Source organism: Panicum virgatum, chromosome 8N (genome assembly GCF_016808335.1).
Source record: "Panicum virgatum strain AP13 chromosome 8N, P.virgatum_v5, whole genome shotgun sequence".
Lineage (NCBI taxonomy): Eukaryota > Viridiplantae > Streptophyta > Magnoliopsida > Poales > Poaceae > Panicum > Panicum virgatum.
Window position 1 is genome coordinate 27,004,876 of NC_053152.1, and position 71,579 is coordinate 27,076,454.

At 44.3% G+C, this 71,579-nt stretch overlaps 3 protein-coding genes and 1 long non-coding RNA gene across 6 annotated transcripts; 3 read left to right on the forward strand and 1 right to left on the reverse strand.

The window, feature by feature from the left end:
* The first annotated feature begins 24,582 nt into the window (after positions 1-24,582).
* Positions 24,583-36,046, forward strand: LOC120686035. 3 transcript variants are annotated; one of them, XM_039968193.1, is made up of 11 exons: positions 24,588-26,193; positions 27,626-32,639; positions 32,721-32,781; positions 33,001-33,055; positions 33,612-33,671; positions 33,811-34,355; positions 34,671-34,771; positions 34,861-34,993; positions 35,131-35,291; positions 35,630-35,693; positions 36,012-36,046. In XM_039968193.1, exons 2-6 carry the CDS (start codon positions 31,905-31,907, stop codon positions 33,875-33,877), a joined length of 978 nt encoding a protein of 325 aa, XP_039824127.1. In that variant the 5' UTR covers positions 24,588-26,193; positions 27,626-31,904; the 3' UTR covers positions 33,878-34,355; positions 34,671-34,771; positions 34,861-34,993; positions 35,131-35,291; positions 35,630-35,693; positions 36,012-36,046. The 3 variants fall into 3 exon arrangements, with proteins under 3 accessions (XP_039824129.1, XP_039824126.1, XP_039824127.1); XM_039968195.1 differs by lacking the exons at positions 35,131-35,291; positions 35,630-35,693; positions 36,012-36,046 and having other exon boundaries at positions 24,583-25,440; positions 28,141-32,639; positions 34,861-35,115; XM_039968192.1 differs by lacking the exons at positions 35,131-35,291; positions 35,630-35,693; positions 36,012-36,046 and having other exon boundaries at positions 24,587-25,440; positions 34,861-35,115.
* A 2,008-nt stretch (positions 36,047-38,054) lies between these two features.
* On the forward strand, positions 38,055-40,716 carry LOC120686036. Its single transcript, XM_039968196.1, has 2 exons — positions 38,055-38,955; positions 39,568-40,716. Exons 1-2 carry the CDS (start codon positions 38,848-38,850, stop codon positions 40,204-40,206), a joined length of 747 nt encoding a protein of 248 aa, XP_039824130.1. The 5' UTR covers positions 38,055-38,847; the 3' UTR covers positions 40,207-40,716.
* A 1,612-nt stretch (positions 40,717-42,328) lies between these two features.
* Positions 42,329-43,169, forward strand: LOC120686037. Its single transcript, XR_005679934.1, has 3 exons — positions 42,329-42,522; positions 42,613-42,669; positions 42,741-43,169. It is a non-coding gene; the product is annotated as an uncharacterized LOC120686037 (long non-coding RNA).
* Positions 43,170-44,270: 1,101 nt separating this feature from the next.
* LOC120684919 (protein NPG1-like) lies at positions 44,271-58,587 on the reverse strand. Its single transcript, XM_039966782.1, has 8 exons — positions 58,520-58,587; positions 58,277-58,449; positions 57,911-58,206; positions 47,612-47,662; positions 46,585-46,840; positions 45,304-46,508; positions 44,796-44,943; positions 44,271-44,587 (listed from the first exon to the last, which is right to left on the reverse strand). Exons 1-8 carry the CDS (start codon positions 58,585-58,587, stop codon positions 44,271-44,273), a joined length of 2,514 nt encoding a protein of 837 aa, XP_039822716.1.
* Positions 58,588-71,579: the final 12,992 nt, after the last annotated feature.

Consider the following 71,579-nt stretch of genomic DNA (forward strand, 5'->3'; position numbering starts at 1 on the left):
ACTATTTAGTCCAACCAGTGAGCTAGGGTTTCTTTCACTCTTCTCTTCACTTTCGCTGCTGGCATTTCAAGATCTGCACCTTTGCTCTTGTCCGCCTCTTCCTTCCGAGCCCCCTAGTCCAAGGTCTCATAGCCGAGTAGGAGATGGCTAGCAAGAGGGGTGTTGATGGCTGTTAAGTCCAAAATATATGCCGTCAACTCCTGCATAAAAATATAAAGAATAAACATCAACATTAGTGGTAGGAGTTATTACTAACAAATTCAACGAGTGTTGGCGAATTGTTGATTGCAGGGACACAAGTCGGAAATAACATGAAAACATGTAGAGAATGCAGAAGAAATACACAGAAGATCCTGTCCTGCGTCTCACTTACAAGGATGGCCAACAAACTAGACAAAATGGGCGCGCCAAGCAATATGCACCCTGTGGATAAGATTAGGGGCCACCTATCAGTGTCTCATAAGAAGATAAGGATGAGGGGCCGCCGTGTGGGGCCGATCGACCCCTAGGGTCGGCCGAACCTGGACAACCTCCCGTCCAAGTGCATTTCGACGTGGCGTGCCCCCTACCCTACCTAATCACCTTCCATATGTGCGTGAGGCAGGAACCGACCTCCAACACTATAAAAGGCCCCCCCTCTCCATTCTCAAGACCCCACACCGTGATCCTCTGTTCTGGCAAGATCGTTGTAGCTTTTCGACGAAATTGCCTCCGGCGCAATGGGGTTGGCTAGGTGGCTATCAAAGCCGCCCGAGCCATTGGCAATGCAAACCCACAAGACGAAGACGAAGGTGGCGCCTTGAGGAAATGCCATGGTGCTGAAAGTGAAAGTGGCCATGGAATGCGCTGATGAACTCACCGATTCACCTACCTGGTGCGCCACCTGTCGGTGTTTACCGCCAAGCCTGCTCAGGGATACCCTTAGCCATAGGATTATAGGTAGGGATCGACTGCTCTGGATCTCGATGGTGCAAGGAACACAAAGATTTAGATAGGTTCGAGCCACAAGATACGTAATACCCTACGTCCTGTGTGGTTGCTTGTATTGTCTTAGGTAATGATGTGTTTTGAGGGGGTCCCTGCCCGCCCTTATATATTCGGGGGGATAGGGTTATATGGAAAGTCCTAGCCGAGTACAGCTGGAGCCCTACTACAACATGGTCGGGTAGTTCCCTTGTACTGCAGCTAGTTCTACGCCTATTTGTGTAGTTACAAGAGAGGTAAGGTATATCTATGAGCTATCCATTACTCTAGAACATTCTATGCCTATGAGCAGTCCCGCTGCCCCAGGTCTGACAAAGCCTGATATGATAGGATAAGATAATGGCCAATGATGACCGTCTGACAGAGGAGACTCTAAAACACTTCTAAACTATCGGGCTAGCCTCTCTAGACTAAACCTTGCTTCTAACTAGTTATCGGGAACCTAGAGCTTACTTCGGCGGCTGGAAGAGGAAGGACTTCAGAAAGGGGTGAGAGGGGAGTCCAACGGCAACCTACGACTACTGCTATGAAAACACCCGAACATGGTGGACTACAAGAGATGGACAGGGCTGTCACCATCTGCCGCCTACCACAACGGTTCTATTGGGTGGAACATACTTTCTAGCTAACACTGAGCTCAGACACCACGTCCGTACTCGGTGTTAGAATTTCTCTTGACGCGCAAAAAAGAGAAATCCACCTCAACCTAGAGAACTAACTTGAGCCTCCCTAGTCTAGGTGAGAAAACCCACAAGGTAAGATCTCGATAAACAAGAAAGGTACAAAGCCTAAGCTAGAGGAATTATGTCTGCACACAAGTAAGATAACTTTGAAAGATAAATAAATGCAGAAAGTAAAGCTGACTCGAAAAGATAAAGAAGACATCTTATATTGATAAATGTCAAAGGAAAAGATACAAGAGCTTACACCCGACTTCCGATGACGACTCCGGAATCCCGAGACAAGCTGGACTCGACTCTAACTCCCAAACTACCTAACCTACTCTAGAAACTAAGAATGAGAAGAGAGAACTCCTTTTGTGTGTGTCTCAAAAGTGAGGGATGGAGGCCTATTTATAGATGCTAGAGGTCAGTGTTTGATCGGGGCGTCATTTGAAAGCAAGAGGGTCAGTTGTCGTAGATTCCACATGAAGATGAGCTCGAGATGCTGCAAAGTGGGGCCGGCCGGCCTGGGATTTCCTCCATTTGCAACCGCCCTTCTCGTGGACGCTCCTGATCTCCTCCTGGTGTCGGTGTGGGTTGCTTGGCTTGAACGCTGAAATTTGTACGCCAGCCGGCCTGGGTTCGGCACGTCTCGGCCCTCCGTTTCACCCACTTCGTGATCAACATGTGTATGAAATCCAAAGAGGTGATTCCGGACCAAAAGATTAGGGTAAGTGTTGCAGGTTGGAGCTTTAATCCATGTGCTAGGCCTTTCGGTTCATTTGATCAAACCAACTTGCAATCCTTGGTTTAGAGGCTTTGTACACATGTCTCTTCGGTCCTGTACCGAAGACGGGGCACACATAGTGGAGGTGCTAGGACGGCCGGCCTGGGTTTTTCCCAATTTTGCCTCATTTTTGGTATATTATATCCTAAAAGTACAACTCATCCAAAACTTGTGGAACTTGTTAGAATTAAGTAAAATATTTATGGAACATAGTGTGAAGCTCATTTTATTCCCGAGAAGTTGACGGACAAAATCAGAAATAATGGCCTTCAACACCTACCCAAACACTTGGGTAGTATTTTTTTCAAATATTTTCCATTAAGTGCTTTGGAAAGTTCCTCTCCTTCCAATGTCTCCAGAATATATGTGTTTCCATGAACACATCTGTTAACTTTATATGGCCCTTCCCAATTGGAGACCATTTGCCGAATCTGGGATCCTTGGTTCCTATCGGCAGAATCAAATTCCACACTAAATCTCCTTGATCAAAGGATTTGATTTTAACTTTCTTGTCATACCATCAGCCCACCCTAGCTTTATTTGCTTCAACATTTATGAGTGCATTCAGCCGATGACCAGCCAAATCCTCCAACTCATTTTTCATCAGTGTCATATAGTCATCGGCTGTCAACTGATCCTAAAATGTCACACGGCTAGAGCCAAGTCTTATTTCCCAGGGAAGAACAGCTTCATGTCCGTATACCAAATGATATGGAGACACCTTGGTGGCCCCATGACAAGCCATCCTGTAGGCCCACAAAGCTTCATTAAGCGTAGTATGCCATTTGCTATGTTGTTCATCATCCTTTCTCTTAATCAACTTAATGATCCCTTTATTGGATGCTTCTGCTTGGCCATTAGCTTGGGCGTAATATGGAGAAGAACTCAACAATTTGATTCCCATACTTGTAGCAAACTCCTCAAATTCCTCAGAAATAAACAAACTACCTTGATCGGTTGTAATGGTCTATGGAATACCAAACCGATAAATAATATGTTCCTTCACAAATTCAATGATCTCCCTAGATGTCACATTTTTCAGAGGAATTGCTTCGACCCACTTGGTAAAATAATCTGTTGCTACCAATATAAATTTGTGATTCTTGCTCGATGGCGGATAAATCTGTCCGATTAAATCAATTCCCCATCCTCTAAATGGCCACGGCTTAATTATGGGATTCATAGCCGATGCCAGTGCTCTCTACACGTTACCAAACTTTTGGCACTCTTGGCACCCCTTGTAATAAGTGAAGCAATCTTCCAGAATCGTTGGCCAAAAGTATCCGTTTCTTCTGATTACCCACTTCATTTTGTATGCCGATTGATGAGATCCACAAACACCTTCATGTATTTCTCCCATCAGGACCTTAGCTTCTTCTTTGTCAAGGCATCTGAGCAGAACTCCATCATCCGATAATATAATTCTCCTTCAAGAAACACATATTTTGTCGCCTGAAACCAAATTCTTCGGCTCACTTTCTTGGAGGGATCTTCTAGATAATCAACAATCTCCTTCCTCCAATCATCAGCAGGCAATTCCAGAGCCATCACCCCTTCTATTGGCCGATAACTAGAAGCATACTGCGCCAATCGATTCGCATCACCATTGTAGAACTTGGAGATATGTTCCATAGTCACTTTTTTAAACTCCTTCAGCAATCGGCAACACTCTTCATGATAAACCCGCAGGATATCATCTTTGCATTCATATATGCCAATCAACTGATTAACCACCAACATGGAATCTGTCAGACCCGGGGCAGCGGGACTACTTATAGGCATAGAATGTTCAAGAATAAGGGATAGCACATGGATGTACCTTACTTCTCTTGTAACTACCTGAATAGGCATAAAACTAGCTGCAGTGTAAAGGAGACTACCCGATTGTGTTGTAATAGAACTCTAATTGTACTCGGCTAGGACTTTCCATGTAACCCTGTCCCCCCGGATATATAAGGGCGGGCAGGGACCCCCTCAAAACATCATCAACACCTAAGGCAATACAAACAACCATACAAGACGTAGGGTATTACGCAACTCACGGCCCGAACCTTATAAATCTTTGTGTTCCTTGCACCATCGAGTTCCAGAGCAGTCAATCCCTACCTACAAACCTTACTGCTAAGGGTATCCTTGAGCAGGCTTGGCGGTAAACACCGACAACTGACATGCCAGGTAGGGGATTCGGCGAGTTTATCGGCGAATTCGATGGCCAGATCAAGCGACGCCACCAATGTGCCCGAGGGCACAACTCTTGTTTTCAGTTCCTGGGCTTGCATGGCTGACGGATCGGGCGGCTTCTCCAGCCACCTTGTCATGCCTAACTCGCCTAAATTGAAAGCCATCATACAACCCGCCGACATCTGCGAGATCTTAAATCTCGACGAAAAACGAGCTCTACTCGAGCTCAGCTCGGATACTATAGAAAACGTGTCAACTCAAACTCGAATTCACGAGTTAGTCGAGTCCAACACAAACTCTGATTCCAAAAATCTTTACTTTTCCGAAACCCTCGGAAAATACCTAACTTATCTCAAGTCAATCAAACGCCCCAAGATCGATAACTTAGAACTACTCGATGGAGTAGATCGAGTTTCACGATCAATAGAGGGATGCATTAAACTTGCAGAATCCGCTCTTGGCTCATCTAAAACACAGCAGAACCCAGAAGCATTGAACCCACCACAGAAATGTTTGGGTGACATACACTCTTGGATCGATTGAGTAGATTCTATGCTCGACAACTGCATTAAGATAGCTGAAAACACTCTGCAAAACAATAAACAAAATCCGGGAGGAGGAATCTACGGGAAATCTAGAAAGACAAACCCCCGGCTTGTTCGGATGGGACCGTCTTTCTCCAGGAAATCTCGGAACCCTTCACCAAAACCTGCTCACAGTTGGAGTCCTGAACCAACTGACACCTCTGATTCCTCATTCGACCAGGATTTTGATCAGTTTATGGACAGTCTCGACAACACTGAACCATTAGACGATCTTGAAGAGTGGTCAGACAACGTCGACTTGTTCATGGATGCTATGGCCCATCCACCCTAGAATGCTGACGTCCTCTGGGAACTGGCTAGGCTCAAAAAGGAAAAGTCCAAAGCTCCTGAAAAACCCAGCAAGTCGATCTTCGACAAACCCTAGATTAAAGAGCCTGAAGGATTAACTCCTACTCAATCATGGCTACATTGGATGAATGAGAATGCTCTCCGTGTAGAGATGGCATTCCACTTCTCGCTCACCCAAAGCACACATACTCCAAATCGGTGGCCTAACCGATTTCGACTCCAAGTACTCTTCTGACCCGGAGGATGAACTGGACGACCTAATCCAGTATAATAAGGAAGTCGAATCCAACTCGACTAACAATCCCAAGTCTGATCAGGACTCCTTCCCAAACTTGGTCATATATGCAACGCCGCAAGGACGGACAGTGCGCTTGAAGGAGACACAAGATCCTAAGGCTTTGAGCTCCCAATCGGCACATCTTCCCTCTCAGAATAGCACCCCGCTAAACCCGTCAGCAAGCAAACAAGACCAAGAAATAAAAGATTTTTGCCGTGAGATCCTCATGGTTCGCATCTCTGAAGTTCATGAACTAGACGATGACTCCACGGAGCATCTCAATCTCGACGACTTCAATTCTGATGACTTTGACGAGTATCTTTCTGACAACATGGAAACCACTCCCCCCACGGTCATAGAAGCCCAAGCTGCTATCAAGCAAGACCCGCCTGCACCTCCTCCAGCAGTAACAGTTACTGTTCAACTGGAAGAGCAGCATGCAGCAGAAGATCTCTACGAGCGTCGTCGCCTGCTTAACCAGAAAAGGGCGTTCAGGCGACAGCGCCTCGCCATCGCCAGCAAGAACAGCAAGGTGTCAACTACGACTACTCCAACAGCGACCTTCGCAAAGTGATCAACATTGGTCATGACGCACGCAACGTCATCATCTCAAGGAGAAAGGAGTGCGAGGAAATAGAGGCTTACAACCCTTCTTCCAACTACCGCATCCCAACACACGCTTCCCCATCCTTCAAGAAGTGCAAGCCGACAAGTACCATCCCCCAGGGTAAGCCTCGCACTCAACACCATGGAGAAACATCTCTCAGCGGAGATAGGATCAACAAAACACTCCTACGCAAGTGCTTCATGCACCCAAAGAGCTCTCACACAATCTTCGAGTGCAACTCACTCCGCAAGGCCCTTGGGGCACTGTTGGTAAAAGATACTTTACCAAAGATCTAGTCGACCACCATACCGACTACTATTACCCCTGAATATTTTCATTGCTCACCTTTACGAGCAAGGGGTAGATATTAAGAGTCAGAGTCTGTCATTTTACAATTGCTGTAACCTCAACAAATCTTCAATAAAGTTGATTTCCTTATAAATCGACTACCTTGCTCTCACTCATCTGATCTATACCCCATTACTAATACTACTCCGAAAGCTCTGCTCAACATGGAGCAGCAATCGAGTAGTTTTTTTATGGTTTACCTCGAGTATTCTTACGACAGTTTCATCTTGGGTAACCCGACGGGGTTCATCCTAACAGATCTGTCCTAGGAATTACTCCAGTCCTTGGTTAGGACACCCTACTCACTGGCTCGAGTAGGTTTTGGATATTCTTATGACGGTTTCATCTTGGGTAACCCGACAGGGTTCATCCTAACAGATCTGTCCTAAGAATTACTCCAGTCCATGGTTAGGACACCCTACTCGCTGGCTCGAGTAGGTTTTGGATATTCTTACGATTGTTTCGTCTTAGGTAACCCAACGGGGTTCATCCTAACATATCCATCCTAAGAATTACTCCAGTCCTTGGGTAGGACACCTTACTCGCCTTGGTCGAGTAAGTTCGGGATATTTCTAAAATATTTTCGTCTTGGGTAACTTGACGGAGTTCATCCTAACAGGCTTATTTTAGAGATCAATCCAGTCCTTGTTTGGGCACTCTACTCGCTGGTTCGAGTAGTTTGTGGATACTTTCGAAAAAAGTTTTTCCCACTTGGGTGATCAGATAAGATCTATCCTAACCGGTCAACTTTGAAAATTATCCCAGAATCCAAGGAGCCTAATTTAAGCTCCGGGTTCTCTAAAGTACTCGATATCAATCTCCCGCTTGCTTGAACTACTAAAGATGTTACACCAAGGACCTGCTGCCCTGCGTGCCTATTTAGGTTTCTTCCCCATGATAGGGTCGCCAAAGTGCATAAGGTGTTCTATTTTCTCCTAGTACTTCGAGTAATTGTCGAGAGATCTCTCGACTGCTTGGACAACCAAACTCATAGGAGCGTTGCTCCAAAACAAAACATTTCTTCTCAAAAGAACTGTCCGATTGGCTATGGCCCATATATTCATTTACCAAAATACTTTTCCCACTTGGTTAATCCTGCGGGATTCAATCCTAACCGGTCAGCACTAGAGTTCTGATTAGAACCATGTCACTCGACTTTAGTCGAGAATACTCTGCCTCTTAAGGAACCTATGGATAAAACTCTTTGTATCCATTATCAAGATTGAGTAGGCGCGATGCCGCCAGAACTCATGCCTTTCGAGTATCATTACTCGACATATCAAAGGATCGCGCAATCCTTCCATAAAACAAGTACTCGACATTACACAAATTTAAACATTTGTACAAGACAAAGTACTTGTGGCAACAAACACCAAATATTTTACAAATAATTCAAGGAGATCTGGACTTGTTCAAAGTCTCCACTGTCTTGTCTGCAACGGCGGAGGTCTCTTGCAGATACTGATTGAATTGATCATCAGTGCAATCAGCCTTCGCGCCTTGCCCAAGCAGATCAAGTGGAGTACGTGGCCAGTAGGACTTTACCAACTCGAGTACATGCCCCACGTACTGTCGGGTGGTTGTGGGGACATACCTTTCAAAGCTTTCGGGTATTTTCCAAAGCCTCCCCGCCAACGTGAGCGGTTCGTCTTCATTCCCCTCTGGGATCTCCACAAGTCCTGCCACGTCTTGAGCAGCATCCTTCACATCTCTCAGTTCTTCAAGCTCTTGCTCCATCAAGTCCCGGGATTCTGACAAGGTTTTGAGCTGTTGAAGAACCATTGCCATCTCTTGATTAGAATCCGCTTTGATCTTCTTGAGCTTCTCGATTTCATGTGCATTTCGGTACATAAGAATCTTTAGATCTAGTACCTATCTTTCCTCAATCTTTAATAATTTTGAGTAAGCTGTGTACTGGATTAAAAAAAAGCTTATAAACACCCGGCAGAATAATCCAGTCGACTGCATCATATATGCTAAAGACTAACCTTTTTTGGCCTTGGAGAGTTTCTTAATCTTCTCATGAAGGGCAGCCTTCTCGAACGAGAGCTTCTTCACCTGCTCTCTTAGAGCATTTAGCTCTGAATTGTGCGGGGGCTGGCTACTCCCCTACTCTAACACCTCCTGCCAAAAAGTAAAAACAAGAGGATCAGTATACACTACTTGACCAAAGAAAACAAGTACTCGAGATACTCGACTACTTACCCCCAATAACTTGAAAGCAAGTTTCAACTTCTCTTGTGGCACGGCACTTCCCGACGAAATTTGGGAAGTTGTCGCTCGCACCTCAGAGACTACCTTTTCTGGCACATCTTCGACTCTTCCCATAGTATTCCCTGGATTTTGGGAATCTAGAGAAAAAATGCATTACAAAAACAAACCAAAAAGGGAAGTACTTTATCAATACAAGAGACTATAAGTTTACCTGTAGGAGTCTCCTCAGGAAGCTTCTCGTCGCCTCCCTCTTTCGGAAGCTTCTCACTTCCATCACCCACCGGGAGCCTTTCATCGCTCCTCTCAGCATCAGGGAGTGGTGAATTCCGCATCATGGAATTTGCCAACTCTTCCGCCTCATGAGCATCCATCTCTGGAGTGCTCGGAGGTTTCTCCACTAATGACTTGGGGGCTGAATCATCTTCAGTTTCCCCTCTAGTCTCCAGGAGTGCATAACTGAAAAGACAAATCAGTTAAAATGCACTCGATTCACAGTCAAAACTACAAACAAGTTCAAAGAACTTACCTAGATGCCCTCATCAAGGCAAGTTTTCTCATGCCAAACTTTGGGGGCTGCCTCACGATGACGGCCTTGCCACCTGTATTTCTGGCATCATGTACATTGGAACTACTCGTCGGTCGAGTAGTCTCAGTTCCCTTTGACAGGTCTACTGTGGTGGAAGGGACGGTTTGTGCCACCACAGCATCATCCCTAGATGATGTAGTCCGCAACATCTTAGCTGTCGGACTTAAAAAGAAAAAAAGTTCAAAATAAGAATAGGCAAATCAACAAACTTGGTAAAGTACTCGATTTTAAGCAAACAAGCCTCTTACCTGTCGCTAGTAATTTGTGAGGAGCCACGATGCTTCCTCACTATTGATCGGGTACCCCTCGGGTGTCCCGCTTGGGTATCCGCGCTGGGACTGGGGCTGTGCTCCCCATCAGTGTCCTCTCCAGCAGCCTCCTCATCTGTACAACCAAAATTAGATATTAGTTTTATCTACACAAATTTCTAGAAGGAAATTCTTGAACTTGGTTGACAATGAAAGAGCGCTCGGAAAAAAGACAAAAAGGATGATTAAGCGCCTGGCAACGGAGGACTGCTCTTAAAAATTTCCACGTCCTCCTACAAAAAACAAATTCTTTCAGAATCTTGCTAAGACAAAGTACTCGACTAGAATATTTCGACTACTTTTGTTCATACCTGCTTTGGAGGATTTGCAGCTGAGAAAGCATTAGGGACAACAGGTACTTTCTTCACATTTCTTAGCAGTCGTTGAACCCGACTCAACACTTTTCACTAGAGATCTCTTCCTCTGAGAACTGTGATGAATCAGTTGTTCCCTGATACTAGAAACTGAACATTCCCCGAGCCTGCAGTGGCTGAATACTTCTTTTCATCCAGTCGAAAACAACAGCCTCTCCAGTCAAATTCTTCTGCCTAAGCTCGGTAATTCTTGAAAGAAGCTCAGGGACTTGGCTGTTATCGACTGGTTTCTTGTTTCATTCAGGCCATTGAATTGGAGTGCCGGAGTAATCGCTGGCAGGGTCTCTGACTGGTTTTCTATGTATAACTACTTAGGCTTCCAGTCGATTACTTTGTTACTAAGCTTATAGGGGATGTACACTTTATCCTTCCCATGTCTAAGCTGGAGACCCGCACCTCCTACTACATCTAAATCGTAGGAATCTGGCTGCGGCTTAAGATGGAAAAGGAATCGAAAGAGCTCAAAATAGGGCTCGATGCCCAGAAAAGCTTCGCACAAATGCACGAAGATAGAAATATGAACAAAAGAATTGGGGGTCAAGTGGTGAAGCTGGATCCTATAGTAATGCAGGAGCCCAGAGAAAAAAACCGAACATGGGAGCCACAATCCCCGTTCAAAGTAAGGAGCAAAAGCTACGATTTCGCCTGTATTTTCATACGGACGATCTTCACCCAAGGCAGGACGCCATTGGATGAAGGATTTCTCCGGCAAAAGACCAGCAGAAACTAGGGTTTCCAGGTCAGATTCTGAGCACTTACTTGGTTCCCATCCTTCCTCGCAGAATGGCTCTGCAGCTACGCCCTTCCCCTTGCTCGACTTCTTTGGGGCCATCCGGAAATCCACAGAGCGCTTCACGCGCATACACTAGCTAAAACCCTAATGGATTAGGGAGCAAGAGAGAGCAAGAAATTTTGGATCCGGAAGTTCGAAGCAAAGAGCAAGAACAGATCTAAACAGTAAAAGGGGAATGGCGGTCGGTGGGGTAAAAACCTAGTTACAGTTCTATTTTATAATAATGGTGGCAACAACGTAAATACCCAGAAGGCTAACAGTCAGTTACCAATTGCGAAATAAAAGGGATTTTCTGAGACATTTCTTTTTTCTAGGATTACATTCTAGAAAAAGAAAACACTCACATTCCTTGACAAATACTCGACACAATACAACTACTCGATATTACAATTCGAGTACTTTCTTCTAAAAACTTTACAACGACTCGGGTCTACATGCACACCTCTTGGATCTCTTGGAGCTTCTAGTCGAGGCCTGCTACAGCTAGATCGGCCCGAGGCCATGATAAAGTACAAACTTGTTATTCCCATCAAGGGAATAACGATACTCGTATTCTGGGAGAAAAGTTTCAAGAGTTTGGAGGCAGATTACAGTAATCGCCTCGCAAGATCTCTTGTACCATCTTGTAAAGGAATTTCTCCTTCTCCCTGAATATGTTGTGATAAGATTAAGTCTCCTCACCAGAGATGTAAGTTCTTGAGCACCCAGAAACAGGCAACCCCGAGAGTATGATACAACGTGATGTCACTCATCCCCTGAAACCCTGGCTCATTGTAATATGCAAGGACATGATGTCCAGCATGGATCCGATGAGAGCATTGGGGTTGCAGGATTTAGTAGCAGAGACTTCCCTTGTCACTCGCAAGCTCTCTTCTAGCACCTTTTGCTGGAAAACACTACGCAAATCTCAGGAGGGCGAGGGCAGGAACACCAAGCACGAGTTATGGCTTCAGTCTAGTGGTGCTTCCAGTAACATGCCTCTCATCCACCTTTTATAGCCACATGGTGTCTTGCTGGAGGACAACCTGTGATGCTATAGTGGCAACACTCACGGATGCAATAATGTAGATTCACCATACAGTACAATCCCATGTGAGCCTACAGTAAAGAGATATACATCCCGAGTTTTATTTCAAAGGATATTTTGGGTGCAATCAGTTTGGCGTATCCAATCGAATCATTTTTCTGGGATTTTGTACCCAAAAAGGGGGGCTTTTCAGATACCGGATCTAATTTAATCTGCAGATATTCTTAAAATAAAATCTGATGCCACGTCTTAGATCCTTAATTCCAAATCTTTGCTCGAGGGCTACCCGCAGATTAAGGGATTTTGATTTAAGGCTCGGGGGCTACGGGATATGTGCATCAGAGATTTATCTTTCAAATTTTTTGAAAAATAATGAAGGAAAAGACCGAAGTAACCCTCAGCCTGATTCTGCGATTCAACCTAAGGTTCGGGGGCTACTCCATATGGAGCACGAGTACTTCGCGCACCATATATGATCAAAATTTCGGGGCTTGAGCACCTCACCGCCTTGGAGCAACCGGAAGTACTTAGAGGCCTACTCGACGTATCTGAAGGATGGCCCAGAAGCAACCAGAAGGACGTTCTGACTACTTGAATTACTCGAAGATGCCCAGCCAAGTACTCGACGCCTGTAGGACTCGGCTACGAAGAGCTCGGGGGCTTGTCAGACCCGGGGCAGTGGGACTGCTTATAGGCATAGAATGTTCTAGAATAAGGGATAGCACATGGATGTACCTTACTTCTCTTGTAACTACTTGAATAGGCGTAGAACTAATGTTGACATTTCTTAGCACAATCACTAGGAACGGGGGTGTCCCCAGCAACGGCACCAGAAATACCGTGTTGGTATGTCTTAACGTTTACAGAAATATCCGCAAGCGCACGGATATACCGTTGTAGCATTTCATCCGGAAGTATTCAGGGTATCGTTATTTATATTTTCCCAAGGGATGGCAAGGTTGTGTAAAGATATTTACTAGTTCTATAACCATGATTTTATGAAGTAAGGTGCAGACTACTGATTATGCAGGGGTAAGTGATAAACAAAGGATAATCAGGGGTAATGTGACACACACAGAACAGCCAACTCTCATGAATAAAGAATAAACAAGCACACCTAGGGTTAGCGGGAGCATAGGCACAGATCCTAGTATACTATTCATGTTAGCAGATAAGTTATGTTAGCCACATGCTTAGAGCTGTAGGTGCCGAGAAATTAGGGACATCGGGGAGAATGACCCGCACTAGAGAACATCCAGTCCCGTTTCATCTTTACATGAACTCCTACACGATACCCGAACGTCGGGGACTACGCTAACCGAGGAGCTGCTTCCCAGCGGACCGACAGGGTTGTCACCACCTGCGGTCTACCCTAGTCAAACCGTGGAGCACCGTCATATCCGAGGGATCCCGCATACCCAGGCACCATGCCCGCATATGAGGTCACTACCTCAGCACCCCCGGGTCCCCCACCCTTCGGATGGACAGGTAAGATGCTAAGGCAAGCCCGAAAGCACAACGAACCGATATCCTTACCCAGATCATCTGGTCTAAACAAGCAACTAGTATAACTTGATAAAGCACAGATCAAGGCTAAGCATGCTAAGGACATAGCAAGATAACCAAGAACAAACTCAAAATGAATAGCATAACGAGAGTTGGAATACAAAGCCATACCAGAGGCCGAGGATTGCTCGCCGACCCTGAGGACGACTGGATTCGCTAAGGAGATGAAGTACTAGCCTAGCTCCACTACCCTAAGGAGTACAAGTCACAAGAGAGTGTGAGAGAGAGGCCTTCAAGTGGTGTGTGTGTGGTGAGTGGTATGAGAGGCTCCTATTATAGCTCCTTGAGGTCGGTTCCCGCCAAGATAAATATGGAAACATCATCAACCGCCTTCAGGAGGACCAGAACCACCTTCCTGCCAAAATGCACCTACACGGGCTTCAAGGGAGGTTCGACCGGCCCCACCTTGTGCCTCTGCCCACTGTCCTTCTCTGGTACACTGCCTAGTGGGCCCGGATGTTGACATGTCGGTGCCGGGGCTTCGTTGGTCAGTTTGGTCTGTCAGGTGGGCCTCTTTTGCATGTGTTACGCAGGGCGTGATCTTCTGCGACTTTGTCTATGTATTCTTCGTGTTTTCTTCTTATTCCAGACTTATGCTCCTGAAAATATAAATCTTCAAAAACAATTGTGGAGCTAGGTTAGCGATACAAATATGCGAGTAAGAGGTATGATTTTCCTTCTTTTATGAGTATAGTTGACGGTCATATTTTACACTTAACGACCGTCAACAACTAGCTGCAGTGCAAAGGAAACTACCCGATTGTGTTATAGTAGAACTCCAATTGTACTCAGCTAGGACTTTCCATGTAACACTGTCCCCCTGGATATATAAGGGTAGGCAGGGACCCCCTCAAAACATCATCAACACCTAAGGCAATACAAACAACCACACAGGACGTAGGGTATTACGCAACTCGCGGCCCGAACCTGTCTAAATCTTTGTGTTCCTTGCACCATTGAGTATACCTAAGCAGTCGATCCCTACCTACGCAGTCGATCCCAACCTACAAACCTTACTGCTAAGGGTATCCATGAGCAGGCTTGACGGTAAACACCGACATAATCCCCAAGGATTTCTACTACATTAGCTCCAATCTCTCGTAGCTGCCGAATTCCTTTAAGCAAAGCCAGATACTCTGCCAGATTATTAGTAGCAGTTGCTTCTATAGGAAAAGACAATTCAAAAGTTGCCCTCCGAGGTGACACCAAGACAATGCCAATACCAGATCCAGCTCCACACGATGAACCATCAAAGAACAATGTCCATGGAACAAGATCAACAATTCCCAATTCTGGGCCACAATGTTGAACAACAAAATCAGCCATAACTTGTCCCTTAACTGCTTTAGCCGATTCATACCTCGGGTCATATTCGGACAGGGCCAAAATCCATTTTCCAATTCTCCCATTCAAAATCGGCTCACCACAACACACTCAGCCGATAATAAATAATGTCTAAGCTTGGTACAAGAAAAGTATAAGCAGAGACAACCATTCGACGCGAGAATACCTGGTTTCAGCATCCAGAAGTCTTCTGCTGACAAAATATATTACACGTTCTTTTCCTTCAAATTCTTGAATAAGGGCCGATCCGATAGCACATTCATCAGCCGATAAATATAACTTAAATGGCTTGTGCTTTTGCGGTGGAACCAACACTGGAGGCGATGTTAAATACTGTTTGATTTCTTCCAGCGCCTTTTGCTGTGCTTCTCCCCATACAAATTTCTGACCGGCCTTCAACTTCAATAATGAATTGAATGGTTGTATTTCACCGGACAAATTGGAAATAAATCTCCAGATAAAATTAATCTTGCCAATCAACGACTGAAGTTCAATCTTTGTTTCTGGAGCCACTACTTCGTTAATGGATGTAATAGTCTTCTGACTGATCTCAAATCCTCTTTCATGAACCATAAACCCAAGGAATTGACCACCCGACACACCAAACACGCACTTGTTAGAATTCATCTTTAACCAATGCTTTCTAGTGCACTCAAAAGCTTTGCGCAAGTCGGCTAAATGTTCATGATGCCCTTTGGATTTCACCACAACATCATCAATGTAAATCTCCACAATTTTGCTGATGATCTCATGGAAAATATAATTCATGGCCCTTTGATACGTAGATCCAACATTTTTCAACCCAAAGGTCATGACAATCCACTTGAACAATCCATCATGTCCCGGGCATCTAAATGCAGTTTTATGCATATCGTCCTCAGCCATGAATATCTAATTATACCCAGCATTGCCATCCATAAAGCTAATAACTTTGTGCCCTGCAGCAGCATCTACCAGCATATCAGCAACAGGCATTAGGTAACCATCCATCAGTGTAGCTTTGTTGAGATCCCTGAAATCAATGCACACATGTAGCTTTCCATTCTTCTTGTACAGGGACCACATTAGATATCCATTCAACATATCTGCACTGCCTGATGAATTTTGCCTCTATTAACCTTGTGATTTCGGCCATTGTGTCTGGCAAGACTTTAGGATTGCACCGTCTTGCACCCTGCTGAAACGGCTGATACCCATATTTAATAGGCAACCGATGTTCAACAATAGATCGATCCAAGCCAGGCATCTCATAATATTCCCAAGAAAAACAATCCTTATATTCCTTTAATAATTTCACCAGCTCTTGTTTGTACTCAGGATCTAACTTGGCACTAATAAATGCCGGCCTTGGCCTATCTTCATCTCCAATGTCCACTTCTAGTGCATCGGCGAACGCGAACCCGTGACCCAACTTCCCATCATCATCGAGGAACTCATCCATTAGGAACGGTTTGGGGAACCGACTGCTTGGATCGGTGGAAGTATGATAACCATATTAACAGGCACAGCCGATGACCCAGAATCTTGGCGATCTTCAGCTCTTGGCTTGACACGCCAAACTTCTGATTTGACTCCCCTATTCTTGGGAGCCTCCATTCTATCTTCCTCTAGCAACTCTGTCTGACGCAGCCTCGGACCTCGCCTCTTTTGCGATCTAGTCAGACCTGCTGGACACCACCGAGGCTGATCAATGTTGTCATGAACAGGCTCTCTTTCTGGATCCCTGCGATCCGGCTGCTCATCTGGAACTCTAGCATTGGCCATCTGCTCCAACCATTCGTCTGCAGGAATCCTTCCTCCCGCAGGATCACATAACATGGTCCTGCCCCCCAACCGATCATGCATTGAGACCCTGCCCCCAGCCGATCATGTACATAGATGCGTCTGTCATCACTCCTTTCTCTGATGATCGGCCCTCGAGGCCTCTGGTCGACACGTGGCTTCTTGTATGATCGGTCATCATGGTAGAAACCATTGCACTCCGGATAGTTATTTACTATCGGTAGAGTCAATCCTTCCTCCCAACAGTACACAAAGAAAGGACATCTCCAATGTCCCTCGTTGCACTGTGCAACTTCCTCTCTGTACTGTTGCTCCTCCTGGTCACGCTTGAACTCGTTTAGTAACATCTGAGACGTGACCTTCTTCTTTCGCACCGCAGAACCTTCAACTTCTTCTTGCGGCTTCTTGCCTTTGACTTCATCGGCCGATACCTGAGCCTTGGGATCAATAGCTCCAGATTCTTTGGCCGATTATAATGTGAGCACCTTCGTCTACAATGCATTCCTCTTTCCCCCAACATCCACCATGTTAGTAGGAAATGGGTGCCCATCTATTTTAATCGGCTTCTTAGGCGCTTCAAATTTGAGCCTACCCTGCTTGATAGCCGATTGTATCTGCTGACGGAACACTTTACACTCGTTCATGTCATGAGACATTGCATTGTGCCACTTGCAGTACTTTATGTTCTTGAGCTCCTCATCTATTGGGATCTTGTGATATGGCTTCAGCTTGATCTGACCCTTTGACAGCAACAGATCAAAGATCTTGTCAGCCTTAGTAATGTCGAACCCAAACCTCTCGGGTTCCTTGTTCCCAAACGGACATGAGATCGGCTTCTTGTTGTTCTGAACCCATTAAGCCAATCCCACCATCTTGTCACCATCAGAATCATCAAAATTCGAGCAATCGGCAAAGTTAACTTTGTTCTGGAAGTTACTCCTCTTCTGCTCGTAGGGCCTAATCTCTCTTGTCATCCTGTGAGCCATCTGATTGATGTTGTCGAACTCCTGAGAAGCATGTTTCTCCTTGATGTGTGGCAGTAGTCCTTGGAAAGCAACCTCTGCTAGTAGCTGATCAGACAGAACCAGACTATAGCACCGGTTTTTGACATCTCTAAACCTCTGGATGAAGGCAGCAATCAATTCATTATTCCTTTGTCTCAAATTGGTCAAATCGGTTAGCTTCATCTCGCACACACCATAGTAGAAGAACTGGTGGAATTGCTTCTCCAGGTCAGCCCAAAACAGTATAGAGTTGGCTGGAAGTGTTGTAAACCATGTAAAGGCCGATCCTGAGAGAGACATAGAAAACAAACGCACCTTCAGCGCGTCAGTATGTGCTGTTTTCCACATTGCATGTTGAATCTATTGACGTGCTCAACTGTAGAGACCTCCCCTTGCCCAGAAAACTTGGTGAAATCTGGCAATTTGTACTTGTGGGGCAATGGGATCTGATCATATGCTGATGGATAAGGCGTTTTTTACATGAGCGTTTGCTGCCTTTGGCCTTAACCCAAACTAATCTCTCATCACCTCAGCAATCTTGGATGTCTAGTCAACCTATTGACTAGCTGCTGGTGCTGGCTGTGATGATAGTGAAGCCATCGGCAAAGCTACCGATGCTTGCTGTGGATTGGCCGGAGCCATCGGCTGAACAACCGATGTCCTCTGTGTAGCATGCTGAGTGATCTGATTTGATGGTTGCTGATATAGAACCATCTCATTGCCAGTGTTTGCTTGCACTGACCCTTGATTAGCTTGCTACTGTGCCACAGGATATATGTATGGCACATTTACATAACGAACAGAACCATTTGCCGGGTCATGAAATATCCAAGTGACACCATTGTTGTGAGGGAATCTGGAAACGAGGACCTCCGTAGGAGACTTGGGTTGTATCAGCAATGCTAGGTGTTGCTGATAAGGTGTTGGCCCGGCAGCCGACACATTAGTTGGACCTATTGACAGTGGTACTGATGCATTTGGAGCCGCTGGCTGTGGAGTCAACGTGTTGTCTTGAGGCTGGGTCAGCTGAGGAACCGACGCATTTACCTGCTGATTGGACGGCTATGAAGCCAACGAGCTTGCTTGCTCCATTGTGGATGGAATCAGGAACTCCGAAGGCATACCAACACCAGAAGCAAGGTCCCATCCAATAGGGAATCCTGTCGTGAAATCTCCCTGCACATGTGTGGCCATTGGTGTAGAGTTTGTAAACACCGGGCTGAACTGAGGCGGCATTGTCTACCAATCGGCTGTGAAAGTCCAATATTTCCCTCTGTTTGGGTCTGAGGGATAACTGGAGGCACTGTAGTAGCCGATCCGATAGGGGCGAAGATCATCTGACTAGCTTGCTGATAGGCCGGTCCGACAAAATCTTGCAATCCCCCTTCTTGTAGTGTCTTGACCACAACAATATGGATAGAATTGGTCATGGCCGGACCATGACTTATAAAAGCCTGTCCGACCGCTTAATGTACCATGTGCGCCATTCCGTCTTCTCACTGCGCCTTAGTAAAGGTTTGGAGAGTAGGAAAATCGAACTTCTTGATCACCTCTCCACTCCTGGTTGCACAGAAGGATAAGAGGCACTATTTTTCAAAAGCTTCCATAGCTGCCTTCTATTCATCCTTCAACTTGTCCTTGTCCATCGGGATGTGGTTTTCTTCCTTAAGATCGGATATGTTGATGCTTCTGGTCCCACCAGGTGTGCCAAAAGATGTGTTGACACGAAATGATCACACACCAAGCCCGAGAGCCCCGTACGCCAAGCTTGGACTGCACTTGATTCAAACTAAGGCATGCCAGTCAATTTGACCTGTAAATTGACAAGGAAACAGCAAACCATCAAATACGAGAGCGTATTGGCTGGATTTCCGAATAACTCTCATGCATCGTATCGGCAAGGCTCTGCCGATACAGAAAATGACAACAGATCGGGTATGATAAGCGTGTATTAAAAGCGATCTAAAGGGAATCTGCAAGAAGCTGTCGATACTAGTTATGCAACACACGGTTAGATCTAAAACCGACACGTGCCAGAAAACAGTGCACAAACCCACAAATGTATGGATCTGAGCAAAGCTTAGCTTATAACCGATCTAATTAACTTTTCAAGATTTATGTGATAGCAAGAGAAATAACAGCCGATTAAATAGATTACTAAGCTGAGTAAATTGGTGAATAGATCTAAACGAGAAAATAGCGATGCGCTCGAGATCAAAGCTTAGATAAATTCGATAACTTTTGAATAGATCTGAACGAAGCCACAGCGTTACGCCCGGAAGCTAAAGCTCAGATTTACTCGGTAAACAAAAACTTACCAGCAAACCAAGTCGCTCGATTGTGAGGCGTCCTTGATCGGCTTGAAAGAACTCGCGAAAAAGAAAAAGGCGAAGCCGCCAACGAGAAAGTAAATTGCAGAAGAAGTAAAGTTGTGTTTATTAGATGTGTATCAATCTTCTATAATGACCGGGGGCTCATATTTATAACCCACGCCAACACAGACCTAGTTGATCACGACAAAACATGATTCGAATTTAAAAAACAAAATCTACTCCTAAATAAAATATTCACGGCCAAACCAAAGCCAAAATATCCGGTCAACTCTGCCCTCCTTCGATCAACAGGATTTCCACTGGTGACGTATGACCACCCTGCCAAATCTGCCGTTCCTGCCCAAATAGAACCTTTTCTCCTTTGCAACACTCAAGCTTGACACGTGTTAAAATTTGGTGTCAACAGTAACAGGCCTAACACAACATACAGAGTATATGAGACAAATCAAAGTTTAATAGACACGTCTTACCAAAATAATAGATCTATAACAGAACTACATTCCCTAGCATACCAAAACATTTCAATGAATCTAATCCGCCGAGGTTACATGAACAAAACTAGATCCAGAGCCTAACCGAGCTAAAGAACATGGAAATAACATCAAAGTGTGAAAGGGGCTGCATGACATTACCGGGACTTGAGCCGGAGTGATGTCTTTGTTTCCAGCATAGTTCTCTGAAACCTCCTGCTGACGGCGCTCTGCGACGACGGGAGCCGCGATCCTTCGAACCGCCAGAGGACCCAGGTTGATGAGGGAGGGGAGGAACGCGGCCACCTCGATCGCTCGTAGATGCGCCTCGAGCAGGGGCTCATTCACGCTTACCCCACCGGTGCGAGGCGTGCGCAACCCCGAGGGTTCCCCTCCCGCTGAGGCCAGACACATGCACGGGAGGGGGGGCATCACCGAAGGCGAACCCGTCGCCTTGAGCCCAAGATCCAACCATGCCCTCGTCGCCATGGATGCCAGCCCACGCATCTCAGTCGTTGAGGTCGAGCGCATCCATCCCTAGCACGCTTGTGCTGTGGGTGGTTGAGGACGAGCCGTCGTACGGTGCGCCATAAGTAGAGTTGTACCCGGATCCGGAGAATGCCGGAGCCTGGGACAAGAAATCCTTGGTTAGCTCGCCGTCGCCATAGCCGCCGGCGTTCCCGTAGCCGGAGTCGTTGCTGAACTCGCTAGCATTGCCGAATCCATCGTTGATGTAGTCCGACATCACCGACGAAGGGGACAAGGCAAACGACGGTCGATCTGGAAGTGGATGCGGTGGGTCTAGCGGATGAGTGAGTAGCGGTGGATCTGGCGGAGGAGATAGTGGCGGCGAGGGACAGAGAAGGGGGTGAGGGAACGAGAGAGCGACGGCTGAGGAGAGCACTAGTGTTCCGCTCGGGAGGGCGACTACCGCAAGGGTTAGGATTCCGCTTGGGGTCGGGGGTATATACGGGAAAGAATGGGCCAACATCTTTACGAGCCAAAATTCCAAATGCTTACAGGCCAGAATTCCAAATCTTTATAGAGGCCCGTTTATATGCAAAATTCCCAAAAGTGGCCCATTTTCAAAAAGTTTTGGAATTTTGGGTGCATCTAAACAAGGGCTAATTACCTTCTCAATAATGTTGTTTGGGATAGATGCCCTCATCAATGTGACCCTATCTGTCCAGTCCCATATTTTCCCAAGTGTCTCGTTTTGTAGGGCACTTGTCCTGGACATGGTGCAAGTGCCGGTGCATGTGGTTCAATTCATGGGCTGAAGCTGACTCATGAAAGCCAAAGCATATATACATACCTTTTACAATCCTTGGAAGTACTTCTTAATGCTTTCCAATACTTTCCAACGCCTACTCATAATATTAATTTTAATTATTGAAGGATAGAATAGTAATTAGGAATTGTGATACCTAAATCCCCACTATCCCCACCGCCTCTGCGTCCGCCACACCGTCGCCCTCTGCCCCTCTCCCCCGATGCCGGCTCCGCCGTGGCGCGGCGCCCTTACCGCGGTGCCCTCGCCCTCGCCCCTATCAGTGCCTCCCACCGCGCCCTTGCCCTTAACCCTGCCGGTTACCCCCGCCTGTTTGCCCCGCCACGGCCTTGTGGCTTGCCGTCAGCCGCCTGCGCTCGTCGCCCCTGGGGCTCGCCACCCCCCCCTCCCCCCGCGGGGACTGGCCTAGAGTTCGCGGCTCAGGCAGGCCGGCAGGCTCACAGCCACAGGGGGGTAGCAGGCTCCAGCCACCTGCACGCCGCGCTACACAGGCTGCAGGCGCATGTTCAAGGTTAATACTCATCCTAGTCTGCATGTTCAATATTCGTTCAATTGATAGTAACACTGCACTGCTCCCAGGTATGCGATCAACCACATCCCTTGCATGTCAAGGACATGGCGAAAAATGTGCTTGATGGAAAGTTTGACGAGGCCTGGTCTGCACTGCAGCAATTTTATGATTTGGGATACTCTCTCACTGACATTATCACTACTCTCTTCCGAGTTGTCAAGAACTATGACATGGCTGAATATCTGAAGCTGGAAATGCTCAAGATTATTTCACAACCTTGTGACTTTTTTTATTAAAGGAAACAAGTAGAATGGATCTGGATCCTGCTGTGTTAGCCTTGGGACTTTTGAAGATGCAATTGATTTCTCCTCTGTTGAAAAGTATTATGTTTGTTTGCACAGGAAACAGGATTTGCACATATGAGAATTTGCGATAGTGTTGGGTCAGTCCTTCAGCTTCCTGGCCACTTGCGAAGTTTGCGCCAGTAAGAGAAACTGCAAAAGCTCCCTGAACAAATCATGTTGCCGGTGGTAATAGGCTATGTCGAGCTGTGCTGACATGGTAACCTAGTTGTTTCTGTTAACACTACTGGCGTGCATGTCTTGTGACTACAACCGTTATGTATCTCTGTCTGTAAGATAGTACCTTATAAAGTGAACAACTATCAGTCTATCATGCTTGGCAAAAATTGTTGGGGGACACTGAAAAAGAGATGACATTTGCTATAACACACTGAAAAAATGTGTCTTTGCCACAACACGCTATAATTTTGTGGTAATTTTGTCCTGGACACTGCACCTATTATTATAATCATTTTTAATACAAGGGCACCTAGAATGACTGTTATACCCCTGCCCTTTTCCAAATCCTGCTCGCCATCGCCTCCCCTCGTGCCTCCACCTCGCCGTCGTCGCCCTCCGGAGACACCACGTTGACTCGGCGAAGAACAAGACGGTACGACCGTCGTGGTACGCGGCGGAGAAGAAGATGGTGCAGGGCGACGGCGAGGCCTAGCGTTGGGAGTGCGACGGCGGCGCCGGGAGATAGCACAGCAGCGCCTCGGGCTCGACGCGGCTGCCGCATGGCTCCGCCTCGCCGTGGCCAGGATGAAGTGCGGCGTCGGGGACGACAGCGGAAGTGGCCGGCACTAGAGGCAGACTTCGGCTGCCACTGTCGGCGGTGACGGAGCTCCAACGCCGAGGACTCCCCCATTTCCGTGCTCTCTGACGAGCTCCTCCTTGAGTACCTCGCCTGCGTGCTCCTGCCACCTAGGGAGGAAGAGGCCCCCGACCTCAGGACACTGGCGAAGGGAGGAGCAGCGCCGCGAGGGAGCCAGACGGAGGAAGCTGGCGGCAGCCGGCAGGCGAGCTGCAGGAGCAGTGCTGGGAGTGAGCCGGACAGAGCCACGGAGTAAGCTGGCAGCAGGCGAGCAGCAAGAGCGGCATCGAGAGGAACAAGTCCCGGTCCATTTTGTTTTTTTTGTCATCCCATTCGGCGGCAGGAGAAGGAAAGAATAGGCGGGGGGGCAATTTCGTCTTTTCGCATACCTTTCTATTAAAACTGGTTTTTATAAGAGGTGCATTGTCCAGGACCCAATTACTAAAGAACTTTAGTGTGTTTGGGCAAAGACAAATTTTTTTTGATGTGTTTCGGCAATAGACAACTTTTCTGAGTGCCCAGGACCTAATTTTACCATCATGCTTATCCAGTGTGAAACATTCAGCTGCGTGCCTCCCATCCTTGTTCGCACAGATTGTTTGCTGTTATCTCAAATATTGTTTTTAGGAAAAATCTAATGAACGACGAGTCGCGCCGTAACACTATTGCGTGACTGTTCAGCCCAAAAGGCCGCCAGCCTTTTTTTCCCCACGCACGCCGGCCTCCCCCAAAAACCAGGCCACACAGGCCACCACCTAGACCAAAAGAAAATCGGAAGTGCTAGCGCCCGGACGTCCGATCCATCGGACGCTCCGTCGCTGCACCGTAACATGACAAATTAATATCGATAACATATGAAAAAAACATCTGCAACAGTGAAAGTCAAAGCTTGCAACATTTAAAAATCAAATATATCTTTGCAACCGAAATCCAAGAAAAAATTCCCAACGCAACATTTGCACCATGTTTCTTGCAACATTCATCAATAACTTAGGGAAGAATATTGCAATATCAAAAACAATCATAATTGCAACATCTAAAAAATCATAATTGCAACATCAAATATTTAAGTAAACTTCTCACTGCAACATTTCTCAAATCAACCATTACGACATTCAAAAAATTCTACTGCAACACCATGCGGACCTCGTCGGGGAGCTCGCCGGCAGGGAGGTCGCGCCACCGGGAGCTCACGCCGCTAGGGGAGCTCGCCGGCTGGGAGGTCGCGCCGCCGGGAGCTCACGCCGCTAGGGGAGCTTGCCGGCAGGGAGGTCATGCCGTCAAAAAAGCTCGTGCAGCCTCGTGCGCCGTCGCACCGAATCTCCGGCGGCCACACTCACGCGCCACCACCCTGAAGCTTCGCCTCGGGCCACACCATCGGCAGGGCAGCACACCGACGGTGGAGGTTTGGCTGAGCTGCGTAGGCCGTCTGCCATTGATGGAGATGCATGGGGAATGGATCACAGCAGCAAGGGAAAAAGGAGAAGGAAACAGTGGTGGGCTGTGGCCGGATTTGAAAAGCCGCGCCTTGGCTCCAATGAAGAAAAAATTCGGGTCCGTGTCGCTCTATCATGTGGCTGCCGTCCAGCAACTAGCGTCCGATATTTTCTACCCATCGAACGTAAGTACGGAAGCATTACCGAAAGAAAATCGACGCCATCACCCCCACCAGCAGCGGCGAGCGGCGGAGCGGAGGATTTGCACGGGGGCCTCATGCTGACGGTCTGCGCAGCAGGGAGAGGAGGATGGTGGTGGCGACCATCATGCGGAGGCAGCCGCGGGCCGCACGAGAACCAGGCTTGAGCGGGGGAGCGGAATTCCCCAAGCCGAGCAGCAAGCGCGGGCATCGGAGGAGAGGAGCCGGCGGCGGGACGTGCGGCTTCCTCCGCAGGAAGCGCGATTTCCAACACCCAGTGCCCTTCTGCCGCTGATAAATCGAGGTACCCCACCCCCGCTCGTACCCTTGCGCTTCCTATGTGATCGAAGGTTAGATCCCATGTGCTCATCACGATCCCCGTGCTCTGTTGGATGCCATGAATAATGTTGTTGTAGCTACTGTTGGGCTTGGAAGGAAGAGATTAGTAGGAAGTAATTGGGAAAGGAATACTTCTTTTGCATGGCTATGTAAAATCTGTAACTGCAAATGCAAAAATCATATCATATCTTATTGATACTTCTAAAGCTGAAGTGAATTATTGCCATCAAAATGCCAGCCAGAAGCTTCTCTTAGAGAGATACTATTTTTGAGAGAACCCAATGGCTGGCACCCAACCTGTAGGGACAATTGAATGACGATAAACAACTCAACTAATGAATATTCTAGGTCAACTTACTATCTAATAGCTGTGTTAATTTCAGTAATATATAAAGTGTAAGGTTATGTGTTTTCCTGGTTTTTCTATACAATTTTCTCCTTGTTTGTTATACTTTTTTTTCTAGCACAGCAAGGAAATGGAAACTCGAAAATGATGAACCTGCTCTCTTTCTTTCTCTTATCTATGTGCTTTATCTGTTTGATCCTGACATAACTTGCTAGATTCATTTGTTGCATTCTGCAATTTTGATGCGGCTGGAAAAACAGAAGTAAAGTGCTATGTAATTTTGTTATGAGCGTGGTGGGATTGAGAAGATTGTGGAGGAAGAAGTGACGGCGGCTGGCGCGCTACAGTACCCGTGTGCTACAGTATCATCAGGTACTGTTCACGAGATGGCGGCTAGGGTTTGGGGGTCTCCCGGCTCCCTGAGGGAAGCCGAGCGATATGATTGCTCTTACTTGATTAGATTGATACATCTCCTCTCTTTATATAGAGAGATTTACTTGACCCCTAAGCAAGCGACTAATTAACTCTAATGGGCTAAGGCCCAATAGACCCTTGACTCCTCTAACAGTGTTTATAAAGAAACGAGGTAAATAACTGGGCCAAGCCCATCTAATCTCCTACACCTAGCCACTAATGGGCCTCCTCCTGGTGTACTGGACACCGGTCATAATAAATTTATTTTTTAAGAATCCGGAAAAAATACATCTATGATTCAGATGTGAATTTTATATTAAAGTTGCAAATTAGGTTCGCTATGTGTCAAATCATGAGAGTTGATGTGTCAGCTTGTGTCATGTGCGGATGTCAAAAAGTTCATTAGATGCTACTTTTCCATATTTTCTAGCAGCCGTGACATGGGGCATCAGGAACTATGTGTCATCTTATAGTGTTTCTTACCGGCAACCCATGAATAAATTATATCGCAACTTATACTTTTTGCTCCAGCAATCTATATTTAAATTAGTCTATTTATAGTCACACATAACTCTTAGAAGGGGAGCCTTGGCGCAGTGGTGAAGCTGCTGCCTTGTGACTATGAGGTCACGAGTTCAAGTCTTGGTACCAGTCTCTTGCAGAAATGTAGGGAAAGGATGCGTACAAAAAGACCCAGGTGGTCGGACCCTTCCCCGGACCCTGCACAAGCGGGAGCTATATGCACTGGGCTGCACTTTTTTATATAGTCACACATATAATTCTTAGAGGGAAGTTTATTTTGGATCATCAAGTAGCAACTTATTGAGCACACACCCTGCTGGGGATATTCAGCTATCAAGTGCAATTATATATCTTTTTATTTTTTTTTCAATATGGCATGTCAAAACAAACTCTAATGTATTGATATATCTTGTTCCCAAAGACAACAACTAGATGTCCTTCCAAAATATAAAATCCGGAAAGCTCACGGACCCCAAAATGATTACAGCATGCACCAACAACCTTAGAGGGAAGTTTATTTTGGATCAAGTAGCAACTTATTGAGCACACACCCTGCTGGGGATATTCAGCTATCAAGTGTATTTTTATATCTTTTTTATTTTTTTCAATATGGCATGTAAAAGCAAACTCTAATGTATTGGTATATCTTGTTCCCAAAGACAACAACTAGATCTCATTCCAAAATGTAAAATCCCGAAAGCTCACGGACCCCAAAATGATTACAGCATGCACTAGCAACCTATATGCTAACTTTATTGTCTTTCTTTTTACAAGCAAACTTATATAGGAACCTATGTAGCAACTTATAGTTTGTTCCTAGCAAGCAATGTGCACCAAACTTATTGTCTTTGTACTTTTTCTTTTTCAGGATTTTTGGAAAAAAAAGGGCCTGCAAAACTAACTCACCAAGTCACCATGATCAACCTAGTTTAAAGACTATCAAAAAGTACTCGTTGCAAGTTTTGAGTTTATGGCAACTTATTTTCTTTATTAGTGGCAACTTATTATCTTTGTAGTAGCAACCTATATAAAAATGAATGTGGCAACTAATGGTATTATTCTTTTTAACCTGTACATTGTAAAAGGTGTAAAAAAACATGGTAAAAGGTTCAGCAAACAAACTCAACAAGATCAATAGAAGTCTTGAAGATGATTAGAAAGATCTCATTAAAGTTGGTTTTGGCAACGAATTGGAAATCAAATGCAACTATATACCAGAGAAGTTGTCTTACTAGCTCATCAACATGCTTTTGACACAAAACAGATCTGAATTGGTGGTTACATTCAAAAAGAGCGGTTTCACTACTCCATTACTTCATTCCATGTTATATTTTATTTCTTTTTCACCAATGTATTATTTTCAATTCACAAATTAATTTTCAGCATGGTAGTGAACTACAATCGCGAACTTGATGACTCAGCTCCCTCTCCAAGACTCCAAGGAGACGAACTAGATCTTATTTTAGTGTTTCAAAGGCTGCAGAGTGAGCTCATGTAGCCTAGAAGTTATAAATAAAAATTCATGGAGAACACAAGAGTATAACAAGAATGAAATTATAATAGATAGACAATGCTACTGTAGATAAGTTGCCAACAGTCAGTTTTATAAAATGGCACATGATCTTTATGTAACTTGATCTTATATATATTGTAAAATGTAAATTCAATACAAATTACTTTGCAGTTTATACATAAGTAGCTACTCAGATCCCTATATAATTTGGTATATTATAACAACATTTAGGTTGCTCAACAATCTATATAAATTGTTACAATGGAAAGCATAAGTTGTTGTGTCAACTTATGTTATACTCATTTGAAGTGAATATGTCTATTTCTTATTGTTAACATCAGTGGTGACGGACTGAGGAGAGAGCATAAGGTGGTACAAGAGATACGTTATCACACTGTATAACTTAAGTTGCTACCTGTCTATGTGTAAATTTGTATTAGGCCACAAGGCGTTATACATTTGTATATAAGTTGCCATTTTATATTCAACATAAGTAGATAGTTATATAAAACGGTTTCAAAACATATCAAATATGGGTCTTATATTGTAGATCTTGTCGTCAGGTACACAATGGTGCAAACGAATTTGAAAACGGATGCTTGATGAGAGAACCATAGTAGTTCAAAGAAAATACATCTAACTTTTTGTGCCTGCATCAGCGACGATGTCAGTCGAAAGCCTAGTTTCCCAGAGTGCATGGCGTTGGGGACCAATCAGCCAATCAGGACCAACCATACCCGGGGAACAAGCTAGCAGGGAGGAGGAGGTGCGCTCCTGCGGTCCTGCCTGCCTGCTCAGGTTAGACGCGGTAGTACCGGATAGGGTGTCGCGCGTTATCCAGGTCCTTTTTTTCACCATCTCACGAGCTCTGGCGCTTTGCTGTTGTGCTAGTACCTAATACCGTAATCAAGAAAACAATGGTAGCATTTTGCAGATATCTTTGGTTCAGGGTTACACAGACATGAACCCGCGAGATCTGCACATGAATGTGTATGAAAACTGAGGACATCCAGCAGCTCAAAAGTTCAGTAAGAACGTGCCTATGTTCATCAGTTTTTATGAGTGGTTCTACTAGTGCAAGGAGCGGTTTACAACACGGGTGTCTAGGCAGTCCTGCTTTTTCTCAAAAGAATAAAGAAAGGAATAATCTTCTGAAAATGTTGCCTGCATGACCTCATAATGTTGCATTCAGTCCATGAGACACAAAACGAGATGTCTTTTTTAAAAGAAACACAAAACGATATGGTTACTGGAAAAGTTCAGTGCAGACCCTTCATCAATAAATAAATGATATAGACATATGAGTTCACGACTCAAAGCTATAATTCAGAAAACATTGGTTGAAATATCAGGTATGTCAGGATTCAGGAGTAAGTACAGGCTACAGACTAAACCAGCAACATCTATTATTTTTATCACTCAATAGAGATGAAAATGGTAGCTGCAACCAATGTCACTGCAAAAACCATTATCCCATCCAGACGACAACAGAGATGAAGATGATAACTGTAACTGAAACCAAAATGCTAAAACAAATTGCTTCCCGTCAGGATAATGCCTCCAACCGTAATAGAAGAAAACACTAGAGTTCCAAGTCTTCTGAAACTATCCCAATGAAGAAACAGCAGCCAACTCTCATGTCATTGCATCCGGAGAGATGAATCACCAAGTTGTTGTCTGTAGTCCTGCTGTCATATGCTTCTACGGTACAGGTACGACTGCATTCACCTTTGGGTGTCGCGTGTCTGCAACAACTGGATTATCAAAGTTAACAATATGAGTTTGGCAGAATGTCATGGATGATGTTACCGTTCAGCAGTTCCATAATCTAACATACATATTTTAATTGTAGAAAAAGAAAGTTTGCATTAAGTAGGAAAAGAGAGAGAAACAATCAGTAGAAAGATCACCACAGTTGGCTTACTAGTGAAACAATTGAAATTTCTGAATACTGTTTCAGATTACTCCTAAGCAAAGTTACCATTTCCTGAAGAACAAATTGGTATATAGTTAACTAAAAATAAGTACCCAAGAATTTGATTGTATGATTAGATGTGTTACAAATAATGCAAAATTCACTATATGTAATTCTGTCGTCATCAGTATGATATTATGATCTACTGAACATACCATACAACAACTATTTAACTTATTTCTCGCCGGACATTAAAAACAAACATTCAAAACTACAAAAGTGTTAGAAACAATGAGTTTTCATTCATAATCGGAAGAGGAGAAGATCAGATAAACAAGTCCTTGAGAGACCACTAAGAAAACTGCAAAGTTCTCACGCGGTGGGGAGAACAACGTTGCCCAAGGGGTGTTGACCGCGAGGAAGGCGATGACTAGAGGGGTCATCCGTGCACTGGGGCCGGCGCGCATGTACTGTGTGATGTTGAGTTCGTTGACACATAATGCCAATGGGACATCCACTGCCTGTCTGCCGGCGAGGTGCGGCGGCGCGGATCGACGAGGTGGCAGATCTTATCGCAATAGAGGTCGATAGCGAGGGCAACATGGTGTGTCTCAGCCATGAGCTTCTTGCAGAGGTGGGAGCCGATGAAGCCGCCAGCGCCAATCATGCAAATGGTGAGGGGCGCGGCGGGGTTGCTGCCAAGATCCAGGCAGATGGCCGCCGGTGAGGACGAGGGTGATGGGGAGGTGCGAATCGCCAGGCCGGCGAACCTAACAATATGAATATGATGATCTTTTTCTTTGAGTCAAATATTCATCTCACTATCTACTACACTATTTAAAAAGAACGAAGTCTGTTGACCCTCCCATGAGTCTGCCTCCTTTGCGTCTACCAACTCCATACCTCATCCGTTCGATCATAGATCTGCGCCTCTCTGCCCCGTTCCTTCCCAATCTGCCTCACCCTCCACGCCTCCCACCCCTGCCCAACGGCGGTTCCATCTTCCCCCCTCGCGCCGCCCTCTCTCTCTCCACCGCCTCTCCTCCCTCCATCCCAGACTTGCTTTGACCTGCGGCTACTCCACTCAGCTTCAATTTCTTCGGCGACTCGTGACGCGCACGTGCATGGGGGGCTACGTGCCCGCGGCGGAGGGCGGCGGCCGGGGACGAGGCGCTTGTCGTCTCCGCCATCGCCGCCTTCTCCGCGGTCATCACCGTCGCCACCTTCTCCGCGGTCATCGCCCTTGCCGTCATCCATTCGGCAATTAATACATGTACTGTTTAAAAAGAACGAAGTCTGATGACCCTGCCATGAGTTTGCCTCCTGTGCGTCTGCCAACTCCATACCTCATCCATCCGATCATACATCTGCGCCTCTCAGCCCCATTCCTTCCCAATTTGCCTCACCCTCTGCGCCTCCTACCCCTGCCCAATGGCGGTTCCATCTTTCCCCCCTCGCGCCGCCCTCTCTCTCTCCACTGCATCTCCTCCCTCCATCCCAGACTTGCTTTGACCTGCGGCTACTCCACTCGGCTTCAGTTTCTCCGACGACTCGCGACGCGCACGTGCATGGGGGGCTACGTGCCGGCGGTGGAGGGCGGCGGCCGGGGACGAAGCGCTTGTCGTCTCCACCATCGCCGCCTTCTCCGCGGTCATCGCCCTCGCTGTCATCCATTCGGCAATTAATACAGGTGGATTGATCGATCGATATCGTCGTTGAATGCGAGCAATGTGGATCTTGCGTGGGTGTTCGTCGTGGTTGCTGACGGCGGTGGGTGGTGTTTCTTGCCAGGCGTACGACGACGCGCTGCTGGGGCACCATCTGGAGCCGACGCCGTGCCGCCGTGGCACCCGTTCCCGCACGACAAGGGCCGGCCGTCGGGGCAAGGCCCTGTGGTGCGCGCCCTCCGTCGCCTGCCTGCCGCCGCTGTCGCTGCCTCGGATGCCGCCGGACGCGGGAAACAATGCCTCTCCGTCGTCGTCGGGGCCGCCAGGCGGCAAGCCGCCGCCACATAAGTGCCCGACCTACTTCACGGCCATCCTCTGCGACCGTACGCCGTGGCGCCGCACGGCCACCGGCAAGTTCGTGACCCGCGTGCTCCTCCTTCGCCCTCGCTCCGTGCCCCTGCTTCCTCACCCCAGCGCACATGCTCTCGAGGGCCACGTCCGAAACCGTTGGCGAGGGCCGGCGGATCCAGCTGCTGCGAAGGAAGGCGCGGTACCGCCGCCGCCGTTGGAGGTCGGGGCGGCCTATGCCGCCCGCTCTCCGGCCCTGCCGCCGCACCGGGGATGCTCAAGGTCGGGACACCTCGGTCGCGCCGTCCCCGACCGCCCGACGGTTCCCCGGCGGCGCGGTCGTGCCATCCCTGATGCTCCAGCCATTCCACCGTGCAGTTGGCTGATCTGCGGTTCAAGGTATACTACTTCAATCCTACTGTATCGAGTGCGGTTCAAGGTATACTACTTCAATCCTACTGCATCGAGTAAAACATGGCTGCTGCTTTTAACTGAAATCTACGATCTGGACTTTTGCAAGGATGTGCGATGGACCGCCATGCCGTCCATGGGAGCAATTGGTACGAGCAGATGCGGACCAGGTTAGGGTAGTCCAATTGGAATTTGCTTGTTACCTGAAATTCTGAATCCATTTAAGGTGTCCGATTTTCTCCGCTTGTTCATTTGTTGGAGGTAGTGGGAAGTAGTAAACAAGCTGCACCTGCACATCACCCGTACCAATGTGGGGTGCTTTTTTTTTATGCTTCAGGCCTTCAAGTTTTGTGCCCAAATTGTTTGGTGATTTTGCTCACTGGTTTCAGCTAAGAGGATGGAGGTCAAACGGTTTCAACAACGGTTTCAGCTAAAAACCCCAATGTCGGATTTTTCTCTCCACTATCTATTATGTCATTTCTTAGTTAACTTCCTGCAAACAGTGCCATGATAATATAAGTGCTTAAAGTTTTTGTCTTGTTATATATATGATTTATGAACCAGCAAATACTCAGCAATGGAGGCATAGTGAAACTCAAACAGAGGAGAAAACAACTAATAAACGGTTTCTAAAATCCAAGGGAATCCAGATCTGTTGGTATTCTTGATGCTTCTTCAGATTCCAAAATTATATGGATTCAGTGCGTTTTATGTTCTATATGATGCTGCACATAATTACCATTTGTATTTAGTGCTTAGTTCTTGTTATGTGACTAATATAAGTACAAGATAATTGGTTGAATATCATAATATATTAAAGATAAGAGGTACAGCAAGCCTGTCAAGGTGTCACAAAAAGGTACAAGGCTAACAGGCTACTTCTGAAATGATAGAACATCATGCTGACCCTCTCCTTTTTTTTTAGTTGTATTAATCATGAAGCATTGTACAGGAATACTATGTTCGTTTGCTAATAACCTCTTTTTTTGCTGATTGTCAGTGTGTTCTGGCTAGCTAGGTTGTTTGTTCATTTGAGTTTCTTGGAGTGTTCAAAATACAGGTAACAAGTTTTGGGATTTGTAAAGCATGCACTATAAATTCTGAAATTTCTGAATATAAATGTGTGATGAACTGAAGATTTCATTCATATATGGCTGCTTGGGATTTAACATTAATAGTTCAAATCTGTTTAATTGAAGCTGTGCAGTTCATGGAGATGGAGATACTGAGTGTTCATTTTTTACAAATCGCCACTGTCCAGAATAGAGAGGAGACGGCGACAGCACGCACGTGGCAGCATGAGCGATGGTTGACACTTTGTCAACCGTTCCCTCCGCATTTTGCTCCCCCGTCCCCTCCGCCCCACCATGCCCACTCGCAGCGGTGCTCCTCGCTGCTCACTTCCCCTCCTCGCCACGCTTTGCCCTCACCCTCCGCGCCAGCATTCACCGAGGGCATCAAGCAGCCGCTATCGGGCCCAGATGCGTCGCTGCTCAAGATTGACGAGCAACATGGTGGACCCGGCAAGCGGCAACCAGGACAGGTGCACTGTCCGCCAATGCTCGAGATACTGCCGTCGCGCAAGAGATGCCGAAGTACTATGTTGTACAGCTTGGCACTGCCGTCCCTCCTCGCCGAAGGCAGCAGCAAGCAGCGTGCAGGGTGTGGTCATGCCCATGAGGGCAGTGGCGCAAGGAGCAGGCATCCCGTCCTCTCTTCCTCCACTCGGAGCAAATATCTAGAGGTAAAGAACTATCTGCAAATTTAGGTGTTTCGCTCCCTCTCTATCGCGTTCTTTCCCTCCCTGCCTTCTTCAGATTCTTGGTCTCAGCATCCAGTACTTGGTACCAAATATTTAGATTGTAGATGTATTCACGAGACACCATTATGATTTCCCCCTATCCACTACAACGTATTCTTTATATGATGAGTTAGCTTTTTGTTGCAAGACTAATGATCTATTGTATTTTTGTTATGCAAAATTCTTTTTGCATTTATTAGGTTGCGGGCATTTTAGTTAGTTTAACCATGCATCCATCTTATTTTATTCTGGTAGCAGGGTGCATTCAGCGAGAAGCTCTGTTAATGGCGAATTGAAGTGCAAATTGATAGCTCCAATCTTGAGGTCCTCAAAAAAGAAGATTTGAATATTATTATGTGGTAACCTGAAATCTGATTGAAAATTTGAATCATCAAATGCAATTTTTTAATGTGCTGATTCTTTCTTCATTGCATTTGCTTAATTGCAGCTGTTTAAGTGTTGAAACGGCATTCTATAAAGGCTATTGCAATGGAATGTTAATTTGGATCTACTCGTCGCTTTTTCCAAGTTGTATTGGTTCCCATATGAACGTTAGTAGGGGATTTTTAAGGAAGAACATGGTAAAATATTGTTTAATGAGTTACGGTGGTTTTCTGTTCTTTCTCTGAACTAGATTAGTTGGCCTTTTCAGTTTGAGTGCTAACTTGACTTCAATTTTCTGCATATAGACTCATTTATTTGCTTCTCTGTGCCTTAGTTTGATGGCCATATTCTGCCTGGGCTTTGCTTATTAATGCCAGGCATGGAGCTCCTTTGGCTTGTCCTACAAAGGTTGCAGATTCGAAAGTGGACCCGGACAGTGGAAACGAAGTGGTGCTGTTCATCAACAGCATGCAATTGATAAAACTCCTTTATTTGGTGAGGAATAAACCAAAATTCCAATGGTACCAGTCTAGCATATTAATGTGGTATTAATTGAAATGCATTGTCATAAAAGAATTAAGAGATTATACTTCTCGATCTAAATTGGAATTTAGGAGTAGGGATTCCTGAAAATGGTTCTTATTCTTAACTTTTTTTATCTTTGAATTCAGAGTGTAGTTTAATGGCAACCTCCTGAGTATCCTTCTTATTACAGTTGTAGATTTCCGGGACATATGCTCTTAATATATATTTTTTCTATTCATCAGTGTTACGTTCATTGCTGACTTTCTTTGATGGAGTGATGTATATCTTTGTCTGCTTCCATTTGATAGGCAAACGACACCAAATCTGGAGAAGTCATATCTGTGTTGTGTTCCTCTTCATCAGCTTTAAGAGGTCAGTACTTGTTGAACCTCTTCTAAAGGTAGTTAACTATTATGCTATTTTTACTGGATATTTATGTGAAGTGAATAATCTTGATTTCCTATATTGATGTTGTTTTTTCAGGCAAAGAGATCTTTAGCATAGACCCAGATAATAGGGGCATGCGAGGGTCATTTTTTTTTTGTTTTTTAGAAATCAAATAGTTCTTTTTATACTGATAGACATTTATTTTTACATTATTTTAGTAGCATGAAGTATCTCAACTCTACGATATTTTATCCGATTCACTCATTTTTGAAGAGTGATTAATTTGTTTGATTCAAAATGCAGTTCTTTGTGAAAGACTACTGAACATAGGCAACAACAATAACAACATAGCCTTTTGTCCCAAACGAGTTGGGGTAGGCTAGAGATGAAACCCAAAAGACACAAAGGTCACTGTTCAGGCACGTTGATAGCTAGTCTCCAAGCGCTCCTATCCAAAACTACCTCTTCAGAAATATTCCAATCCTTAAGGTCTCTCTTAACCGACTCGTCCCAAGTCAATTTAGGTCTACCTCTACCCCTCTTTACCTTATCGACACGCTTTAGAACCCCACTACGCACCGGCACCTCAGGAGGCCTCCGTTGGATATGTCCAAACCATTTCAACTGATGCTGGGTAAGTTTCTCCTCAATTGGTGCCACCCCTACCCTTACCCGAATAACTTCGTTCCGGATTCTTTTCCTTCTTGTGTGCCCGCAAAACCACCGCAACATCCGCATCTCTGCTACACTCAGTTGCTGAACATGTCGCCTTTTTATAGGCCAACATTCAGCACCGTATAACATCGCCGGGCGAATGGCTGTCCTATAGAACTTACCTTTTAGCTTTTGTGGCACCCTCCTGTCACAGAGGACGCCAGAAGCTTGACGTCATTTCAACCAGCCAGCTGAGATTCTATGCCTAACATCTTCATCAATGTCGCCATCCTTTTGTAGCATCGATCCTAAATACCGAAAAGTATTCTTCTGGGCCACCACTTGCCCATCGAGACTAACATCTCCACCCTCATGTCTAGTCGCGCTGAAATTGCACATCATGTACTCGGTCTTGGTCCTACTAAGCTTGAACCCTTTCGACTCTAACGTACGTCTACACAGCTCTAACTTCCTATTAACCTCTGCCCTACTCTCGTCAACTAGCACCCAATCATCAGTAAAGAGCATACACCAAGGGATATCACCTTGTATGTCCTTTGTGACCTCATTCATCACCAAAGCAAATAAATAAGGGCTCAATGCTCACCCCTGATGTAGGCCTATGTTAATAGGAAAGTCGGTGGTGTCGCCATCACATGTCCGGACAAACGTCATCGCATCCTTATACATATTCTTGATGAGGGTATTGTCATACGCCTTCTCGAGGTTAATAAACACCATGTGCAAGTCCTTCTTCTGCTCCCTATAACTCTCCATCAATTGTCGTATTAAGAAAATCGCCTCCATGGTCGACCTACCAGGCATGAACCCAAACTAATTTTGGGTCACACTTGTCTCTCTTCTTAGGCGGTGCTCGATAACCCTCTCCCATTGCTTCAGCGTATGGCTCATCAACTTAATTCCCTGGTAGTTAGTACAACTCTGAACATCTCCCTTGTTTTTGAAGATCGGTACTAATATACTTCTCCTTCGTTCTTCAGGCATTTTGTTTGACCGAAAAATGAGGTTAAAAAGGTTAGTTAACCAAACAATCGCTCTGTCACATAGGCATCTCCACACCTCAATGGGAATACCATCAGGGCCCATTGCTTTACCTCCCTTCATCCTCTTCAAAGCCTCCCCAATCTCTGCCTCCTGAATTCTCCTCACGAAGCGCCTGTTGGTAGCGTCAAAAGAGTCATCTAACTCAAGGGTAGGCCCCTCATTCTCCCCATTAAACAACTTATCGAAGTACTCTTGCCATCTGCCCTTGATCTCCTCATCCTTCACTAGAAGTCGATCTGTCCCATCCTTGATGCATTTAATTTGGTTGATGTCCCTTGTCTTCCGCTCATGGATCCTAGCCATCCTATAAATGTCCTTCTCCCCTTCCTTCGTGCCTAGCCGTTGATACAGGTCATCATACGCCTTACCCTTTGCTACACTCACAGCTCGCTTTGCAGCCCTCTTCGCTAATTTATAGCCCTCAATGTTGGCTGTACTCCTGTCAAGGTGGAGGCGCTTGAAACATTCCTTCTTCTTCTTCTTAATATCCCTTTGCACCTCGTCATTCCACCACCAGGTGTCTTTCCCTCCCTGTTTGCCTCCCCTACTTATGCCAAACACCTCTGAGGCCACCTTTCGAACACATGTTGCCATCTTTAGCCATATGTCGTCTGCATCTTCTCCTTCTTCCCAAGGCCCCTCACCTAGCATCCTCTCCTTAAACGTTTGTGCCGCTTCCCCTCTAAGCTTCCACCACTTCGTTCTCGCAATCTTGACACGTTTGTCCCGGTGGACACGTACCCAAAAACGAAAATCAGCCACCACTACTGAACATAGGCAAGGATAAGAAAACCACGGTAAAAGGTTAAGAAGCACGGAAACAAGTTAGGCGGATGTCGGTCCTTCCTGCCCCCTCTCTTCTCCCTCCTGCTAGGGAAATCCAATATGTTCATGCTTTGATTCCTCCGTTGCCCATCGATTCCTACGCTCTGCTCAGCTCCTCTTCGCCCTGTGCTCGATTTAACACCCCGTTTCAGAGCCAGGGTGCCATGGTTTCTTTCACTGTACATGCCTCTTTGGATCTCTGTTTTGATTCCAAAAGCAAGATGGAGCAGCGCCTCAACAGCTCCAGTGAGCCTCCGCCAGATCCCCCGCCCCCGGCCCCACCTCATCCCGCTCAATCCTCAGCTAGCCCATGCATTCAACGCTGGGATCTACCCTCTCCACCAATTTCCCCCCTTTCATCAGATCCTACCTCTCTAGTGGTGGATCCATGGTTCTCTTGTGAAGCCGCTGCTGTGGAGCTTCTTGTCCTGATGAAAGTAGACTCCCTGTTCATGAAGGTGGCAGATCCAAAAGGCACATCCAAAGAGGTTTGTCTGGAAGCTGTTCAAGAAGACATAGCCAAAGCTCGACTTCACTCTTTGGCTCAAGATGAAGCTGTTTCCGATGAGGCTCCGGCACCAGCCTGTAAGGTGCCATGGGTGCCATGAGTCTACTGTCTTGGAACTGTAGAGGAACTGGCGGGAGCCTTTGCAGCCCTAAGATGCTTCACCTCTCCCGCTTGATCGCGTCTACTAAGGCCCAGGTAATTTTTATTTCAGAAACTAGAAACAAAAAAACAACAAAAACTAATCTTGTCAATAAATTTGCTCTCCATGATGCTCACATTGTCCTGGCTGAGGGCCTTGCTGGAGGCCTTTGGCTGCTTTGGAAACTGGATGTGTTCCAGCAAGTAGAGAAGTCTAGTTCTAATGTTATCCTAGCTACTTGTATGTATAAGCCAACTACAACTAAATTTCTGTTAGCTTGTGTGTATGGTGATCCCTATCATAGAAGAACAAGAGCCATTTGGAGAGAAGTTTGTTCTTTTGTCATTCAATATCCAAATGTTCCTGCAATTTGTATGGGGGATCTAAATAATGTTATGCATCCTAATGAAAAATTTGGTCCTAGACCTGTTAATGTTGCTCGTATATCTACTTTTTGCTGGTTGGTTAAAGATTGTGGTTTGGTTGATTTGGGCTTTTCTGGCCCGGCTTATACTTAGTGCAACAAACATTTCAATACTAATCCAACTTTTGAGCGCCTTGATAGAAGTTTAGGGAATGCAGAATGGTGTGCAGCCTTCCCTTCTACTGTTGTCTTCCACTTACCCATGATGATAAGTGATCATGCACCCATCTTAATGGCTCTGCAGTCCTCCCGAGCAAAACCGAGAAAGCCATTCAGATTTGAGAACTGGTGGCTCATGGAAGGGGACTTTCAGAGAGAGGCTTCATCCAGTTGGGCTAAATCGGCTGCTAGATCTTTTGATCTCAAAACAAAATATCTAGCTTCAGCTTTGTTGAAATGGATAAGGAAAAAGCCAAGCATCTGCTCTCAACTTGAAGTCATTGAAAAAAGTATCAACCAAATTCAAGCAAGTCAGCCAGCACAACAGGATCATGATTTGGAAAAACATCAGATACAACAACACCATAATATTTTAGAAAAGCAGGCAGAGTTTCACAAACAAAGATTCAAGAAGTTGTGGACTTTGGAGGGGGATAGAAACACACATTTCTTTCAGCAAGCCATCCTGAAGCGAGCAAGAAGAAACAGAATTGTATACCTGACTGATGATCAAGGCCAACCCCTTACCACTCATGATCAGATTGCTGCCTGCTTCAATAATAATTTCAAGGCTTTGTTTACATCTCAACTTCAACAACAACAAAATTCTGGGACATCAGTGGCCAATATTCATGAAACACCAACTACTGATTCTTTCTTGGACTCAATTCCTGATAAGAGATGCAGCTCCAGGACCAGATGGATTCAATGTGGCTTTCTATAGAGCAGCATGGCCGTGGATTGGAGATGATGTCACTACACTTGTTCATAACTTCTACAGAACAGGTACTCTACCACCTGAGATTAATAAAACTTTTTTTTGTCCTTATCCCCAAGAAAAATGCTCCTGTGCTTCCTCAGGATTTTAGACCCATCAGTCTTTGCAATGTTATATACAAAGTTATTGCTAAATCTTTGGCTGATAGAATCAAACCTCACTTGCCTAATAAAATACACTTGTCACAGTCAGCTTTCATTCCTGGTAGGCATATCTCTTCTAACATTATCACAGCTTAGGAAATCACTCATACTTTTGGCCTCTCTTCTTGGAAAAATAAAGGCTTCCTTCTTAAAATTGATCTAGCTAAAGCCTTTGATAGGATTGAGTGGAGTTTTATCACTTCTGCTTTGTCAAGGAATGGTTTCCCTTCTCATGTTGTTACTTGGATAAAATCTTGTATCTCCACTCCCGAATTTTTTGTTCTGGTCAATGGTCAACCTTCTACCTCCTTCCTTTCGCAGAGACGAGTTAGACAGGGTTGTCCTCTTTCATCCTACCTTTTTGTCTTGGCTATAAATGAACTCACCATGCAGCTTCAAGCTGCTTTGCAATCTAATCAACTTGCAGGAATCAGTCTGGGACCAGGATGTCCACCAATATATTCTCTTCTGTTTGCTGACGATCTCCTCATATGTGGAAAGGCCTCTTTAACAGAAGCGCATCTCATTAGATCAATTCTTCAAAGTTTCTGCCAGATCTCGGGTCAGACTCCAAATTTGTCAAAATCATCGATATTGTTTAGTAAGTAGGTGGATAATCAAACAAGACAACAGGTGCAAAATCTTTTTTCTTGTCCCTCTGATGACAAGCCAATGTACTCATCTTGGTCATCCAATAATTTTCTCATATAAGGATAGAAGCCAAGCTTACAATTTCATTCTAAGCAAATTCAGGGCTAAATTGATAGGTTTAAAGGCAAACAAGTTGAATCACGCAGGTAGAATCACTTGCATCAACTCTGTTTTAGCTTCTATCCCTATTTATTATATGCAGAATATCCTATTCTCAAAAGGCTTTATTGAGAAGATTTAACTCTATTTTGAGGCGGTTTTGGTGGCAGGGACAGGGAGTTCAAGAAGAGAATAGTTCGAATCCTTTCCACTTTCGGGCTTGGGCAGATAACTGCCAACCTAAAAGTGAAGGTGGCCTGGGAATTCGAAATTTGCTTGATGTTAATAAAAGTTTAGTTTTCCACTCGGCCTGGTTAATTGCTTCCAACAAGGACCCTTTTTTTGACTGGAGTGTTGAAATCGAAATACTATCCAAGGACTTCTTTTTGGAAAGATCCCACTCATTGCACAAAGTCAGCCTTTTGGTCATCTATTTTACAGGTCAAAAAAATATTGCACCATAACTCTATTTTACAGATCAATGCAGGTAATAGCAACATCTGGATAGATCCTTGGTTCGAAGGTTGGGAAGACATCCATAGCAGCTTGAATTTATCTCATAATACACAAAATCTGCATAATCAGGTATCTGAGTTGTGGGATCCCCATCATTTCTCTTGGAACGCAGCTACAGTGCTCTCTACCTTTTCTCAACCTGTTGCATACCAGATCCTTCAAACTAGTAAAGTTCTTTTGTCTGACCCAAACAATTTATGTAGGAAACCTTCAACTCAAGGATCTTGCATGACTAAGGAGGCGTATAAATGTCTGCGCAGCCAAGCAAATCATATTCTTCCTTCCACAAGTCCTAGACACATTTCTCCACCAGCTCTCCTCATCCTTAACAAAACCTGGAAGCATAAAACTATTCCTCCCAGAATCAAGGCCTTCACTTGGAGACTCCTTAGGCACTCTCTGGCTATAGGTTTACGAGCGGGTCTTCTAAGCAATAACATTGACAAGGCTTGCAAGATGTGTGGTAAGATTGAAAATGATTTCCATCTTTTCTTTGAATATGATTTTGCCAGATCGGTCTGGTTTTCTGCAGATCCTCCGCCGCGGGCTGAATGTCTAACGCCAGAGAATGATGTTCTTCAAGGAACGCTGCACGCTATCCTAACAACCTCCTTTTCCGATTCTCTTTTGCAACAAGTCCTCACAAGATTGTGGTACCTATGGAAAGCTCGCAATGATTTGAGATTTAATAATAAAAAGTGGTATGTTCATAGGGTGGGCTTTGAGGTGATGGCTGACATAACAGCTTCTTCTCCTCTTGATTCAATTATGCCTACTTTCAGGAGTTCGCGAATTCCTGCACCTCAAGCACATAGGATTCAGCCTTTCAGACCTCAACAAGCCTTGTTAACCAGTGTGAATCAAATGAACTCTTTTTCTCTGCCTACATCTTTTTCTGTGCAGGAGCATCTACAAATAAGGATCATGTCTTTGTTGGCCGCAGGCTGCTCAGACATAGCGATTGATCCAGATAGAGCAGGGGTTGGATCAAAAGTCACAGGTATGGGAGTGTTCCTGGATCTTAGGAACTCTTCTTATGCTTGCCGTGTTCATATCACAGCAAGGGTGTAGGTCCCAACGGTGATTCTAGGAGAGTTGGAGGCCATCTTTTGGGGAGTCAAATGTACTGCTGAACTGCTTTCAGAACCTTTCTGTTGGGGAACTGATAGCCTTCTGGCTGTTTAGTACATGCAGAAGGATCTTCATCAAGTACCTTGGAGGCTCAGAGCCAAGATCTCTCAACTCAAATTGCTTCAAAGGAATCATCCATTCCAGGTGATGAAGGTTTCTAGAAGACAGAATGCAGAAGCTCATTGTTTAGCTAGACAAGCTAAAGCATCTTTATCAACTACTTCTACTGTAGTTTTGTGCAATACTGCTGCTCATGGGCCTTCCTGCCCTGTTATAGCTGTACTCTTGAATGTACTCCAGGGGCCTTTAGATCTCCTGAATGTATGTTGTTCTAATTAATAAATAAGCATGTTGCTTTTCAAAAAAAAACATAGGCAAGGATCAACAAAGTGCAAAATCAATTCAGTAAAAGAAAGTTTTTAATCATATAATGCAATTTATTTTGCAATTGTGAAATCAGAATTAGGAGGAGGGTGACATATGGGGTTATGAGATCCTGAAATAAGTCGATAGTTAGCTTCCCTTTTTCTATGGAAAAATATAAGTATGTTTGTTTTGAAAATACTTTAAATTTGATACTTGAAAAGCTTGCTATTGAGAATAAATACATTGTGGCACCTTTCACAATTTGCATAACTTTTATAAAATAGTAGTAGTTTCGAGTTGCACTCGGTGAAGGGTTCTACCTAATTGGGTACAAGCTTTTTTATTTTCTAGAAGTGATGATTGAATAGGTCGCGTGTTACCGATGTAGCATTTAGTTTAGCAACATTTTTCTATCAGATCGATTATGAGTCTACCAATTGTATGAAATTGAGATTTGGCTCATATTTATTCATTTAATGACTTGTTTTATTTTACATTTCATTGAGATGTTCACTTCATATGAGTGAATTGGTTTTATCTCGTAGCAACGCACGGGCATTCAACTATAGTACTTAAATCATAGACCTTAACTGTACTATTCAAAATACTATTTCTATAATTGAAAATTTACTATGATACCCTTGATTGAAAAAAACTACAGAAAAGAAATTTCCATGAATTTCTAATCCTCTTAACTTTGGAGGCATTGAGAGGCGTTGGAAGGCACTACAGCATATATGGGACCATCAACCATAGACACATCTAACGCCTCCTTATTGACGCCTCTCCAAGCATTATAAAATTTCTCACATACATATTTCACAGTGTACGAATTGTGTGTTTTTTCTGATGTTATATACTTAGTGTCGAAACTGCTGCAACCATAAGAAAAGAGAGGCAACCAATTTATCTATATAAAAAATATTAGTAAGTTTCAATTATGTAAAATGCAGAGCTGATTGATACTAAATACTTCAAAATAATGTTGAGTGTCAATTGGTATCAAATGCAATGTACATCTTGCACAAAATATCATTCAACAACACACCAGGAAAAATAAGGGAATAAATCAATATGGATGGAGCTTCATGCCATGACATTTCACTAGAGTGAACTGAAACTTTCTACGGGATCTGACTCCTCGAGGATCACTGCAGCTTGGAAGCAGTCGGCAGCATCAGTTATCCTCCCATCAGACCTATGAACTTTTCCCAAGTACAGCCAAGCCATCCTGTTTGTGGGCTCGACTCTTAGGGCATCTGAGAGGAAACATCTTGCCGCAGGTAGAAACCTAGGCCCTTGTTTGGCGAGGAGTGCACCTATGGCCACCTTGGATGGCACATGTTCAAGCTCTGTTGAGAATGCATTTACATAGGCAGCCAGTGCATCCTTTGTATGCTCGCGCGCCTGATGCATGTAACCTAGAGAGCATATATAAATTAAATGTGAAGTTCGCACACTATGCAAACATGGAGGGTTTTACGTGTCTGTAACTCTGTATATTTTCATGTTTGTGACCTTGAATCATTATTGGTAGCTAGTAGTTATATATGGATGTTCTAGATTAAATCATTATTATTAAATAGAAATGGCAAATTGTGACAAGGGTGATGATGCATTTGGACTCACCTTCTGCATGGAGTGTTGTAGCGGAGTATGACTTCAGGGTTCTTGCCTTCTGCAAACATATCTCAGCATCTCTCCAGTATGAGAGACTAGAGTACAGATTAGCAAGACCTTGCCAGATTTCAAATTCGCTGACTCTACCATCTACTATCTGAATACAAGAAGTGAGGTGTTATGAGGAAATTATTCAAAATGTTTACAGGATCAATGACGACAATACCAGAATTGAGCACGAGAAAATAGAGTAGCCTTGCTTTTGCCAACTAGAGCCTAGTGAGCCTATATGTAGTTTCACAAAACCAAAATGCATCAATGTATCACAACATAATACATATTTTAAATCAGTGAAACATGTCATTTTCATATAGACTGCACGCTAAACATATAGTTTTCTGATATTATAGCGTAGTAGATCTAAGTAAATGTAAAATTTTGGGTACAACTTGGGTAAATAATTTGTAATTTTATGAAATCTAATCTAGTATAATTTTAGAGGAACAATGAAACAAACCTCTGGAATACTCTTTGTAGATTCGGTGGAACTCTTTTGAGCCTGAACTAGAGCAAGAAGAGTACGGTATGCTTCCACTGCTTCCATCGGTGATGACTGAGCAACCTTCAACTTAGCCTTTACCCTAAGTAAGGATCCTTGATCCCAATTTGCAGTCTCATCTAAGGCAGCATCAATTGCGACTTCTGCTTCAAAAAATCTCTGCTGTGCAGAAAGAACCAATGCTAGCAGCCTCCATCCTTTGGAAACTGATCCACCAGTTGCTTCAATAAACTCCTTTGCACATCTCAATGCACAATTCATGTTCCTTTGCTCAGCATATTCAATTCCCATGTCAAATATTAGGTCTGCATTGTAGCGGTTAAGAGTGATTGACTCTGTAAGTGACTTCAATGTTTCTGCCTGTAGTAGAGTCCTTTGGTAATCTGATGAAACAACCTTGGACTTCTTACCAAGACAACTCCCCAAGATATGGAGGCCCACGCTTTTCAGATGATAATTTGATGGTTCAGCACGTACAATTACTCTCCTTGCATATTCAACACCCTCTGAAGCCAAATGGCACTCCTTACTACATACTTTAGCAGCTAATAATAAGGCAAGGATGTCATTTGGATTCTCAAGCTTGTTTAAAGACTTCCTCAAAAAATTTAGTGCAATGTCTTTCTGACCAGCTGCACAGTAGCAAAGTGCTAGGGTGCACCACCTCTCGGTACGAGGATATATTCCAGGTAAAAGCTCTTCAAGTTGCTTTGCAAGAACCAATGGTTCGCAACAAAGTGACAAGGCATAAGTCAAATGTTCCATGACAGAAGGATCCCAACAGGTCTTGGCTTGGTACCAATTCCTCAATATTATCGACAAAAGTAAAATAGCCTCTTCCACATTATTCTTTGGAAGAAAAGAACCTTCAATTTGGTGAGCCACACTGGGAGGGCTCCAATCTATATTGGCATACAACAGAAAAGTGATAAATCTCTTTTGAACCCTGGAGCGGCATTCATCATCAAGATTCCATGGACTAAGAAGAGCTCGCCGGTAAGAAGCTAATGCTTCCTGATAGGAGCTGGCATATTTCCAGGCTTCGGGAAGAAGTTCGACAGATTTATTAACAGTTTCCTGTAATTTTTGCTCGGTATCAGGAGTGCCATTCGGGAACATACTTTCAACAGAATCAAGTACACTTTTGCATTGGTTGGCAGCTTCTGCTTGTTCAGAAAGTATTTGCAGCAGTCATTAAATATCAAAAATAATATATTCATACCATATGTAGATCTGTACCTGTAGATTTCCCTAGTTTTTGAAGGGATAGTGATTTCAAGTAAATGGCTTCCAAAACAAGGCTAGCAGGATTGTTTTGCGGCACAGAACTGGGTACTTCAGATTTTGTCCTCCCCTTTTTTGATGGTGTCTTATCAGAAAGGGATGTCTGGAACTGCTGAATGGCAGCTTGAAGGTCTATTCCATCAAACACACAGAGAGCAACTTCCACATTTCCTTTCTGAAATTCTAGTCTTCCAAGGAGAGCTCTTGCTTCCTGGTACCAACATACATTAAAATAAACTTGCTGTAAAAAAAAAGGATGCAAGCCATACATAGTCACATTTGCAGGTATGCAGGCATATATCTTAGTAAATTAGAATGACATTTTAACCCAGTCACTCAACTTATGATGTCCAAAGTAACAACCATTTTGTTGTAGTAACAACAATAGTATAATATATTGTTCTAAATTTCCATACCAGTAACTATTATAAGCTTCGTGAAACCTATTCTTAGTTTATGGATTTCTACAGCATGAAAATGAATTTTCAACATTCAAATAAATATTTATTAACCACAATTTAGTCACAAGAAATTATAAAAATCAAACGTAACATGAGTTCTATCCGTCTGTATGGAAAAGTTAAAAATAATGTTGCATTTAGGTAGCCAAATCACACTGGTACCTCCCCTCATACCAAATCTAGCATTAATTCTCACTAATTGAAGATGACTCAGCCAAGTACAAATAATAATTGATTTACAAATTAAAATAATCAGTTTATATTCTAAAATGTTTCCATTGCTTCTGAAATTGTGAAACTAAACAACGGAATTCTACGCACGGATACCCCTAGGCACGCGTCCTGTGCCCATGCACCCTAGAAAGGATATTCTTGGTTAAAAAAATAAAAGATATCCAACAATCTAACCAAGGTCTCCAAAGTGACAGTGTTGCAGAAATTATGGCCTCCAAACCATCACCATATTGTATAGCATAATTTTTTCACAGATCAGATTAAGCAAAATTTCACAGATTGCAGACCTCATAATTAAGGGACAGTCCCTCAGGGCGTGATGAAGACTCAGTCAACAGCTGCCGTGCAACCGCCGCTTGCCTTCAACGACTCACCGTCGAGAGGAAGCGCAACCACCTTTTCTTGTGGGGTTGGATCCCCATCCACCTCCGCTGGCGGCTGGCGATGTGGCCTCTTCCAGGGCCACCTCGCTGCCATCCTCTGGGTCCGCAGCCAATAATCGTTGAGTTAAGAGGCATTCTGTTATGGCGTCAAATAGAAAGAGAGATGGGCAGGATACCATCCATGGTTTCGTCTAGCTTCCATGTTGTTTTCACTGCCGTTCTCTATTTTAGGAATATGCTAAAGATTTATTCACCATTTTCTATTATTGTTATTAGGATTGCTAATGCATGCATGCGCATGCCCTGAGTTTAGTACGTGCACACTTTTACATGTCTTACTACTTTTAGTAACCATACATAATTTAATCTATATTTCTTTAATATTTTTAAACAGACTCGCCATGGCATGCACTAAGATCGAAATGTTGTGAACATGAAAAATTTAGATTTAAGCACCTTCAAGTAATTATATTTTCTAAACCATGCATAGGATTATATTTGTGTGCAACATTGTGATTCTTCGAATTTCATCAACAAACAAAACCCACTAGTAGTTGCCGTTGTGACACTACTATAAAATCGATTTGTAGCAACGCCCCGACTTTTTTTAGAAGTGGATCAAAATGTAACCCGTTGCTACAAATAGAGTGGAGTAACTATAAGATTAGACCTGCCCCTAAAAATATATTTTTAGGAGCGGGGGACGCCATCACCCGCCGCTCAATTGGGTGTTATTTTTAGGGGCGAGTGACGCCATCATCCGGCCCTAAAATGGTGCAGTGGCGGAATTAGACAGAAAATTTAAGGTTCGGACAAATATTTGGAAAATATAATTCTTAAATCAAAATTTCAGCCGAAGCTCAACTTCGTCCCTAAACTTCCAAAACAATCATTTCAGTCCTCAAACTTCTCCATCCAGTTCAATTCAATCCTTTATCCTACGTGGCATGATATGTTGCCACGTATTGTCACATCTAGTCAGATATGGTTCATAACTTTTCTATAAATTTGATCATTATAAAAGTTTCAACTTGATGAAACTAAATGATGTACAATTTTTAAGGAAGGGAGTTGATTCTAACATATTTATTATACATGTACAATATTCCATTTTTGGAAAAGAATTATGCAGACACAAGTTAAAATTTTGTTGTGTCATCTATAAGTATGAGTGAACCAATATATGTTGTTGCTAAAAAATAGAAACCCTTTGGATGCTGACATGATATGCCTGGAACGTGGGAAAACACGTAGAATGAAGAACAAAATTGACCTGTATGAAAAAGGTTGAGGAATGAAATGGTTACATTGGAAGCTTAGCGATGAAGTTGACCTTCCACTACAAATTTGAGAACCAAATAGTCTATTATGGTAAAGAAAACCACTCTTTCTTTTAGTTTGCCTTGATTTTCACCAAAATTTGATCATTTCATCAACCAATTATTACTATGCATTGGTTTCATTTTTTTAGGGGGGTATGACCCCTGCCAGCCAGCCACCCCCCAGCTCCGCCACTGAAATGGTGGCATTTCTAGGACGGTTGATGGTTTCACCCATGCCTAAAAATGTATTTTTGAGGGGCGGGTGATGGCATGGTCCGCCCTACAAATGATACCACATAAAAAAATTATTATTTTTTCTTATGGTCTTGGATTAAGTCAAATTTTATATAAAAATTATAGAGAATGATGAGATCTAAAACTTTGTGTTTGAAAACTTTTTCATTAAGGTCATTTAATGGTTCAAAAAATATTATAAGTTCTCTAATAGCTATAACTATATAGTATCTAGTACAACTCAACTCAACTCAACTTTATATACACTGAAATATACTTGGCATATTTGTTTTCTATAGTTCACAATAACCATAGCATAGAAATTTCACTTTTTATATTTATTTTGCTATATGTAATGATTTAAATCAATTTTCGGATAAAATAGAAAAATATTTCTAGGGCTAGGTGGTGGTGCCACTCGCCCCCCCTAAAAATAATTATTAGGGGTAGGTGACAACATCATGCGCCCCTACAAATCAACTTCAATGTTAATATAAAAGAATAGCACACTATGGAGTGACAAATGACTGTGTGGTGTGGTGGCAAGGAATGCATGCACGAGGTTTGAGGTAGACGGTTTGAATTACAGGTGATGCAAGTGTGCATATTTTGTTAAAAAAATTGTAGCAAGATATGACAGGGCTTGTGATGGTGGTTGGCTGCCTGGAATATTTTTAAATTTTCGGTTTTTATTTTATTTTCTGGACATGAATTTGTAAGGTAGGCTATGGCATGACCCGCCTCTAATAATCGATTTCTAGGGACGGGTCACGCCATGCCTCGCCCCTAAAAATCATTTTTTAGGGCGGCTGCGTTACCCGCCCCAAAAATAGTTTTTTTAGCTGTGTTACACCGGATTTTGACATGTGTCAAGAAAGAGTGTTGCAAAGGAGAAAAGGTTCTGAATGGCGTGAACGGTGGATTTGGAAGGGTGATCGTGCGTCACCAATGGAGATCTTGTTGACCGGAGGAAAGTGGAGTTGACCAGATATTTCAGCTTTGGTTTGGCAAGAGTTATCTTGTTTTAGAATTAGTTTTATTTTCTAGAATAAAATCGTGCTTTGCCGTAATCGGCTAGGATTGTGTTAGCATGGGGTATAAATATGAGCCCTCGGCCATTGTAAAAGATTGATACACATCCAACCAACAAAACTTTACTAGCAATTTACTTTTCCGTCGACAGCTTCGCCATCTTTTTCTTTTTCGCGAGTTCTTTCAAGTTGATCAAGGACGCCTCACATTCGAGCGACTTGGTTTGCTGGTAAATTTTCGTTTATCGAGTAAATCTGAGTTTAGCTTCCGGGCGCATCATTGTGGCTTCGTTTAGATCTATTCAAAAGTTATCAAATTTATCTAAGCTTTAATCTCGGGCACATCACTGTTTTCTCGTTTAGATCTATTCACAATTTATCCAGCTCAGTAATCTGTTTAATTGGCTGTAAAATCCTTGTTTATCGCGATAAACTTTGAAAAGCTAATTAGATCGATTATAAGCTTAGCTTTGTTCAGATCCATACATTCGCGGGTTTGCACATTGTTATCCTGGCACGTGTCGGCTTTAGATCTAGCTGTCTAGTTGTATATCGGTATCGGCAGCTTCTTGCCGATTCCCAGTAGATTGCTTTTAATACACGCTCTTTATACTCGATCTGCTGTCGTTTTCTGTATCGGCAGATCCTTGCCGATACGCTGCGTAAGGGTGATTCGGAAATCCAGCCGATACACTCTTGTATTTGACGGTTTGCTGTTTTCTTATCAATTTACAGGTCAAATTGACTGGCACACCTTGGTTTGAATCAAGTGCAGTCCGAGCTTGGCATACAGGTCTCTCGGGCTTGGCACATGATCGTTTCGCGTCAACACATCTTTTGGCATGCCTGGTGGGACAGGAAGCATCAAGATGGCGTCTGAAGAGAAGGATAAGATTTCCACAGGGAACTAGATCCCGATCGATAAGGACAAGCTGAAGGAGGAGCATAAAGTAGAACTCAAGGCAGCCACTAACGCTTATGAGCAGCGGTGCCTTCTATCCTTCAATACCAATAGGAGTGGAGAGGTAATCAAGAAGTATGATTTTCCTGCTCTTCCACCTTATGATGAGACACAGAAAGAGGACAGGATGGTGTATATGATGAATCAAGCGATCAGACAAGCTTTCATGGACCATGCTCCGATCATGGCTAATTCTGTTCACAATGTTGTGCTCAAGATGCTGCAAGATAGGGGAGTGCTTGGCTTTGTGGGACCAACCTATCAGTAGGCTAGTTAGATGGTTTTCGCCCCTTCTGAATCAGCTACTGAAATGCCTCCGATTGACCCTCAGGCTCAGGCATATGGGGATATTGGGACTACACAGCCAATTAGTACTACAGCGTCGTCTCAGTTCTCCCCTGTGTACACCACCTCTACGCCAATGGCTACACATGCACAAGGAAACTATATGACAGGGTTCTCAGTTGGATGGAATCCTGATACTAGTTATGGCATGCCCCCAGAGTACATGGTGTCATCTGCAGCAGGGTAGCCAAGTTCATCGGCTTCATAGCCGATGAATCAACAAGTTAATGCATCGGCTCCACAGCCAACCCAGTCTCAAGACGCCGCACCGGCTCCACAGCCGTCGGTTACAACTGCATCAGCACCATTGCCAGCAAGTCCAAGCAATGTGTCGGCTTCTGGGCCAACATCTCAACAGTAGAATCTGGCGATGATGATACAGCCCAAGTCTCCTACAGAGGTCCTTGTGACCAGACTTCCTTATGATGATGGAATTACCTGGGTGTTCCATGATCCTATGACCGGTTTTGTGCGCCATCTAAATGTGCCCAACATATGTCCTGTGGCACAGCAACAACCTAGTCAGGGGTCAGCGCAGGCTAGTCATGGCAATGAGATGGTCCTCTACCAGCCACCATCCAATCAAAACACTCAGCAAGTAGCGCGGACTACATTGGCTGCTCAGCCGATGGCTATACCCAGTTCACAACCAGCATCGGCAGCCTTGTCGATGGTTCCACCAGCGTCACAGTCAGCATCAACCGCTGGCCAACAGATTGACTGGACAGCCAAGATTGGTGAGGTGATGAGAGATCAATTTGGTTAAAGGCCAAAGCAGCATAATTTGATGTACAGAACTCCATATCCAGCTGCATATGATCAACTACCTCTGCCCCACAAGTACAAGCTTCCAGATTTCACCAAGTTTTCTGGACAAGGGGAGGCCTCCACAGTAGAACACATCAATAGATTCATCATGCAATGTGGAGAAGCAGCACAGAACAATGTGTTGATGGTGCGTTTGTTCTCCATGTCTCTTTCTGGATCGGCCTTTACATGGTTCACGACATTACCAGCCAACTCCATAATATTTTGGGCCGATCTAGAGAAACAGTTCCACCAGTTCTTCTACTTTACCATACATGAAATGAAGCTGACCGATTTGACCAGCTTGAGGCACAGGAATGATGAATCGGTCATTACTTTTATTCAGAGATTTAGAGATGTCAAGAAATGGTGCTTTAGTCTGGTTCTGTCTGATCAGCAGCTTGCAAAAGTTGCTTTCCACGCACTCTTGCCACACAACAAGGAGAAGTATGCTTCCCAAGAGTTCTACAGCATCAGTTAGATGGCACATATGATGACGGGGAAGATCAAGCCTTATGAGCAAAAGAGAAGCAACTTTCAGAAGAAAGTCAATTTTGTTGACTACTTAGATTCCTCCGACTCCGATGATGACCAGATGGTGGGATCGACTGAATGGGTTCAGAGCAACAAAAAGTCGATCTCATGCCCATTTGGCAACAAGGAACCCGAGAAGTACGGGTTCCATATTACCAAGACTGACAAGATCTTTGATTTGTTGCAGTCAGAGGGTTAGATTAAGATGAAGCCGTATCATAAGATCTCAATGGATCAAGAGCTGAAGAACATCAAGTATTGCAAGTGGCATAATGCAACATCTCATGACACAAATGAGTGCAAAGTGTTCCGTCAGCAGATACAATCGGCTATAGAGCAGGGTAGGCTCAAATTTGAGACACCCAAGAAGCTGATGAAGATCGATGGGCACCCATTTCCTGCTAGCATGGTAGACATTGGTGGGAAGAGGAATGCATTGCAGACCAAAGTGCTCACATCACAATCGGCCAATGAGTCTAGAGCTGTTGACGCCAAAGCTCAGATGACGGCCGATGAAGCCAAAGGCAAGGAACCAAAGGAAAAGGAAGAATCTGTGGAGCCAAAGAGGAAGGTCACGTCCCGAATGTTGCTAAACAAGTTCTAGCATGACCTGGAGAGGCGACAATACAGAGAGGAAGCTGCAAGACGTCATGAAGGGCATTGGAGATGTCCTTTCTTTGTGTACTGTTGGAAAGAAGGCTTGACTCTACCAACAGTGGATAAATGTCCAGAGTGCAACGGTTTCTACTGTGAAGACCAATCGCTCAAGAGGCCACAATTCGAACAGAGGCCTCGTGGGCCGATCATTAGAGAGAAGGGTGATGACAGACGCATCCCTGTACATGATCGGATGGTGGGAAGGGTTTCAGTGGATGATCAGCTGGGGGGCAGGACCATGCTACGTGATCCTGCAGGAGGAAGGATTTTCATCGATGAGCGGGTTGAGCAGACTATTGATGCTCGAGTTTCAGATGAGTACCCACATTGCAGGGATCCAGAAAGAGACCCTGTTCATGATAATATTGATCGGCCTCGATGGTGTCCAGTGGGTTTGACTAGATCGCAGAATAGGCGAGTTCGGAGGCTGCGTCAGACAGAGGCGCTGAAGAGGAGAGAAAGGAGGATCCCAGGAGAGGAGTCAGGTCAGAGGTTTAGCACGTCAAGCCAAAAGCTGATGATAAGCAAGGTTCAGGGTCATCGGCTGCACCTATTAACATGGTTACTATACCTCCACCGATCCAAGCAGTCGGTTTTCCAAACCGTTCCTAATGGATGAATTCCTAGAAGATGAATGGAAGTTGGGGCACGGGTTCACATTGGCCGATGCTTTAGAAGAAGTAGATATTGGAGATGGAGATAGGCCAAGGCCGACGTTTATTAGTGCCAAGTTAGATCCTGAATACAAGCAAGAGTTAGTGAAGCTGTTAAAAGAATATAAAGATTGTTTTGCTTGGGAATATTATGAGATGCCTGGTTTGGATCGATCTGTTGTTGAGCACCAGTTGCCTATTAAACCTGGATATCGGCCATTTCAGCAGGGTGCAGGACGATGCAATCCTAAAGTTTTACCAGATATAAAGGCCAAGATCACAAGGTTAATAGAGGCAAAGTTCATCAGGTAGTGTAGATATGCTGAATGGATATCTAATGTGGTTCCTGTATACAAGAAGAATGGAAAGCTGCGTGTATGCATTGACTTCAGGAATCTCAGCAAAACTACACCGATGGATGGTTACCCGATGCCTGTTGCCGATATGCTGGTAGATGCTACTGCAGGGCACAAAGTTATTAGCTCTAGGGATGGCAATGCTGGGTATAATTAGATATTCATGGCTGAGGAGGATATCCATAAAACTGCATTTAGATGCCCGGGACATGATGGATTGTTCGAGTGGATTGTCATGACCTTCGGGTTGAAAAATGCTGGAGCTACGTATCAAAGGGCCATGAATTATATTTTCCATGAGATCATCGGCAAGATTGTGAAAATTTACATTGATGATGTTGTGGTGAAATCCAAGGGGCATCGGGAACATTCAGCCGACTTGCGCAAAGCTTTGGAGTGCACTAGAAAGCATGGATTAAATGAATCCTAACAAATGTGCATTTGACGTGTCGGCTGGTCAATTCCTTGGGTTTATGGTTCATGAAAGAGGAATTGAGATTAGTCAGAAGACTATCACAACCATTAACAAGGTAGTGGCTCCAGAGACAAAGGTTGAACTTCAATCATTGCTCGGCAAGATCAATTTTATTCGGAGATTATTTATCCGGTAAAATTCAGCCATTCAGTTCTTTGTTGAAGTTGAAGGCCGATTAGAAATTTGTATGGGGTGAAGCACAGCAAAAGGCATTAGATGAGATCAGACAGTATCTAACATCGCCTCCTATGTTGGTTCCGCCACAAAAGCACAAACCGTTTAAATTGTATTTATCGGCTGATGAGCGTGCTATTGGATCGGCCCTTATTCAAGAGTTCGAGGGAAAGGAACGTGTAATATACTTTGCCAGCAGAAGGCTCTTGGATGCTGAAACTAGGTATTCTCCCGTTGAAAGGTTATGTCTTTGCTTATACTTTTCCTGTACCAAGCTTAGACATTATTTATTATCGGCTGAGTGCGTTGTGGTAAGCAAAGATAATGTGATTAAGTACATGCTCTCGTTGCCGATTTTGAATGGGAGAATTGGAAAGTGGATTTTGTCCTTGTCAGAATTTGATCTGAGATATGGATCGGCTAAAGTTGTTAAAGGACAAGTCATGGCCAATTTTGTTGTTCAGCATTGCGGGCCAAAATTGGGTGTTGTTGATCTAGTTCCATGGACGTTGTTCTTTGATGGATCATCATGTGGAGCTGGATCTGGTATTGGTATTGTTTTGGTGTTGCCTCGAGGGGCAATATTTGAATTGTCTTTCCCAATAGAAGCAACAGCTACTAACAATCAGGCTGAGTACCAAGCTTTGCTCAAAGAAATTCGACTATTACAAGAAATTGGGGCTGATGCAATAGACATATTTGGGGTTTCCATGCTGGTGGTCAATCAGTTGATCGGTATATATGAATGTAAAGATGATATTCTATGGGTTTATCATGAAGAATGTTGCCGATTGCTGAAAGAATTCAAGAAAGTAACTATAGAACATGTCCTTAAATTTTATAATGGTGATGCTAATCGGCTGGCACAGCATGCCTCTGGTTACCAGCCAATAGAGGGTGTGATGGCTCTGGAATTACCTGATGATGATTGGAGGAAAGAGATTGTGGATTATTGGAAGATCCCTCCAAGAAAGTAAGCCGAAGAATCAGATTTCAGGCGACTAAATATGTGTTGCTTGAAGGAGAATTGTATTACCAGAAGATTGGTGGTGTTTTGCTTAGATGCCTTGACAAAGAAGAAGCTAAAGTCTTGATGGGAGAAATACATGAAGGTGTCTGTGGATCACATCAATCGGCATATAAGATGAAGTGGATGATTAGGAGAAATGGATACTTTTGGCCAACCATGTTGGAGGATTGCTTCACTTATTATAAAGGGTGTCAAGAGTGTTAGAAATTCGGTAATGTGCAGAGAGCACCAGCATCGGCTTTGAATCCTATTATTAAACCGTGGCCATTTGGGTGTCAAGAGTGTTAGAAATTGATTTGATTGGACAGATTTATCCACCATCCAGCAAGAATCATAAGTTCATACTAGTGGCAACAGATTATTTCACCAAATGGGTTGAAGAAATTCCTCTGAAAAACGTGACATCCAAAGAGATGATTGAGTTCGTGAAGGAGCATATTATCTATTGGTTTGGTACTCCACAAACTATTACAACCGATCAAGGTAGTATGTTTATTTCTAAGGAATTTGGGGAATTTGCTGCGAGTATGGAAATTAAACTGTTAAACTCTTCTCCATATTATGCCCAAGCCAATGGTCAGGTAGAAGATTCCAATAAAGGGATTATTAAATTGATTAAGAGGGAGATTGATGAGCAACTAAAGAAGTGGCACACTACTCTTAACGAAGCTTTGTGGGCCTACATGATGTCTTGTCATGGAGCTACCAAAGTGTCCCCGTATCCGTTGGTATACGGACATGAAGCTATTCTTCCTTGACAGACTAGGCTTGGTTCCAGACGAGTTACATTTCAGGATCAGTTGACGGCTGATGACTATGCTGCATTGATGAAAGATGAGCTGGAAGATTTGGCTGGACATCGGCTGAACGCTCTCATAAATACTGGGGCTAATAAAGGTAGAGTGGGCCGATGGTATGATAAGAAGGTCAAGGGCAAGACTTTTGACCAAGGGGACTTGGTGTGGAAATTGGTTCTGCCGATAGGAACTAAAGATCCCAAATTCGGCAAGTGGTCCCCAACATGGGAAGCGCCATATAAGATTAGCAGATGTGTTCCTAGAAATGCATACATCTTGGAAACATTGGAAGGGGAAGAGTTTTTCAGTGCGCTTAATGCCAAATATCTGAAAAAATATTACCCAAGTGTATGGGTAGATGCATAGCCGATTGCGCCAAGAGATTGGTTGGTTTTAAATATAGCCGATATAGAGAAGTATCGCCTTTAGTACAAAAATAAGAAAGGGCTTGATCGGAGTGGAACACGCTTAGGTTCTTTCATGGCCGATGCAACATGTATCGCCCTCAGATCAAAAATACACTCCATACGCATGAATTTGAATTTGATTCAAATATTGTGTGATGTTTTTCTTTGGAGTATCAGAGTTTTTTGTGGCCGGTTTTCTGGTTTCATGGTCGTGAGAGCGTATCAGTTCGTTCGGTGTGACGATCGCATATTGCTACAAGAAAAAATTAAAAGGAAATTAGAACAACGCGGAGGCAAAGGCAAAAGGGGAGGAGGCCCATCCATTGATTATATTTACAAAGGGCTAGATAGGCTGTTACATGGTGCAACCTAATCTGACTCCTCTCCGAAGAGATTGCTGACGACCCCGTCCAAGCTCACATCGTCGACAATGGCGTCGGCGATGAAGCGGAGATCGTCAACCAACTCGTCGAAGTCCTCCCGCGTCGTGCCCCACTCGGGGAAGACTGGCTCCCACTGGCGGAAGTCTGCCCCGGACATGGTGGAGACCAGGGCGACAACCCTGGCGGCGCCCGCGTGAACTCTGTGGCCGGCAACCTTCTTGACGCGGGAAGGGATGTTCCGCAAGCGCGCGGCGATGGTGCTCCCCCGGGCGATCACCGAGTCTATGGCGACTCGAGAGGCCTCGAGGAGGGTCTGGAACTGCGACTCCAAGTCTGGAACAAGAGAAGTTAGAGCAAGAAACTGAGGATGATCATAGTGAAGGACATGACCAAGGGAACCTACTGGCGACTTTGGTGTCGGCATTGGAGAGCTGGCCACGAATGATGACCTGATCTGTCTGCGCCCGGTCGAGCTCGTGCCGGGCCTCATCCCGCTGGCGGAGGAGGTCATGGATGAGTGCTTGGGTGCCCTCATCCAGGGCCTGGAAGTTGGCCGGAAGCTCGGTGTCGGCTTCCCTACAAAGATCAAGAACTAGTAAGATGCAGATCTGGGACGTAGCATTGGTGGAGAAAGGATGTGCCTTACCCGTGACAGGGACGGAGCAGCGGAGGAGCGTCAGAGGAACCCTCGCCGGCACGCTTGTTGTTCGCCATTTGCTTGGAGAAGGAGTCTGGGGTTTTTGGGAGGCTCAAGGAAGAAGAAAGCAAGGGAGGCTGTGGCCGATGGAGAGACTATAGTGCCGATGGGCTTATTTATAGCCCAGGGTGAGGAAGATGAATCGGTTGCGGTACACTAGTGCGACTTTTACCCCTGGATTTAATTAAGGAGCGTATGGGTAAAAAGACGGGAGGTGAATCGGCAGATTCCCATTGTGTGCATAGGGAGGTGAAAGGTAAAGGGCAAAGAAGAGATTTCGGTTCACCACTCGCACGAGAAGCGAGACGGCAGTGATGAGAAGACGGTTCGACAGCATAATCATGACAAGGATTAATTTCAAAGTAAAAAGGATATTTTACTCCAAAATTGGGGGGCATGTGTTGACACCGGATTTTGACACGTATCAAGGAAGAGTGTTGCAAAGGAGAAAAGGTTCTGAATGGTGCGAACGGTGGATTTGGAAGGGTGATCGTGCGTCACCGATGGAGATCTTGTTGACTAGAGGAAAATGGAGTTGACCAGATATTTCGGCTTCGGTTTGGCAAGAGTTATCTTGTTTTAGAATTAGTTTTATTTTCTAGAATAGAATTGTGCTTTGCCGTAATCGGCTAGGATTGTGTTAGCGTGGGGTATAAATATGAGCCCCTGGCCATTGTAAAAGATTGATACACATCCAACCAACAAAACTTTACTACTTGCAATTTACTTTTCCATCGGCGGCTTCGCCATCTTTTTCTTTTTCGCAAGTTCTTTCAAGCTGATCAAGGATGCCTTACATTCGAGCGACTTGGTTTGCTGGTAAGTTTTTGTTTACTGAGTAAATCTGAGCTTTAGCTTCCGGGCGCATCGTTGTGGCTTCGTTCAGATCTATTCAAAAGTTATCGAATTTATCTAAACTTTGATCTAGAGCACATCGTTGTTTTCTCATTTAGATCTATTCACAATTTATTCGGCATAGTAATCTATTTAATCGGCTGTAAGCTCCTTGTTTATCACGATAAACTTTGAAAAGCTGATAAGATCGGTTATAAGCTTAGTTTTGTTCATATCCATACATTCGTTGGTTTGCACATTGTTATCCTGGCACATGTCGGCTTTAGATCTAGCTGTCTAGTTGCATATCGGTATCGGCAGCTTCTTGCCGGTTCCCAGTAGATCGCTTTTAATACACGCTCTTTGTACCCGATCTGCTGTCTCGGCTGATCCTTACCAATACGCTGCGTAAGGGTGATTCGGAAATCTAGCCGATACACTCTTGTATTTGACGGTTTGCTATTTCCTTGTCAATTTATAGGTCAAATTGACTGGCACACTTTGGTTTGAATTAAATGCAGTCCGAGCTTGGCGTACAGGGCTCTCTGGCTTGGTGTGTGATCGTTTCGCATCAACAGCGCCTAAAAACGTTTTATGTAGTAGTGTGAGTCTGAGCGTGTAAGGATGATAAACAAGCAATCATTTACAATAAACTCTTGTGGGCCTGCTAGAAAGGCAAGAGCACCACATCAGTAGTCTAGAAAGGCTTGACATGGATACTTGCATTTTCCTAAATTATTATTTTGTAATTTAACGATCACTATATCTCAATGGTAGGCAACGTGCCTATTGTTTACAATCGCTACAAACCCATTTTGACCATCAATTCCTACACAAAATATATGATAATAGTGGATTAATGTTAGTATAGGATATTTTAATGATAAATTTCATAGATGCTGGTTCGAAAATGTGTTCAGGTAGATTTGCACTGAAAATGCATGAAAAACAACAAGAACAATCCAAGTTGCAAACTGCCAGCCAACCATGAGCAAGCACAAGGATGTAAGGACCTACCAGATAGCCTAAACTGTGAGGAAACTTTGCCATGCACGCAGATGGGGACGTGGGACCCACCTAGTTGCATCCTGGCCAAAGGAAGTGCCTGGAGATCATTAGAATTTAGAACCCCTAGTTCCGCTGAACCAGGGGTGGGCCCAATGGCCCCCATCTTCTATATTTCAACACCTCAACGCGTCTCCAAGTTGGTTCTGTATGCTTTGGCGACCAATTCAGCCCCAAATCGACATGACCAAGGCTATAGATAGTAGAGGAGAGGGTAGAATTGAGACACATAGCACATTGCTCTCTCACTCTCGTGCAGCAGCTCTAGGCTCGTCTTAGGGGTGCAACGCTTCCTTGATGGTGTTCGAAAATAGGGAGAGAGTGAGGAGAAGTCGAGAAAGTGTCAGGCTTGTCGGCACTCCTCATCGGCTTGTGTCGGTATTTTACCAGCAAACCTACCTAGGGATACCCGAAGATAGTAGATTGTAGATAGAGACTGATCGAGATCAAAATACGATGTTGCAAGAAACATAAGGTTTAGATAGATTCGGACCTTGAATTGTGTAACACCAATATAAAATAGCCCGCTATTAGCCTGCTATTAGTTTTTTAGGAGATCTACTGCTACGCTTTACAATATTTGTCAACTATGTCCGCTAAAGTGGTTTTTACAGGATTTAGTAGTATTGAATGTCCGCTATGACCGTTAAAGATGTAGTCAAAAGAAATAAAGAATCAATATAACTAGGGTGGACCATAGACAAAGCAGCACGAGCACAGTTGGGCAGTCAAGAGTCGTATTGAGTCTATTTTAGAGTGTTAGACCAATGATGCTTCTTATTTTGTATGTAATTATTGACTATTTTATCATTCCACTAATGATTTAGCTTCCGCTATTGCTTTTGCTATAGCTCTTTTAGCGTTTTGGAAGGGTTTCTGCTAAATATCTTAGCCCGCTATTTTTTACAGCAACACTCTACGTCATGTTTGACGGTTTGTATTGCCTAAGTGTTGTATATTGTTTGGAGTGGTCCCTTCCCACCCTTACATAGCCTATAGGGACAGCGTTAGATGAAACCCTATATGGTATTTCTTAAGAGTCCTTACCGATTACTACTCGAATAGTTTCCTTCTATACCAACTTGTCCTACTTGTATATGTCTACATTACCTAACGTCAGGATATGGGACATGCTCAATCCCTTATTCCGAATACATTTGTGTCACGTCAGGTTTCTCGTGGCCCTAGGTCTAACAACTTATACATTAATGTATGCTTATCAATCAAAGTAAGTGTTTGTGATTTACTTTGCGCTTTAGTTTTAGATTTGTTCACACCAACATTTTTATGTAGTTATAATTTTGGCGAAGAGAATTGCGCTGTCGGGGAATTTCTTATTAAGGTTGATGGCCCATTCGTCTCAAGATGGTTTGGAGGTCTAGTCGAAGCTGGTGCTAAGTCAAGTCAAGGGTTGGTCAAAGGTTGTCCAACAACAGGCAACAAGTCCGACGAGAGGACGAGAGGATGATGTCATCAGAGAATGTTTGTTTAGAAAGGTATGGTAGATTTAGTCATTTTCTTCTCGGTCAAGTTTGCTAAGGCATATTGAGTTAGGAGTTTAGCACTAGGTAATAAATAGCGGACCTTAGAGTTTTGTAAAAGACAATCAACAAGTTGGTACAACTTCTTTATCGGCATCACGTCAAACCCTAAGTGTGTTGTACCACCCAAATTAAACAAACTTAAGTACGCTAATTATTATTTTAATGATTAACTAAGATATCACGCACTTAAAACAGTATAATCTGGTAGTTTGTGAGGTAAATTCCAATAAACCACAGATAATCTCCATCGGAACGAACACCAAAAGTTTTGCATGATGACGATTGATAGTACTAGCATGACACAATTTTACTAAAATAGTGAACAACACTAAGATATATATATTTACAAAACAGCTTTCAAATTACAATTCAATGTAAAAAGTAATTGCAGCGGAAAAGGATCTATCCTGAGGAAATTTCTAAAAGAGAACAAATAAATGGTTCTATAACTACGACTTTCTGAGAACATCACATCGAGCCCACCAATATGAATCCTGGTTAGCTGTTAGTATTTCGTAATGTATACTTCAGAAATAGGGTCGTTCAGCCTAGTTTCGGTAAAGACTTCATAAATGCTCGGCATCGGCGCCAACAAATGCCTCGACATTTTTTATAGCAATTACTGGTAACCAAACTAATGAACCATGAATCATTCCACAAGCGGATAAATATGGATGAAGGTAGTGTGTGAGAGAGACAAGCAACTCCTATTTAAATCAAAAGGGTAAAAGAAGGCAAGGAGCTAGATAGAAGTTAGTTAATCAAAGTCTATCTAATGTTCTTTTAATTATCTATACCGTTTACTAGCATTACATACTTTGCACAGGTTGGTTAGGAACTATCAAGTTATACCTAATACATGGGAGCACTATGCAAATGGTTGACAGGTATGACTGTCAAGGCATCACAGACATTTATACACTCCTACCCCCTAACCGACCATGGAGGATTACGATGGCACTAAATAGGGTTGTCACCACCTGCAGGCTACCTCTACAAACTGTGGGAAAGGGCGACATCCAGCAACACTTAACTAACACAGACACGATGTCCACACTAGTAAGCGATAGTCTAGTATCCCGCGCGGAGCCCCCACCCTTCGGATGGATAGACAACATACTAGAGCAATCGTACGAATACTGGAGCATGTAAAAGTTAACTAGAACTAAATCTCTAATCAGGCAAAGCATATAATAGCAAAGTAAACTAATCATGAAATCGATGTCTGTAACCACAGGGCATATATCATGCAAATATAAATAACTATAAGATAAGTCAAGTATATATGACCGAACATGTTAGTGACCCGACAATTACTTTACCTAAGCTCCACTAACCTTAGAACTACTCAAGAGATGAAATGAGAGGAGTGGTCTTGTGCTCTTGTCTTTTGTCTACCTCATTCTTACCCCCCCATCTCAAATTTATAGGGGGAGCTCATTAGGCTGCTTGCACTCGGTTGGACGATATGTGGCACACCAAACCGCCTTAAGGTGTGAGGGAGCTTCTTGTCCACGGGGGACGTCGGTGGCTCCTGCTGCCGGCCGGCCTCGCCGCCGACGGATGCGCCGCCATCGGGCTGTGGCCACGGCCATGGCGCTCGCGCGGGGCAGAGCAGGGGAGGGGGACTGGGAGCTGGGCTCCCACTTACATGTGGGGCCCGGCTGTCAGCCCCCCTTAATGTTTTTTAATTATTTATTTTGGCTGAATGTTTGAAAATGTGTAGAAAAATATAAAAAAATGAGAAAAATGTAAACTAAATTTTGTTAGGTTACTTAGACCAAGGTATTCAGAGAAAAAATACTCAAGCATGCATTATATCACTTTTGCCCCTGCTAAAAATTTGGTTTGTGGTTAAGCTAGTTTACTTTGTATCGGTTGTTCTATTTGTCTAAAAATTAAGAAATTTATTCAGTAGATTACTCCTTGTATGTGTAGTCCACGGAAAAATTTTCAAGTGCATGGCCTATGTGCATATTTGTGGATCTGTTGTTGTTTGATTTTCCTTTCTAGGGTTAAAGTAAATACTTTTGTATATCAATAAGTGTTGGTAATTTAGTTATGCACTCCTTATCAGTAGTTTGTCATGATAGAAAAGTTGTTCTTCTAGATCCTTGTGGCGTGTTAAGTTTTGATCTTTAATTAGTTCCTTGCTTCGGTTTTTATCCCTGATTCTTGCGGTTAGTTAATTCTAAGTCCGTAATTTTATGTTTCTTTGTGCTCTAGATGGGCGATTAGTCGTCCTAAGTAGTTTAGTAGCTGTTGTTTTGAAGGAAACACTTCAGGCTAAAACGAGTTGAACTTCTGAACCACACCTAAGCACTCAAATCGTTCAGTTGTTACTTTCTTTGTGGTGGCTACTCAGTCGATGCATGTCGGCTCTGTCAGTTCTTTCAATTGCTTTGTATCAAAATGCGTCGCATCATGAGCATCCATGCACTGTTGTGGTTCTGACTCTGGTATGGCATCCTTTCATACATGTAGTCACCGCGAGCGAAGCCGTCTATGAGTTAGTCGCTGAGCCGATCCCGGAGCTACAAGCAGGGGAACCGCAAGCCAAAGCAGCCGCCGAGCCAGATCCAGAAGACCTCGTTCACCCCGCTGACTTGCAAGGCAAGCCCCGGAGCATAACCTTTACTTTTAGTATTCCATGTTTATCTATGTATTTGTGTATTTACGTCTATAGGAATTGTATGATACCCTAGTTTGCATATTTCTATAGGTACCTGTGAGTTTCTACTAGCGTGTAGGTGGCGTTAGAAATGCTTTGCTAAATAGGAATGCGATAGCAGTCGAGTGATATCCGGTCACTCGCGAGAGATAGGGCTATGCTACTTGTTAAAGTCTCGAGTATAAACCCGAAAAGAAAGAAAAGTGGAAACCGGACGGAGACAAGTTGAAATAAGGTTTTGGTATGAATGGAAAGTAAGTCTCCGTCTGTGTCAGTTGAGGACTGTACCATTGTTGGTACATTGATCGAGGATTGAAAAGTACTAACCACATGCCGGAAGTAGGAGGTAGTCGAAACCGGTAAGCTAATTACCTGAATTACACCGATATTTTGAATCGCGACCCGCTACTCTGGGAGTGGAATGATGGCGGGTGTTGGATAGTATGTCGCCTCCGGGTTCTCTGGGAGTTCACCGTGAGGGACCCTTCACCCGGGTTTTGGCAGGCGTGATTCAGATGTCGGGGTGATGATGGGAACAGTTGACGTGTGTGGCCCGACGGGGTTTTCACGTGTCGTGTGAGTTAGGTCCACCTTGCAAGGTTAAATCGGATCGATTCGCCGTCTCTCTCGGATAAGAGAACCTTGATCTCTCAGTCACATCATAGTAAGAAAGTGGAATGAGAACGGAATGGAAAAGGTTGGTTTGTGAGTTACTGAAGGATAATCTGATCCACCATGTGTGCTCTAGATGTTTAGGCGAATTTAGTTAATACTCGCTGTACTAAATGGAGCCAAAATATTGAAAGTAAGGATTCACTGCTATCAGCCTTCTAGCAAAAGAACTCCAGAGCCAAAAAGCTTTGCATGTCTAGGTAATGGGCTAAGTATACCCAGAGTCGGGTAAGCCTTACTGAGTATTAGTATACTCAGGGTTGTTATTGTAACCCTCCTGAGCAGGTTGTGTCCCCACTGACTTCGAGGAGGTCTGTGCGTCCTGGATTGGACAACCGCTTCCTCCTGGGCAGACCGTCGAGTGGGCCCCATCTTCCTTGTGAAGATCGGGCAGGTTGGCATCACATCGGTGGGCAGGATGTGGAGCCCACCTTGTATCGTCGTCATGGTTATCGTATTATATTTCGAACTCAGTTTTTAAACTTCCGCTGTGTTTTTGAACTCTATCGTTTGTATTTAAAGCTTTTATGTAAACTTGTATTGTAAATTATTTGAGTATTTCTGTATGCTTGTATCACCTGTGCTCGTCTTCGTACGGGTCTACTAGTGCAATTGTGATCCTGGAGTACAGTAGTTTAATCGGGATTTACACGACAGCCTGTCAGATTACACCGTTTTAAATGCACAGTAACTTGATTATGTATTAAGATAATGGTTAGTGCATTTAAGCCGGTCTAATTTAGGTGATGCTGCTACAGCTGGCATCAGAGCTCTAAATTGCACTAGGGTGATTACTGGCGTGCTTAATTAATTTAAGTAACTCTTACCTTGCAACGATTTCGGGGTTTTCGAAAAGTTGACGCTAGATGCGCTAAGGAATAGAATAGATAGTTCGTATGCCCTAATTATGTTACATAAGTTAGGTGGCATCTAAGTATCTATTTTATTCCAGCACTTCCAGCATTTACTTTTTGTTAAACCTTACTTCGGTAAGGACGCACCTCCGCTAAGATAAGCAAGGTAAGCATTCTTGGTAGTCCTTTAGAATAGCCCACGTGTTTCATGCGTGCGCGGGTCCCGTATGATGAGCATACGAGGAGGTGATAAGGCTCAATTCAAACGAGCCTGTCGCTATCTGCCGCCTGATATGGAGTGTGGATTTCATACCGTGTGATTGTAATCACGGTCATCTTGTAAGGAAATGTTACGAGATGTAAACCTGTCATGCGGTTGGCCATGACCGTGACCCTTGGGACACGTCTACCCTTGGATGTCCCGTAAGGCTAGTGTACGGGAAGTGAATATGTTATTATGACGTATGCAACACTGCCCTTTCAGCGTCGAATGTCTGGGTGCCATCTCTATAGTGGATGGTAATGTATGTGTGAATATGTGGGAAACTGCATATGCGTTACCCATGTGGCGTAGGACACATGGGGGCCGTTCGTGAGTGCTGGCACGAAGGGTCAAGAAGTGGTTTATACTCTGTGTTCTTGTGCAGGTAACTAACCACGTTAAGCGCATTATAAAATCCTTGATCGTAGGAATGACTAGTATATATAGGGAGAGTACGTAATTGTGCCACTGGTTGTCCTCGTATACCATATTTTGGTACTTGTTTGGGTGAGAAATGCTAGAACGTGCATGCATCTTGCATCTTGCATAACCGAGTTGGTTGATCGCTTTGTTGCTTACAGTTGCGCTTCATAAAAATTTATTTTGATCACCATGTTTTTACTATGCATTCTTCAAAAATTTATTTATGTTGCGTTGCCAAGTTTAAATCTGTTTCTTTTGAAAATTGTGGCTTACATTAGCGCTATGTGTTCTTATAGATGGCTAGCTTCACGCACGTGATCGTGGACGCTGAGGGTTGGGCGCACTCCAATGCCCTCCACATCGGCCACTTTCCTCGTCTGCTGTGGCAGATGCTCAGGGCGTTTGACTACACTGAGCCCCCACAGTACTCAGGACACGAGTCTAGCTTACTGGGCACCGAGCGCTGTCAGATGATAGTGAAGATTCCTGCTTGCCCCGCTCGCTTGGAATGGGACTCGTGGCAGCTCACAGTGTATGGAAGGAAACTGGCAGACTCCTGGGAGATTGCTGCTAGGAAGGCCATTGAGTTCTCGGAGAAGCATAATGCCGAGGTTATAGATACTCCCTACAGTGTGTTTCCCTTGAAGGATGAGACTACTCAGGCCTATGCGGATTGGGTGAATCGCAACATGAACTACATGATGCCCGACTACAACGTCAGGACAGTCCTCTCGTTCAGCTACTCCTCAGCTTTGATCAATATGTATGAGCAGCTTCGCGAGGAAAATGCGATATGCAAGAGCAAGGCTCGAGAGGCTCACCTCTATGAGCAGCACATGATTGGTGCCCAAGACAAGATCAAGACCCTGAAGGCCAAGTCCAGAGCTAGAAAGATAACGATTCAGGAGTTACATGAGGAGCTGGAGAACCAGACTTAGATGGTGCAGCACCTGGAGGGGCAGCTTCAGCAGGCCCATGAGTTGATTGAGGATGTCCACGCTCAGGTGCAGGCAGTAGCAGACATGGAGGCTGAGGCAACCGAGGAGGAGTTAGAAGAAGAGGACCTGGAGGAGATTGAGGGAGTGTCTGGAGATGAGTCGGGACCTAGGACTCCGTGAGGACGTAGATGGATAGCGTCAATTCTCCCTTTGTAGTGTAGCCTAACTGTAGGATAGTTGGGTAGGATGACCAACAAAGTGCTCTAGGCTAACCTTGGGTTGAGAATTCTTTTGTGGCTCGGTAGTTCGAGTGATGTAGGATAACCCTTCGCTAGTGTGGTGTGTAGCCGGGTCATGTAAGACCCTCCTTTTGTAGTGGTGTGTTGTTTGGGTCGTTTATGAACCCTTCTCTTATGTTAGTTTGTTGTCCGTAGCAGGGCTTTGGTAATGTAATGAACCTTGTTCCAGTTCAAGCAGCGTGGCTGCATAATGTAAATTGCCTCAATTAATGATCTTCTTGGTTGATGCTTTAATTTGTTAATGTCAGTGTGTGAAACTTCAACTATGAGCTGTGCTTTGGATGTCTTCAAATCTGAAATCTTGTTGAGCGATGTTTAGTTTTGCATACGATAGAGCTACGCTGGGCAGAACTTGTGCAACCCGAGTTTCCAATCTGTGGTTTAAAGTGAGTAGAGGCGGTTTCAACCGAAGCAAGTTAGTTTATCTTCCCTTGGTGAACCATATCGCGAGGGAAAGGATTCATGCCGTGTGTTCATATTATATATGCACATTCTTTAATTGCATGGATTAGTCCTGATAGCGAAATGGCTAACCAGAGGAATGATTATTTTTGCAGATGGGTGATAATCATAACAATGAGAATCACGAAGCACTACCCCAACCACCTCCCTCTTTGGCTCAGGCTATTGCGACTCTTATCGCCGATCGCAACGAGCAGACTGAGTTGATAAGGCAACTGGTGCAAGCCCAAGCCAATGCCGGCAGAGGTCGACACGCTCCCCCGCCACCACCAGCAGAGACTGACTATGTCAGTTTTCTGGCCACGCAGCCTCCTCTATTCCACAAGGAAGATGATCCTCTTGAGGCAGATGCCTGGGTTCGCACCATTGAGGATAAGTTCGGTATCCTCAATTGCACAGAAAGGGACAAAGCCGCCTTTGCAACGCAACAGCTGAGAGGCCCTGCAAAAATATGGTGGGTTAATCACAAGGCTCTACTTCCCGCTGGTACACATCTCACCTGGGATGAGTTTGTGGCAGCCTTTAAAGCCCACCACATCCCTACGAGCTTGATGAGGTGAAAGATGGTAGAGTTCCTAGCCCTGAAGCAAGGGAACAACACTGTGCTCCAATATGCTCAAACCTTCAATCAGTTGGCCCAGTATGGTGGTTTCCATTTGGATACTGATGAAAAGAAGCAAGATTGCTTCATAAGGGGACTTAGTATGAAACTTCAGGACAAGCTAGCTCTTACTACTTGCAACAACTTTACCGAGCTAGTGAATAAGGCCATCACTCAGGAAGATGCCACGCTAGCGCATAAAGGTGACAAGAAAAGGAAGGCACCAGTAGGATCCTCCAGCAATGCACCCCAGAGGTACAAACTGGTTCCTATGGCGAATCAGCAAGTTTCAAACCGTCCTCCACAGCAGGGCCGTTGGGTCACTAGACCACCACAGCCACAGCAGCAGTGTGCACCCCATTTCCCGACACAGCAGCAGAGGCCTCTAATGCTACAAGCTCCACGCCCCAACAACTACCCCTGTTACAATTGTGGTAATCTGGGGCATTTTGCACGTGACTGCCGTATGCCACCTCGGCAGAATAACTACAAGACTCCTGCGTTGAGTCAAGGTTTTAGCCAGAAGGATCAGAAAAAGAAGATTGTACCTGCTAAGACTGGTCGCGTGAACTACACCACCCTGGAAGACGTTCCCGAAGGCACTCAAGTAATGGCGGGTATGTTCTCCATTAACCACTGCCCAGCAATTGTGCTATTTGATTCGGGAGCCTCTCACACATTTATCAGTCAAGCATGCGTAGAACGACTCAACTTGCAAGTAATTCACATGAAAAGACCTTATGCAGTTTGTGCACCGGGTGCACAGTTGCACACCCATCGAATAATTCCGAGTGTGTCCCTTAATTTGGGTGGAAAAATCTTCAAACCAAACCCATTATCCTTCCAAGCCAAGGGATAGATGTCATACTTGGAATGAATTGGATGAAGGAACACTGTGTTATCCTCGATACCTCTTCTCGTGTCATCCGGCTTAACTCCCCCACAAATGGTCCAATGGATATTCATCTTTGTCAGCACGAAATTCCAACCAGAGAAGTATACCATCTCGAGGAAAAACCCTTAGAAGAAATTCCTGTGGTTTGTGAATACCCCGATGTGTTTCCAGAGGACTTGCCAGGCATGCCTCCCGATCAGGATATTGAGTTTGTCATTGAGTTACAGCCTGGCACAGCACCCATATCTCGAAGGCCATATAGAATGACTCCGAGTGAGTTAGCTGAATTAAAAGTTCAGTTACAAGAGTTGCAAGATAAAGGTTTTATTTGACCGAGCACCTCACCTTGGGGTTGCCCGGCTCTGTTCGTAAAGAAGAAAGATCATGGGTTAAGGTTATGTGTGGATTATCAACCTCTGAATGCAGTCACCATCAAAAATAAATATCCACTTCCCCGTATTGATCTTCTTTTTTATCAATTAGCTAGAGCTTAAGTATTCTCAAAAATAGATCTTCGATCTGGCTATCATCAAATCAAAATCAGACCGGCAGATATACCAAAAACAACTTTCTCTACTCGTTATAGTCTTTACGAGTATTTGGTGATGTCCTTCGGATTAACCAATGCTCCAACTTATTTCATGTACCTTATGAATTCAGTATTCATGCCGGAGTTAGATAAGTTCGTCGTGGTCTTCATTGATGATATCTTGATCTACTCTAAAAATGAGGAAGAACATGCTCGTCATCTTCACATAGTTCTTCAACGTCTTTGAGAGCACCAGCTATATGCCAAATTCAGCAAGTGTGACTTCTGGCTGAAGGAAGTTCCATTCCTCAGTCATGTCATATCTGCTGAGGGCATCTATGTGGATCCCAGTAAAGTACAAGATGTACTCGATTGGGAGGCCCCAACTTCAGTTCCTGAAATCCGCAGTTTTTTGGGTTTAGCTGGTTATTATCGTCGGTTCATTCCAGAATTCTCCAAAATTGCGAAACCAATGACTAAACTTCTTAAGAAGGGTGTCAAATTCTATTGGAGTATCCAATGTGAGGAAGCTTTCCAAAAATTGAAACACTTCTCACTTCAGCTCCAATCTTGGCCCAGCCCGACACTACAAAACCTTTTGATGTCTACTGTGATGCCTCAGGCATAGGACTCGGCTGTGCTCTGATGCAAGAGAATCGAGTGATTGCTTATGCTTCTCGATCACTCAAGCGGCATGAAGAAAACTATCCCACTCATGATCTTGAATTAGCAGCTGTGATCCATGCTCTGAAGATCTGGTGACACTATCTTTTAGGTACATTGTGCAACATCTATACTGATCACAAGAGTCTCAAATACCTTTTCACTCAAGCCGATTTGAACATGCATCAAAGGAGATGGCTCGAGTTGATTAAAGATTATGAGCTCGAAGTGCATTATCATCCGGGAAAGGCAAATGTAGTTGCCGATGCGCTAAGTCGCAAACCTCACTGTCATTGC

What these genes read in the sequence shown, in the direction of transcription:
- LOC120686035 (XM_039968195.1), top strand. Translation starts at nt 31,905, where the DNA reads ATGCGAGCAATGTGGATCTTGCGTGGGTGTTCGTCGTGGTTGCTGACG. An exon ending in TGTATCGAGTGCGGTTCAAG is followed by an intron (nt 32,640 to 32,720) that starts GTATACTACTTC and finishes GACTTTTGCAAG; the next exon opens with GATGTGCGATGGACCGCCAT. An exon ending in TTGGAGTGTTCAAAATACAG is followed by an intron (nt 33,672 to 33,810) that starts GTAACAAGTTTT and finishes GTTTAATTGAAG; the next exon opens with CTGTGCAGTTCATGGAGATG.
- LOC120686036 (XM_039968196.1), top strand. Translation starts at nt 38,848, where the DNA reads ATGGGTGCCATGAGTCTACTGTCTTGGAACTGTAGAGGAACTGGCGGG. An exon ending in TCGCGTCTACTAAGGCCCAG is followed by an intron (nt 38,956 to 39,567) that starts GTAATTTTTATT and finishes ATGGCTCTGCAG; the next exon opens with TCCTCCCGAGCAAAACCGAG.
- LOC120684919 (XM_039966782.1), bottom strand. Translation starts at nt 58,587, where the DNA reads ATGGCGAACAACAAGCGTGCCGGCGAGGGTTCCTCTGACGCTCCTCCG. An exon ending in TGCCGACACCAAAGTCGCCA is followed by an intron (nt 58,207 to 58,276) that starts GTAGGTTCCCTT and finishes CTCTTGTTCCAG; the next exon opens with ACTTGGAGTCGCAGTTCCAG. An exon ending in CCGACGCCATTGTCGACGAT is followed by an intron (nt 47,663 to 57,910) that starts GTGAGCTTGGAC and finishes GTTGCACGGCAG; the next exon opens with CTGTTGACTGAGTCTTCATC.